Here is a 72089-nt window from a genome sequence, read left to right on the forward strand (position 1 = left end):
GGACGCTCCTGGACTCAAGCGATCCTTCCACCTCAGCCTCCAGAGTAGAGTACTTGGGATCACAGGCATGCGCCACTGTGCCCAGATAATTTTTATTTATTTATTTATTTTTTTCCCGAGACAGAGTTTCTCTCTGGTTGCCCAGACTGGAGTGCAATGGCGTGATCTTGGCCCACCATAACCTCTGCCTCCTGGGTTCAAGAGATTTCCGTGCGTCAGCGTCCCCAGCATCTGGGACTGCAGGCATGCACCACCACGTCTGGCTGATTTGGTATTTTTAGTGCAGACGGGGCTTCTCCATGTTGGTCAGGCTGGTCTTGAACTCCCGACCTCAGGTGATCTGCCCTCCCCGGCCTCCCGAAGTGCTGGGATGGCAGGCATGAGCCACCGAGCCTGGCCTTCATTTTTCAATGTTTTGCCACAGATAGTGTCTCATCATTTTGTTGCAACCCTCCTGACCCGGTGCATCAAAGTGCTGGTGTGACAGGCGTGAGCCACTGCGCCTGGACTCCAGGGAATGATTCACGACCATGACCACTGTACTGATTCTTTCTTTCTTTTTTCTTTCTTTCCTCTTTCTTTCTTTCTTTCTTTCTTTCTTTCTTTCTTTCTTTCTTTCTTTGATGATTTTTTTATTATGGATTTATTGATTGATTGATTTTGAGATGGAGTCTCGCTCTGGGCAAAGTGAGGCAAGGCAAGATGCAATGCTTTGGAAGCCGCAGCACCACCTTCTGAAGCCCCATTCAAATGCACAAAGCCCTATTCCCTTCCTGGACTTGGAGCTGATGCCTTCCATTGCCTTGGGTTTCTCTCCATTCAGAAGCTTTTACAGGCACAACCCCACCCAGAGGCTGGCTATGGCTGAGGATTACGGGATGTGGTGAGGCTGGAAACTCTTTCCCCCATTGTTGCAAGCTCAGCCAAGATATCCCCCGAACCCCCATCGCTTGCTCACCCTTTGAGATCCCCTCCCTCCACCAACTTGGAGGCTGACCTCTTACTTTAATTTCTGTCTTTCATCCTTTCCTGCATTTGATGAGTGTGTGCAGGAATGAGGGTGTGTAGGGAGAGGGGGCGTGGGGTGGGGACAGAGGGGAACGTCCTAAGGGTCCATTTAGTGTCATGCCTCTTTCACCGCCACCACTGAAGATGAAAGCAACAATCAGTTAAATACCGCATGTTCTCATCCATAATTGGGAACTTATAGATGAGAGTTCTGCGTGGGCAGAACGAGGGACACGAGAGACGTGGGAGCCTACTTGAGGGAGGAGGGGTGGAAGGAGAGACAGCTTCAGGAGAAACCAAAACAAAACGAAACACGAAAACTGTCGAGTACTGTGCTCAGTGTCTGGGTGATGAAATCATCTGCACACTGAACCTCCCATCAGAAGTTTACCTATGTAACAATATTGCGCATGTATTTTTGAACAAGAAATGAAAGTTAGAGGAGAAAGAGAGAGAGAGGGAGAGAAGGAAAGAGAGAGAGAGAGAAGTGAAACGAAACACCACATCCTTGACCTGAGTCAGGGGGTTTCCGGCCTTTTGGGGGAACATTCAGCGACAATGTAGTATTTGGGCCTGTTCTTTCTTTTTTTATTCATTTCTTTTTTTTTGGACTGAGTCTCTGTCGCTCTGTCACACAGGCTGTGGTAGTGGCGCTCTCTTGGCTCACTGAAACCTCTGCTTTCCGGCTTCCAGTGATTCTTCTTCGGTAGCTGGGATTACAGACACGCACCACAACAGACGGCTTATTTTTCTATTTTTAGTGGAGACGGGGTTTCTCCATGTTTGCCGCGTTGGTATTGAACTCCGGACCTGAAGTGATTTGCCCTCCTGGGCCTCCCAAAGTGCTGGGACGACAGGCCTGAGCCGCAGGGAATTCAGCCTTTAAAAGCGCCGGCCCTGCCACCTTTCGCTGCGGCCCTTACACTCAGAATGACGTGTCCTCTCTGCCACAGATTGACTGTTTGAGTCCCCTATGCCATTGCACTCCAGCCTGGGCAGCAAGAGTGAAACTCTGTCCCCCCACCTTCCCATGCAAAAAATAAATAAATAAATAAGTAAATAAATAAATAAATAAATAAAATATCTACACATGACCTATAAGTGCGTGTTCCCATGACTGATTTCTAATAAATGGCACTGTACACTGAAAGCAGCGGCTCACGTTTGTCATCCCAGCACTTTGGGAGGCCGAGGTGGGTGGGTCACGAGGTCAGGAGTTCAAGACCAGCCTAGCCAACATGGTGAAACCCCGTCTCTACTGAACATACGAAACTGAGTCGGGCGCGCTGGGGCCGGCACCTGTAATCCCAGCTACTCAGGAGGTTGAGGCAGGAGAATCACTTGAACCTGGCAGGCGGAGGTTGCAGTGACCCGGGATGGTGCCACTGCACTACAGCCTGGACGACAGAGTGAGATTCAGTCTCTAAATAAATAAATAGAAAGAAAGAAAAGAAAAGAAAGAAAAGAAAAGAGAAGAGAAGAAAAAAAAAGAAAAGAAAAGAAAACCAGAAAAGAAAGAGAAAATGAAAGAGAAGGCACTATATCGCTACTCGGCTAGGACCTTCTCTCTTTCTGTGTTTCTCTCTGTCTCTCTCTGTCTGTCTTTGTCTTTCTCTACCTGTCTCTTTCTCTGTCTGTCTCTTTCTTTCTCTCTATCTCTGTCTCTCTCTCTCTGCCTGTCTCACTGTGTCTGTCTTCTCTCTAACTCTCTTTCTCTGCCTGTCTATCTCTCTCTGTCTCCCTCCCTGTCTGTTTCTCTCTCTGTGTCTCTCTCTTTCTGTCTGTTTCTCTGTCTCTGTCTGTCTCTGTTTCTCTCTGTCTCTCTCTGTCTGTCTCTGTTTTTCTCTGTCTGTCCTCTCTTTCTTTTTCTGAGTCTCTCTGTCTGTCTCTCTCACTCTCTCTCTCTGTGCCTATCTTGTCTTACTGTCTTTCTCTACCTGTCTATCTCTCTCTCTGTCTGTCCCTCTTCCTCCCTTTCTGTCTCTCTCCCTCTCTCTCTCACTCTCTGCCTGTCTGTCTCTCTTTCTGTCTGTTTCTCTCTCTCTATCTCATCTCTGTCAGTCTCTCTTTCTCTCTGTCTCTGTCTGTCTCTCTCTGCCTGTCTCTCACTGTGTCTGTCTTCTGTCTTGCTCTCTTTCTCTGCCTGTCTGTCTCTCTCTCTGACTGCCTTTCTGTTCTCTCTCACTCTGTCTCTCTTTCTTTCTGTTTCTCTCTGTCTATTTCTGTCTGTCTCTTTCTCTGTCTGTCTGTCTCTCTCTCTCTTTTTTTTTTTCACATGGAGTCTCACTGTGTCGCCAAGGCTAGAGTGCAGTGGCACCATCTTGGCTGACTGCAAACTCCACCTCCCAGGTTCACGCCATTCTCCTGCCTCCCGAGTAACTGGGACTATAGGCGCCCGCCACCAAGCCCGACTATTTTTTTGTATTTTTAATAAAGACGGGATTTCACCGAGTTAGCCAGTATGGTCTCTATCTCCTGACCTCGTGATCCACCAGCCTCAGCCTCCCAAAGTGCTGGGATGACAGGAATGAGCCACCACGCCCGGCCTGTCTCTCTCTTTCTTTCTTTCCTCTCTCTCTCTCTCTGTGTGCCTATATTCTGTCTTACTCTCTTCTCTGCCTGTCGGTCTCTCTCTCTCTGTCTGTCTCTCTCCCTCCCTGTCTGTTTCTCTCTGTCTCTGTCTCTGTCTGTCTCTCTTTCTGTCTGTTTCTCTCTGTCTCTCTCTGTCCATCTCTGTCTTTCTATGTCTGTCTCTTTCTCTGTCAGTCTGTCAGACCCCCCATGACGGAGAGGGCCCTGCCCCTTCCACGAAAGTCAGAAGGGCCTGCTTAGAGAGGCCGAGAAGAATCCACACAGATGGGCCATGCTACGCTTCACCACTCGGTGTAAGATTTTGGGAGGTTGAGGCCGGGTCCCCACTTGGATGGAAGGGGCATTTTCAGACTTTTCTCTCTGTCACGTGTGGCGTCCCTACTTCTCGTATTTCCCTGATAAGCTCCTCAACTCAAAAATACATGGTTAAGGCCGGGCGTGGTGGCTCACTTCTGTCATCCCAGAACTTCTGGAGGCCGAGGCAGGGGATCACGTGAGGTTGGGAGTTCGAGACCAGCCTTGCCACCACGGTAAAACCCCGTCTGTACTAGAAATACTAAACTGAGTCGGGCATGGTGGGGTATGCACCTGTAATGCCAGCTACTCGGGAGGCTGAGGTGGGAGAATCACTTGAACCTGGGAGGCAGAGACTACAGTGAGCCGAGATCATGCCACTGCACTACAGCCCGGGCTGTAGAGTGAGTAGGACTCTGTCTCTAAATAAATAAATAAATAAATAAATAAATAAATAAATAAATGCATTATTTTCCATGCTGACTGACACTTGCAGGCATTGGTTGTCTTTGGGCATCATCTAGCGGCCACTGTTATTGAAAGTCTAGGTGACATGGAGGGAGGTCCTGCTTACTTCACTGAGCCAGGGCAACGGGTTTCTCTCTCTCCCTTCTGGAGGTCCCTCCCTCTCTCCCTGGTTGCCTAGGGAACCCCCGCCCTGGCGAGGGCCCTATTTTTCCTTGATCAGCGCTTTAGTTTTCTTTGTGTGTTGGTTCTTTCATGCGCATAGACTCTTCTACTTAGGTTTTAAGAGGGGTCACTTTAATTTTCAAGTCGTCCTCCTGCTCCCCCCACTACCCACGTCCCTTTATCTTCATTTAGTGAGTCATTTAGGCCGGTTCCCCACAAACCCCCCACCCCTGCCTCCCAACACCCTCCTTGGAAATCTTCTGGAGCCACCCTGGTGTGCCTCCGTCTTCTCTCTCCTTCCCGCACCCCTTACCGGCGATCTCATTCTTGCCAGGCTGACACTTGCAATGGTGGGCATCAGGCCTCACTCAGTGGCCACCGTTTTTGAAGATTGGGGTGGCCCTGTCCCACTTCCCTGGAGGCAACTCGGGCCAATGGCATAGCCCTTGACCCGCGTGGGCAAGCATGCGGGTCTGCTGTTGTGGGGTATCTTCCCCCCAATTCCCTCCTCAGGCCTCCCTCCCTAGGAAAGCTTCACCCTGGCTGGGTCTCCATCACCTTTTATCATGATGTTTTAGTTTCTCCGCCCTCCAGCCAGTATAGTTTCACAATGGGAATGGCGTCACAGCTCTAGTCTGGGCGTTCTTTGTATTTGCCCATAATAGAAATGTTTTCTGAAAACTGATACTTTGCTCACTTAAGATTTCCAGGGACGGTGCCTTGGCCCATGTTTGTTGTTTTGTTTTGTTTTGTTTTGTTCGTGTTTTTCCTTTTTCATATGTATTTCTTTTCAGGTGAAGTAGAAATCCCCAATTTTCAAGAAGACGTATCTTTTCCCCAAGACATGTTAGCTGCTGTTTTCTCCTGTTGTTAACTAGCGCTTTTGTGAATCTCTCAACGTGTAGTAAGAGCCGGTTGATGTTTACTTCAGAACATCTTATTTTCTTGAAATCCATAAGCCAATGCTGCTGCTGCTCTTGCTGCTGCTGCTGCTGCTCTTGTTGCTGTTGTTGTTGTTCTCAAAGCACACCCCGGCCACCCTTTACGGAATCAAAAGCGTTAAAAAATATGTGTAATTATTTCCTGACCATGCCATTCCTCCTCCTCTCTCTGTCTCTCAGTCTCTCTTTCTCTGTCTCTCTCTCTCTTCCTGTCTGTCTACTTTTCTCTCTGTCTCTTTGCCTGTCTCTCTCACTGTGTCTGTCTTCTGTTTTACTCCCTTTTTTTGCCTTTCTGTCTCTCTCTCTCTGCCTGTCTGTCTCTCTCTCTGTCTGTCTGTTTCTCTCTGTCCGTCTCTGTCTTTATCTCTGTCTGTCTCTTTCTTTATCTCTGTCTCTCTGTCTCTGTGTGTCTCTCTCTCTGCCTGTCTCTCTCACGGTGTCTGTATTCTTTCTTTCTTTCTCTGCCTGCCTCTCTCTCTCTCTTTCTCTCTCTCTGTCTCTCTGTCAGTCTCATCTTTGTCTGTCTCTTTGTCTGTCTTTCTGTATCTCTCTTTCTTTCTTTTTCTTGCTGTCTCTGTCTCTGTCTCTCTGTCTCTCTCACTGTGTCTGTCTTCTGTCTTATTCTCTTTCTCTGGCTGTCTGTCAGTGTCTCTCTCTCTCTCTCCCTATCTGTCTGTCTCTCTCTCTCCCTGTTTGTCTGTTTTTTTCTCTCTCTTTGCCTGTCTGCCTCTCTGTTTCTGTCTCTCTGTCTCTCTCTCTCTGTGCCTGTCTTCTGTCTTACTGTCTTTCTCTTCCTGTCTGTCTCTCTCTCCTTGTCTGTTTCTCTCTGTCTCTGTCTGTCTTTCTCTCTCTCTGTCTGTTTCTGTCTCTCCCTCTGTCTGTCTATTTCTCTCTCTGTTTCTTTCCCTCTGTCTGTCTCTCTCTTTCTTTCTCTCTGTCTCTCCCTCTGTCTGTCTATTTCTCTCTCTGTTTCTTTCCCTCTGTCTGTCTCTCTCTTTCTTTCTCTCTGTCTCTCCAACTGTCTCTGTCTCTGTGTGTGTGTGTCTGCTTTCAGTCTTACCCTCTTTCTCTGCCTGTCTGTCTGTCTGTCAGTCTGTCTCTCTCTCTCTCTTTCTGTCTCTGTCTCTCTTTCCGTTTCTCTCTGTCTCTTTCCATCTGTGTCTTTCTCTGTGTCTTTATATCTCTGTCTCTCTCTGTCTTTCTCTCTTTGTGTATCTTTATGTCTCTCTGTCTGTCTCTCTGTCTCTGTCTCTGTGTCTCTCTCTCTCTCTTGCTCGATCACTCTCTGGCTCTCTCTATCTCCCGCCCTCTCTTTCTTGGCAAATAAGTTCAAGTACATCTAATCTAATCCATTACAACGGCCTGAATTCTTAACTTTAGACATCCCAGATTTGATCTCCCTACAAAATGCTGTACAGAACTGGAGAGTTGATTTCTGGACTTGGATACCTCATTGATACTACATATTAATAAATATCCAACCCAAAAATCTGGGGTTGCATCTAGCTCGACTGTCTCAAAAAATCATACCTCTGTTCACCTAGGATGCTGGGAGGGTTTTCTCAATGTGCATCTGCTCATGTCCTTCATGACCTATGACCAAGCCCTGTCCGTTTTGTCTGAAATATGTATCTGCAAACACTTCTCTCCATTTCCACAACTACCCATGGCCCACTGTGGAACCACTGGCTCTTTGAAAAAAAATCCCAGAAGTGGCTTTGGCTTTTTGGCTAGGAGGTCTAAACCTGCTGGGAACTTTCCTACCCAGGATTCAGTGTGAACAAAAGTGCTTCTGCTGGGGGCTGGGATCCTCGGGACCATGCTTGCTAGAACTGGATGAGTCTCTGGAAGGATGCACGGGACTCCACAAAGCTGACCTGTCCCACCGAGGTCAAATGGACACCTCTGCATTGGCCCGAGGCCTCCAACTTACATCACTGTCACCAACCATTACCTTCAGCATCCTTGTGAGCCTGCCCAAGACCCCAGCTCCGGGGAGACTCTTGGGAGCCTGGCCTTCCTCGGCTAAAGTCCAAAGGGATGGTGACTTCCACCCACAAGGTCCCCAGTGAACTGCAAAGATGTGGAGCGTAGGTCAGAGAGGGGACAAGGAGGGGAGATGTCCTGACAGGTAATGATTTCCCTAGGCTCTGGCCACCCCACTCACGTCCCACATACTGGGCACCCATGGGACACCACCGCTTTATCCCCTCTTCTGTCCACAGCCGCCCCAACCCCACCCCACAACCCAGGCACACATGCTGGAGGTTACAAAACCACATGGCCTGAATAGAGCCTGACGGAGCAAGAGCTCATTTCACGAAGTGGGGGGGTGGGTTGGGGTGGGGTGGGGTGGGGATTGTGTGTCTGTAGAGAGCCCGATTCTCCCTCATGGGTGGCTACAGGATACAAATGAATATCGCTTCTTGGGCAGAGGGGCTTCTTTAGGCCGCCACGTTTGTGGGACTGTCTCTCAAACCCTTCCTTGAGGCCACAAAATAGATTTCACCCCACCCATCATCGTTTCCCCGGGTGCTGGATGTATCCTGTCAAGAGACCGGAGCCTGACACGTTGAGTTAAACACCTGTATTGGCTTTCTGTGTTTGTTTGCTTCTGAGATGGAGTCTTGCTCTGTCCCCCCATGGCTGGAGTACAGTGGCGTGATCTCAGCTCACTGCAACCTCTGTCTCCTGGGTTAGAGTGATTCTCCTGCCTCAGCACCACCACGCCTGGCTCATTTTTTTGTTTTTAGTAGACACGGGATTTGACCCTGTTTCATTGGTTTTCACTGGGGATTCTGGATTTGAGTCACACCTCATTGTGTGCCATATAATGACTTCTTTTTTTTTTTTAAAGCACAATATATCTGCTTTATTTGAGTCGCTTTGTGTATCGTTATAATTGTGTTATAGATGAAGAAGAGGTATTAAACATGGTACTAATGATAGTGAAAGTGAAAAGAAAAGAAAGGCTATCTATTTTGTAGATAGAATAATGTTGCTCAGTATTTAGAGTTACCTAAATACGTCAGCATTTAAACTCCTCCTACTAAAAGCTTGCCAGTCTGAATAATCCTCCTTTAAACACAATTTTTGATATGGTTAAGGTTTTTAAGAATGTGACTCCGGCGGAATAGCTGGACAGACAATACACATTTAAAAAAGAACAGCACAAGGATCCATCAGACTTGGGAAAAAATCAAAAACAACACAAGCCTTATGAAGAACTGAGTTCTTAAAATATTATGGAGAACATAGCTATCGGAAGAGATGGCAATATTGGCAAGTTGATTGTTACATTGGTCAGCAATAGCTAGCATTTTTTTTTGGCAATCTTTCAGGCACTGCAACTACTACTGCAAAAGGATATATAATCCATTAAACAACATAATCACAAATCAAAAAATATTTTAGTAATATAATGTTTCATATTTAGAAGCAAATCAAGTGTTGAAACTCAACTGCTATAATAACTAACCCCAAAGATAACCGTATTTGACAAAAAAGCTTCCGCAGAGTTACTACTTCAGAATTATACTTTCTCTTGATATTTATTTTATTTTATTTTATTTTATTTTATTTTTATTTTATTTTTTTCTTGAGACGGTGTCTCACTCTGTCACCCAGGCTGGAGTGCAATGGCATAATCTTGGCTCACTGCAACCTCCGCTTCCCAGGTTCAAGCGATTATCCTTCCTCAGCCTCCTGAGTAGCAGGGACTACAGGCGCCTGCCACCATGCCCATCTAATTTTTATACTTTTAATATAGGCGGGGATTCACCATATGGTCTCGATCTCTTGACGTTGTGATCTGCCCGCCTTGGCCTCCCAAAGTGCTGGGATGACAGGCATGAGCCACCATGCCTGGCCTTCTCTTGATATTTAAACTTTTAAGTCAGTCCAGAGAAATACAATAAATGTCAACAGTAAGTATGGTGTTGAGGCAGAAGTAGGACCAAACTTTTTCGTATGTTATTCAGTTGATAACAATATGAACTGGGTAGTAATTTCCTATGTGTCTACTTATACACAAATACAAAAAATAAAACAGAGATACTGTTAAATAAAGGATACATTAAGTTCTTAATAATAACTCAATAAACTGGAACATTGTCAAAAAGCAACTAGTGAACTTTTTCAGTGTTTTTTTCTATTATCCAATAAGTGAATTATGCTATTCCTTTCCAATTTCCCAAGCACTTTTTGTCCCAATCACCATTTCTGTGTTCGAAGGAAAAGTAACAAATCAAGTAACAAAACTAAACAAGCAAACAAATAAAACACAACTACAGTATCTGCAAAAGTTTTGTAGAAGACTGAAACTGTTGAGTATAAGCATCTCGTATTCTATTATCATTAGTTAACTGAAGAGTTTGTTAAAGACATACATTTCATAAAAAAAGTTAGTTTGAACTTATTGACCAGTATGTAGCATTCCTAAGTATTAGTAACCAAATTCATGACAATAAAGAGCTATCTAACAAGAAAAATTTAGTGACTACCAGCACCATCAACAAGACTTTGTCTTTACAATTCATTACCACTTACCATGCATTGTAATGTCTAGGATTGACTCTGATAGCATTTTGAAAACAAGCTAACGCTTTGTCCAATTCTTCAATTAAGGCAAACTCTCTCCCTAATAAAGTATAGGCATAAGCATAATTTGGATCCACTTGGATAGCTCTCTGGAAGAATTTAATTGCAATATGGTGTTCCCGTTGTAGACTGAAACAGTTCCCTGCAGCACACCAGGCCTCTGGTGAATTTTTATCCATGTCTGTTAAGTCTTTTGACAGAAATGAAAGAGCGACATGTTTTTGAAGATGCCAAAGTGTTGTAGAGTAGATTTCCATGCCTTCGACCCTATAATTCTCAATCCTTCTAAACTCTGAGAATATTCTTTCAGCTTGCATGTACTCTGAAATCTCAAAATAGGACCTTCCAATTTGGCACAGTACCCAACCAGTATTGTAGTGATGAGAAGGTAAATGGCTCAAAATATTTATAGCTTCTTTGAAGGGGTATGAACATAAAGCTAAATAACCTTTCCCCCTTTCATGAAGAAGGCTCATCAAGCCTTCTGCTGCTGCTTTTTGTAGATTAAAAGCCTGAATCTGAGGTGTGATTGTGGATATTTCCTCTTCTGAATTGATGGAAGAGTCCAATTTTGTAATTTCCAGGTTGTCATTTATATTAGATTGAGTTATTCCTCCTTTATTAGTTTTACGTTTTGTTTTTCTGTTTGGGATTTTAGGTGGAAAATTCATTTTTAATTTCTTCCTATTCTCCTTGGTTGTGGAACTGTCACTAGTAAAGAGTCATGAACTTCTTCAATGCAGTGCATTTGGGGGAGGTGTCATAGTGGAGCTCATTACCTGAAGTGTTGTAGTTATTTATGGACCAGAACTTTCTGTTAGTGAAAGAATTGGAGTTATCTCTCGGCTATTTCCACTCTGCGAGAAGACAGACTTTGCTCCAGTTTGGCCAATTCTGGCAACAGACTTTTTTGAAGGGGCTCTGGTTGATGGCACTTCAATTACAGAAGGTATATTAGTGTAGTTTTGTAAATAAGATCCATCTCCAGGACTTGGGGTTTCTAATGGCAAAATCCCAAAACTTGGGGTAAATGGACTAAGAGCTGCTGGTCCTGTTAATAAACTTCGACCAGTTTTTGGTTTATTTTGACCCTGTTATATAATATGGAAGTTCCTGTTCCCAGTGGGACAGTTTCAGGTAAAATTACAGCTGAATCAATAAAAGACACTGGGGAATCTGTATTCAAGGAGTACTTTGAATTGGAAGATTCTAAATTGACTCTGTTTAATTCAGTTGTGTCCTGGGGTGTTTCCATAAGAATGGTCTCAGGCTGTCTGTGACATAAACTGTGAATAGGTACTTGTGTTGTGCAAGAGTTGGGCAGACAGTTGCTAAAGTTCTGTAAAGATGTGAATTTAAATGTTTGGTCAGGATCTGGCTTTTCACCTATTTCACATAATGATTCAAAGGGATACCAGAGGAAAGGATTTAAACTAAGTCTCTTGTGGTAACATTCTTATCCTTTGGCAAGCCGATCTGTCTTGCAATATACACGTCCCAACAATGGAAGGGGAAAGCAAACTGAATCACCAAACTCAGTAACAATATCGCCATGGCTTTTCTGCTTATTACACACTCCACCAGATAATATTTGTTCCCAGTCTGCAAGCTTACTGAGATCAACACAACATTTTGCAAGCAGGTATTTGCATTGCGGTGTAGGACAACGGTGTCTTTTCAAGAGTCTATATGCTTTATAGGCCTTTCCTGGGAGGTAAGAACAGGTCGCCATTAAAAACAAGGCTTCTTCTGAGTGTACTTCTGCATAAAGGCATTCTGTGAGGAAAACCCCATCTCGGTAAGCATAGTGGTTTAGTCCTTGCCATATAGCAGCCTGGAAGGGTTCCTGCAGCACTGTCATCCTCGAGGCAAAGGCCCAATTTCTGCAGTGCCTCAGGAAACCCCCACCCCACCCACCCCCCTCCCCCCTGTAGAGGCTCCGGCCCGGCCAGCCTCGGCTCATTTAAATTCGCCAGTTACCGGGGGATGGGGGTGGCCGAGCCAGAATGACTTCTTTATCCTGCCGACTCTGGAAAGCCCGGCCACTTGTGATCCATTGCAAAGCGAAGGTCACCTCATTTTTGGGAAACAGATCCACTCCCAAGTTCATTGGAGGGATGTGGCATGTAGGACGAAGGACTCTCTTCCTTCTGATTTGGTCTGCACAGCGGGGCCTAGGGCTGGGGTCCTCTCTGTGAGGACCGCTGACTCCCTCTACCTTGGGTTCCATTGGCCCCACCCTGGGACATGGGTCTTGGCAGATTCTGGCCCTTCCTGGCCCTTAAGTTGCTGTCAGAAACCCCATCTCGTGTTCGGATGCCCCGAATAACTTTGGCTCATGCCTCTCTGGAAACATTGGAAATCTCTCCTCTACACATGGTCACCTAAAACCCCAGGAGCTCGGGACACACGTCTGCCATCCACCTCACTGCTTTGGGAGAGAATGCTGAGAGTCTCTTGCCAACTCTCTCTTGACTTGAGTTCTTCATGGATGTGTGGTTAAGACGTAGTGAGACCAGATGTATTAACTCAGGCCAGGTGTTGGTGGCTCACGCCTGTAACCCCAACACTTTGGGAGGCCGAGGCTTTTGGATCCCTTGAGGAATAGCCTAACCCTGGGGAGGTTGAGGCTGCAGTGTGTGAGCCATAATGGTGTAATTTGGATCCAGCAGTTTTCTAAACAGTCATTTTGTAGAATCTGCAAAGAGATATTTCTGAGCCCATTGAGGCCTATGGTGAAAAGGGAAATATTTTCAAATAAAAAGAAAACAGAAGCTTTCTGAGAAACTTCTTTTTGATGTGTGTATTCATCTCACAGTGTTGAAACTTTTTTTTATTGAGCAGTTTGGAAACAGTCTTTTTGTAAAATCTGCAAAGGGATATTTCTTAGCCATTTGAGGCCTAAGGTGAAAAAGAGATATCTTCACATAAAAACTAGACAGAAGCATTCTGAGAAAGTACTTTCTGATGTGTGCATTCATCTCACAGAGTTGAACCTTTCTTTTGTTTGAGCAGTTTGGAAACAGTCTTTTTTTAAAATATGCAAATGGATATTTGTGAGCCCTTCACAGCCTATGATGAAACAGGAAGTACCTTGACATAAAAACTAGACAGAATCTTTCTGAGAAAATGCTTTGCAATGTGGGCTTTCATCTCACAGAGTTGAACTTTTCTTTTGATTGAGCAGTTTCAAAACAGTCTTTTTGTAGAATCCACAAATGGATATTTGCAGTGCTTTTAGGCCTATGGTGAAAACGGAAATATTTTCACAAAAACACTAAAAAGCAGCTTTCTGAGAACCTTCTTTGTGATGCCTGGATTCATATCACAGCGCAGAACTTTTCTTTTGATTGAGAAGATTGGAAACAGTATTTTTGTACAATCTGCAAATGGATATTTCTGAGCCGTTTGATGCCTGTAGTGAAAAAGAATTATCTTCATATAAAAACTAGACAGAATCATTCCGAGAAACTTCTTCCTGATATGTGCATTCATCTCACAGAGTTGAACCTTTCTTTTCATGGAGCAGTTTGGAAACAGTCTTTTTGTAGTATCTGCAGAGGGATATTTGTGAATGGTTTAAGGACTATGGTGAAAAAGGAAATATCTTCACATAAAAGCTAGACAGAAGCATTCTGAGAAACTTCTTCTTTATGTGTGCATTCATCTCACATAGATGAATCTTTCTTTTCATTGAGCAGTATGGAAAGAGTCTTTTGGTTCAATCTGCAAAGGGATATTTCTGAGCAGTTTGAGGCCTATGGTGAAAAAGTAATATCTTCACATAAAAACTAGACAGAAGCATTCTGAGAAACTTCTTTTTTATGTGTGCATTCATCTCACCGGGTTGAAACTTTCATTTCATTGAGAAGTTCAGAAACACTCTTTTTGTAGAATCTGAAAGGGATAATTTTGAGTCCATTGAGGCCTGTGGTGAAATAAGAAATATCGTTACATAAAAACTAGACAGAAGCTTTCTGAGAAACTTCTTTGTGATGTGTGCTTTCATCTCACAGAGTTGAACTTTTCTTTTGATGGAGCAGGTTGGAAACAGTCTTTTTGTAGAATCTGCAAATGGATATTTGCAAAGTTTTATGCCTATGGTGAACAGGAAATATTTTCACATAAAAACTAAACAGAAGCATTCTGAGAAACTTCTTTGTGATGTGTGCATTCATGTCACAGGGTTGAAACTTTCCTTGGATTAAGCAGTTCAGAAAGAGTCCTTTTGTAGAATCTGCAAAGGGATATTTGTGAGCCCATTGAGGCCTATGGTGAAACAGGAAATGTCTTCACATAAAAACTAGACAAAAGCTTTCTGAAAATCTTCTTTGTACTGTGTGCTTTCATCTCAAAGAGTTGAACCTCTCTTTTGATTGAGCAGTTTGGAAACACTCTTTTTGTAGAATCTGCAAAGGGATATTTGGAGTGATTTGAGGCCTATGGTGAAAAAGGAAATATCTGCACATAAAAACTAGACAGAAACTTCTGAGAAACTTCTTTGTGATGCGTGCTTTCATCTCAGATTTGGACCTTCCTTTTCATTGAGCAGTTTGGCAACAAGTCATTTTGTAGAATCTGCAAAGGGATATTTGTGAGCAGTTTGCGGCCTATGGTGAGAAAGTAAATATCTTCACATAATACCTAAACAGAAGTATTTTGAGAAGACTCTCTGTGATGTTTGCATTCATCTCACTGAGTTGAAACTTTCTGTTCATTGAGCAGTGTGGAAACATACTTTCTGTGCAATCTGCAAAGGAATATCTGTTTGCGGTTTGAGACCTATGGGGAAAAAATAATATCTTCACATAAAAACAAGACAGAAGCATTCTGAGAAACTAATTTTTTATGTGTGCATTCATCTCACAGAATTGAACCTTTCCTTTGATGAAGCAGTTCGGAAAGAGTTTTTTGTGGAATCTGAAAAGGGATAGTTGTGATCCCTTTGAGGCCTAAGGTGAAATAGGAAATATCTTCACATAAAAACTAGACAGAAACTTTCTGAGAAACTTCTTTGTGACGTGGGCTTTCATCTCAAAGATTTGAACCTTTATTTTGATTGAGCAGCTTGGAAAGACTCTTTTTCTAGTATCTGCAGAGGGCTATTAATGAGCAGACTGAGGCCTATAGTGAAAAAGGAAATGGCTTCTCAAAAAAACTAGACAGAAGCATTATGAGAGACTGCTATGTAATGTGTGCATTCATCTCACCATGTTAAATCTTTCTTTTGATTGAGCTGTTTGGAAACACTCTTTTTTGTAGCATCTGCAAGGGTATACTTCTGAGCCCTTTGAGGCCTATTTTGAAATATGAAATATCTTCACATATAAATTAGACAGAAGGTTTCTAAGAAACTTCTTTGTGATGTGTGCTTTCACCTCACAGAGCTGAACCTTTCTTTTGATTGAGCAGTCGGAAACACTCTTTTTGTAGAATCTGCAAGTAGATATTTGGAGCGCTTTGAGGCCCATGGTGAAAAAGGAAATATCTTCACAAAAAACTAAACAGAAGTTTTCTGAGAAACTTCTTTGGGATGTCTGCATTCATCCCACACATTTGAACCATTCTTTTGATTGCTATGGTGAAAAAGGAATCTTCTTCATATAAAACTATACCAAAGCATTCTGAGAAACTTCTTTGTGATGTGTGCTTTCATCTCACAGAGTTTAACCTTTGTTTTCATTGTGCAGTTTGGAAACAGTCTTTTTGTAGAATCTGCAAAGGGATGTTTGTGAGCAGTTTGAGGCCTATGGTGAAAAAGGAAATACCTTCACATAAAAACCAGACAGAAGCTTTTTGAGAAACTTCTTTGTGATGTTTGCATTCATCTCCCAGAGTTGAATCTTCCTTTTCATTGAGCTGTTTAGAAACAGTCTTTTTGCACAATCTGTAGAGGGATACTTCTGAGTGGTTTGAGGCCTATGGTGAAAAAGAAATATCTTCACATAAAAATCAGACAGAAGCATTCCTGGAAACTTCTCTGTGATGTGTGCGTTCATCCCACAGATTTGAAACTTTCATTTCATTCAGTAGTTTGGAAAGAGTCTTTTCATATAATCTGCAAAGGGATTTTTCTGAGCCCTTTGAGACCTATGGTGAAATAGGAAATATCTTCACATAAAAACTAGACAGAAGATTTTTAAGAAACTTCTTTGTGATGCTTGCGAACCTTCTTTTTGATTGAGCAGTTTGGAAACAGTCCTTTTGTAGAATCTGCAAAGGGATATTTCTGAGCCTTTTGAGTCCTATAGTGAAATAGAAAATGTCTTCACATAATAACTAGACAGAAGCATTCTGAGAAACTTCTTTGTGATGTGTGCTTTCATTTCACAGAGTTGAATGTTTCCTTTGATTGAGCACTTTGGAAACACTCTTTTTGTAGAATCGGTAAATGGATATTTGGAGTGCTTTGAGGCATAAGGTGAAAAAGGAAGTATCTGTACCTAAAAACTAGACAGAAACTTTCTGAGAAACTTCTTTGTGATGCGTGATTTCATCTCACAGATTTGAACATTTCTTTTCCTTGAGCAGTTTGGGAACAAGTCATTGTATAGAATCTGCAAATGTATATTTGTGAGCGGTTTGATGCCTATGCTGAAAAACTGAATATTCACGTAAAAACCAGACAGAAGATTTTAGAGATAACTTTTTGTGATGTTTGCATTCATATCAAAGAGTTGAACCTTTCTGTTCGTTGAAGAGTTTGGAAACATTCTTTTTGTACTATCTGCAAAGGAATATTTCTGAGTGGTTTCAGGCCTGTGGTGAAAAAGAAATATCTTCACATAAAAACTGGACAGAAGCATTCTGAGAAACTTCTTTTTTATCTGTGCATTCACCTCACAGAGTTGATCCTTTCTTTTCATTGAGCAGTTTGGAAACAGTCTTCTTGTAGTATCTGCAAAGGGATATTTGTGATCCCCTTTAGGCCTATGGAGAAATAGGAAATATCTTCACATAAATACTAGACAGAATCTTTCTGAGAAACTTCTTTGTGATGTGTGCTTTCATCCTACACAGTTGAACCTTTGTTTTGATTGATCACTTTGGAAACAGTCTTTTTGAAGAGTCTACAAATGGATATTTGGAGAGCTTTGAGGCCTAAGGTCAAAAAGGAAATATATTCACATAAAAACTAGACAGAAGCATTTTGAGAAACTTCTTTGTGATGTGAGCTTTCATTTCAGAGAGTTGAATCTTTCTTTTGTTTGAGCAGTTTGGAAATAGTCTTTTTGTAAAATCTGCAAAGGGATATTTCTGAGCCATTTGAGGTCTATGGTGAAAACGAAATATCTGTACATAAAAAGTAGATAGAAGCATTCTGAAAAACTTCTTTGTGATGTGTCCATTCATATCACAGAGTTCAACCTTTCTTTTGATTGAGCAGTTTGGAAACAGTCGTTTTGTAGAATCTGCAACGAGATATTTGTGAGCTCTTTATGGCCTGTGATGAAATACGAAATATCTCCACATAAAAACTAGACAGAACATTTCTGAGAAACTTCTTTGTGATGTGTGCTTTCTTCTCACAGTACTGAACCTTTCTTTTGATTGAGCAGTCTGGAAAGTCTTTTTGTAGAATCTGCTAATGGATATTTGGAGCTATTTGAGGCCCATGGTGAAAAAGGAAGAATCTTCTCATAAAAACTAGACAGAAGATTTCTGAGAAACTTCTTTGTGATGTGTGAATTCATGTCACAGAATTCAACCTTTCTTTCGATTGAGCAGTTTGGAAACAGTCTTTTGTAGAAGCTGCAAAGGGAAATTTCTTAGCCTTTTGTGGCTTATGGTGAAAAAGAAATATCTTCACATAAAAACTAGACAGAAGCTTTCTGAGAAACTTCTTTGTGATGTGCCCATTCATCTCACAGAGTTAAACTTTTCTTTTGATTTAGCAGTTTGGAACATGTATTTTCTTAGAATCTGCAAATGGATAATGGTGAGCCCCTTATGGCCTATGTTGAAATATGAAATATCTTCACATAAAAACTAGATAGAAGCTTTCTGAGAAACTTCTTTGTGATGTGCACTTTCCTCTCACAGAGTTGAACCTTTCTTTTTATGGGGTGGTTTGGAAACAGTCTTTTTGTAGAATCTGCAAATGGATATTTGGAGCATTTTGAGGCCTATAGTGGAAAAGGAAATATCTTCACATAAAAACTAGACAGTAGCTTTTTGAGAAAACTATTTGTGACATTTCCATTCATCTCTAATAGTTGACCATTTCTTTTCATTGAGCAGTTTGGAAACAGTCTTTTTGTACAAACTGCAAAGGGATATTTCAGAGTGGTTTGAGGCCAATGGTGAAAAATAAATATCTTCACATGAAAACTAGACAGAAGCATTTTGAGAAACTTCTTTGTGATATGTGCATTCATCTCACAAATTTGAACGTTTCTTTTGATTTAACAATTTGGAGAAAGTCTCTTGGAAGTATAAGCGGAGTTATATTTGTGAGCAGTTTAAGGCCTATTGTGCAAAAGGAAATGCCTTCATATAAAAAGTAAACAGAAGCTTTTTGAGAAACTTCTTTGTGATGTGTGCTTTCATCTCACAAAGTTCCACCTTTCTTTTGATTGAGAAGTTTGGAAACATTCTTTTTGTAGAATCTGCAAATGGATATTTGGAACAATTTGAGTCCTATGGTGAAAAAGGGAATATGTTCACATAAAAACTAGACAGAAGTATTCTGAGAAACTTCTTTGTGATGAGTCCATTCATCTCACAGAGTTGAAACTTTCTTTGATGGATCAGTTTGGAAACAGTCTTTTTGTAGTATCTGCAGAGTGATATTTTTGAGCGGTTTAAAGACTATAGTGAAAAAGGAAATATCTTCACATAATAACTAGACAGAAGCATTTTGGGAAACTTCTTTGTGATGCGTGCATTCATCTCACAATGTTGAACGTTTCTTTTGATTTAGCAATTTGGAGAAAGTCTCTTGGAAGTATAAGCGGAGTTATATTTGTGAGCAGTTTAAGGCCTATGGTGCCAGAGGAAATACCTTCATATAAAAAGTAGACAGAAGCTTTCTGAGAAACTTCTTTGTGATATGTGCTTTTGTCTCACAGAGTTGCGCCTATCTTTTGATTGAGCAGTTTGGAAACATTCTTTTTGTAGGATCTGCAAATGGATATTTGGAGCAATTTGAGTCCTATGGTGAAAAAGGAAATATGTTCACATAAAAACTAGACAGAAGAATTCTGAGAAACTTCTTTGTGATGAGTCCATTCATCTCACAGAGTTGAAACTTTCTTTGATGGACCAGTTTGGAAATAGTCTTTTTGTAGTATCTGCAGAGGGATATTTTTGAGTGGTTTAAAGACTATGGTGAAAAAGGAAATATCTTCACATAATAACTAGACAGAAGTATTCTGAGAAACTTCTTTGTGATGTGTGCATTCATCTCACAGAGTTGAACCTTTCTTTTGATTGAGCACTCTGGAAACAGTCTTTTTGTAGAACCTTCAAAGGAATATTTGTGAGCCCTTTATGGCCTCAGGTGAAATGGAAATATCTTCACATACAAACTAGAGAAAAGCTGTCTGAGTAACTTCTTTGCTATGTGTGCTTTCATCTCAGAGAGTTAAAAATTTGTTTTGATTGATCAGTTTGGAAACAGTCTTTTTGTAAAATCTGCAAATGGATATTTGGATCACTTTGAGGCCTATGTTGAGAAAGGAAATATCTTCACATAAAAACAAGACACAAGATTTCTGAGAAACTTCTTTACTATATGTGCATCCATCTCACAGGGTTGAACCTTTCTTTTGATTGAGCAGTTTGGAAACAGTCTTTTTGTAGAATCTACAAAGGGATATTTCTGAACGGTTTTATGCCTATGGTGAAAAAGAAATATCTTCACATAAAAACTAGACAGAAGAATTATGAGAAATTAATTTATTATTTGTGCATTCATCTCACAGAGTTGAAACTTTCTTTTCATGGAGCAGTTTGAAAACTGTCTTTTTGTAGAGTCTGCAAAGGGACATTTGTGAGCTCTTTGAGGCTTATATTGAAATAGAAAATATCTTCACAAAACAAGTAGACAGAAGCATTATGGGAAACTACTTTGTGATGTGTGCTTTCATCTCTCAGATTTGAATCTTTATTTTCATTGAACAGTTTGGAAACTCTCTTTTTGTAGATTCTGCAAAAGGATATTTGGAGGGCTTTGAGACCCATGGTGAAAAAGGAAATATTTTCACTTAAAAACTAAATAGAAGCTTTCCAAAAAACTTCTTTGTGATGTGCATATTCATGTCACAGAGTTGAACCTTTCTTTTCATTGAGCAGTTTGGAAACCATCTTTTCGTACAATCTGCAAAGGGATATTTCTGAGTGGTTTGAGGTCTATGGTGAAAAAAGAAATATCTTAGCATAAAAATTACACAGAGGCATTCTGAGAAACTTCTTTTTCATGTATGCATTCATCTCCCAGGGTGGAACGTTTCTTTTCATTGAGAAGTTCAGAAACAGTCTTTCTGTAGAATCTGCGAAAGGATATATGTGAGCCCATTGAGGGCCATGGTGAAATAGGAAACATCTTCACAGAAAAACTAGACAGAAGCATTCTGAGAAACTTCTTTGTAATGTTTGCATTCATCTCACAGAGTTGAAACTTTCTTTTGATTGATCCGTTTGGAAACAGTCTTTTTGAAGATTCTGCAAATGGATATTTGGAGTGCTTTGTGGCTTGTGCTGAAAAACTAAATATCTTCACATAAAATCTAGTGAGAATCTTTCTGAAGAACGTCTTTGTGATGTGTGCTTTTATCCCACAGAGTTGAACTTTCTTTTCATTGAGCAGTTTGGAAGCAGTCTTTTTGTATTATATGCAGAGGGATATTTGGGAGCGGTTTAAGCCTATGGTGAAAAAGTAAATATCTTCACATAAAAACTAGACAGAAGCATTCTGAGAAAGTTCTTTGTGATGTGTACATTCATCACACAGAGTTGAAAATTTCTTTTGATTGAGAAGTTTGGAAACTGTCTTTATGTCCAATCTGCAAAGGGATATTTCTTAGACGTTTGAGGCCTATGGTGAAAAAGAAATATCTTCACATAAAAACTAGACAGAAGCTTTCTGAGAAACTGCTTTGTGATGCATCCATTAATCTCATACAGTTGAAATTTTCTTTTGATGGAGCAGTTTGGAAAGAGTCTTTTTGTAGATTCTGTAAAGGGATATTTGTTATCCCTTTATGGCCTAACGTGAAATAGGAAATATCTTCCCATTAAAACTAGACAGAAGCTTTCTGAGAAACTTACTTGTGATGTGTGATTTCGCCTCACAGAGTTGAAACTTTCCTTTGTTAGAGCAGTTTGGAAAGAGGCCTTTTGTAGGATCTGCAAAGAGATATTTTTGAGCCCACTGAAGCGTATGGTGAAAAAGGAAATATCTTCACATTAAAACTAGAAAGAAACCATCTGAGAAACTTGTTTGTGATGTGCACTTTCTTTTCACATGTTGAACGTTTCCTTTGATTAAGCAGTTTGGAAAGAGTCTCTTTGGACAATCTGCAAAGGCATATTTATAAGCCCATTGAGGCCTATGTTGAAATATGAAATATCTTCACATAAAAACTAGACAGAAGCTTTCTGAGAAACTGCTTTTTGGTGAGTGCTTTCATCTTGCAGAGTTGAACCTTTCTTTTGATTGAGCAGTTTGGAAACAGTCTTTTTGTAGTATCTGCAGAGGGATATTTGTGAGCAGTTTAAGGCATATGATGAAAAAGGAAATATCTTCACATAAAAACTAGACAGAAGCATTCTGAGAAACTACTTTGTGATGTTTGCATTCATCTCACAGAGTTTAATCTTTCTTTTGATTGAGCAGTTTGGAAACACTCTTTTTGTAGAATCTGCAAATGGATATTTGGAGTGCTTTGAGGTCTATGGTGAAAAAGGAAATATCTTCACATAAAAACTAAATAGAAGCGTTCTGAGAAACGTCTTTGTGATGTGTGCATTCATCTCAGTGTTGAACCTTTGTTTTGGCTGAGCAGTTTGGAAACTGTATTTTTGTACAATCTGCAACGGGATATTTCTGAATGGTTTGAGGCCTATGGTGAAAAAGAAATGTCTTCACATAATAACTAAACAGATGAACTTTGAGAAACTTTTTTGTGATGTGTCCATTCCTTGCACAGAGTTGAACCTTTCTTTTCATTGATCTGTTCAGAAACCGTCTTACTATAGAATCTGCAAAGGGATATTTGTCAGCCCTTTGAGGCCTAAAGTGAAATAGGAAATATCTTCACATAAAAACTAGACAGAACATTCTGAGAAACTTCCTTATGATGTGTGCTTTCTTCTCACAGAGTAGAAGCTTTCTTTTTATTGAGCAGATTGGAAACAGTCTTTTTGCAGTATCTGCAGTGGGATATATCTGAGCGTTTTGAGGCCTATGGAGATAAAGAAATATCTTCACATAAAAAATAGACAGAAGCATTCTGAGAAACTTATTTCTGACGTGTGTATTAATCTCACAGAGTAGAACCTTATGAATGCACAATTCAGAAACAGTCTTTTTCTACTATCTGCAGAGGGATATTTGTGTGCGGTTTGCAGCCTATGGTGAAAAAGTAAATATCTTCACAGAAAACTAGACAGAAGCATTCTGAGAAACTTCCTTATGACGTGTGCTTTCTTCTCACAGAGTAGAAGCTTTCTTTTGATTGATCAGTTTGGAAGCAGTCTTTTTGTAGAATGTGCAAAGGGATATTTTTGAGCCCTTTGAGGCCTATGGTGAAATAGGAAGTATCCTCATATGAAAACTAGACAGAAACTTTTTCAGAAACTTCTTTGTGATTTTTTCCATTCATCTGATAGAGTTGAACCTTACTATTCATAGAGCAGTTTGGAAACGGTATTTTTGTGGAATCTGCAAAGGGATAGTTTTGAGCCCTTTGAGGACTATGGTGAAATAGGGAATATCTTCACATAAAAACTATACAGAAGCATTCCGAGAAAGTTTTTTGTGATGTGTGCATTTATCCCAAAGAGCTTAACCTTTCTTTTGATTGAGCAATTCGAAACAGTATTTTTTGGGAATCTGCAAAGGGATATTTGTGAACCCTTTGAGGCCTACGGTGGAATAGGAAATATCTTCACATAAAAACTAGACAGAAGTTTTATGCAAAACAACTTTGTGATGTGTGCTTTCATCTCACAGAGTTGAACTTTTCTTTTGATTGAGCAGTTGGGAAACAGTCTGCTTGTAGAATCTGCAAAGGGATATTTTTTTCTTATTTTTTATTTATTTTTATATTTATTTTTATTTTATTATTATTATAGTTTAAGTTTTAGGGTACATGTGCACAATGTGCAGGTTAGCTACATATGTATACATGTGCCATGCTGAGGTGTTGCACCCATTAACTTGTCATTTAGCATTAGGTATATCTCCTAATGCTATCCCTCATCCCTCCCCACATCCCACAACAGTCCCCAGAGTGTGATGTTCCCCTTCCTGTGTCCATGTGTTCTCATTGTTCAATTCCCACCTATGAGTGAGAATATGCGGTGTTTGATTTTTTGTTCTTGCGATAGTTTACTGAGAAAGATGATTTCCAATTTCATCCATGTCCCTACAAAGACATGAACTCATCATTTTTTATGGCTGCATAGCTTCAAGGAGAATAAAATACCTAGGAATCCAACTTACAAGGGACGTGAAGGACCTTTTCAAGGAGAAATACCAACCACTGCTCAATGAAATAAAAAAAGGATACAAAGAAATGTAAGAACATTCCTTGCTTATGGTTAGGAAGAATCAATATCATGAAAATGGCCATACTGCCCAAGGTAATTTATAGATTCAACGCCATCCCCATCAAGCTACCAATGACTTTCTTCACAGAATTGTAAAGGGATATATGAGAGTGCTTTGAGGCCTATGGTGAAACAGGAAATATCTTCATATAAAAACTAGACAGAGGCTTTCTGAGAAACTCCTTTGTGGTGTGTTCTTTCATTTCAGAATTGAACCATTCTTTGGATTGAGCAGTTTGGAAACAGTCTTTTCGTATGATATGCAAATGGATATTTCGTGGGCATTGAGGCCTATGGTGAAAAAGGAAATATCTTCACATGAAAACTAGACAGACGCTTTTCTGAGAAACTTTTTTGTGACGTTTGCATTCACCTCACAGAGTTGAAACTTTCTTTTCATTGAGTAGTTAGGAAATAGTGTTTTTGTTCAATATGCAAAGGGATATTTCTGAGCGGTTTGAGCCCTATGGTGAAAAAGAAATATCTTCACATGAAACCTAGATAGAAGCATTCTGAGAATCGTATTTGTGATGTGCTCATTCATCTCACAGTGATGAAACTTTCTTTAGACAGAGGAGCTTGGAAAAAGTCTTTTTATAAAATCTGCAAAGGGATATTTGCGAGCACTTTGAGGCCTACGGTGAAATAGGAAATATCTTCACATAAAAACTAGACAGAAGCATTCTCATAAACTTCTTTGTGATGTGTGTGCTCATCTCATGGAGTTAAAACTTTCTTTTGACTGAGCAGTTTGGAAACAGTCTTTTTTTAGAATATGCATAGGGATATTTTTGAACCCATTGAGGCTTATGGTGAAATAGGAAATATCTTCACATAAATCTAGATAGAAGCTTTCTGAGAAACTTCTTTGGGATGTGTGCTTTCCTCTCACACAGTTGAACCTTTCTTTTGATTGAGCAGTTGGGAAACTGTTTTTTGTAGAATCCAGAAAGGGATATTTGTGAGCCCTTTGAGGTTTATGGTGAAACAGGAAATATCTTCACATAAAAACTAGACAGAAGCTTTCTGAGAAACTTCTTTGTGATATGTGCATTCATCTCACACAGTTGAACTTTCCTTTGATTTAGCAGTTTAGAAGCAGTATTTTTGTAGAATCTGCAAGTGGATATTTGCAGCACTTTGAGGCCTATTGTGAAAAAGAAATATCTTCCCATAAAAATTAGACAAAAGATTTCTAAGAAAATTCTTTGTGATGTGTGCATTCATATCACGGAGTTGAACATTTGTTTTGATTTTGAGCAGTTTGGAAACAGTCTATTCATAGAATATGCAAATGGATATTTGTAGCACTTTGAGGCGAGTGGTGAAAAAATTCCTCTCACAGAGTTTAACCTTTCTTTTGATTGAGCAGTTTTGAAACAGTCTTTTTGTAGAATCTGCAAGGGGTAATTCTGAGCACTTTGAGGCCTATTCTGAAAAAGGAAATATCTACACATAAAATTAGACAGAAGCTTTCTAAGAAATTTTTGTGATGTGTGCTTTCATATCACAGAGTTGAGCCTTTCTTTTGATTGAGCAGTTTGGAAACAATCTTTTTGTGGAATCTGCAAATGGGTATTTGGAAGGATTTGAGGCCTATGGAGAAAAAGGAAATATCTTCACATAAAAACAAGACAGAAACATTCTGAGAAACTTCTAGGGATGTGTGCTTTCGTCTCACACAGTTGAAGGTTTCTTTTCATTGAGCAGTTTGCAAACAGTCTTTTTGTAGAATCTGCAAAGGGATATTTGTGAGCAGTTTGAGGCCTATGGTGAAAAAGTTAATATCATCACATAAAAACTAGACCAAGGCATTCTGAGAAACTTCTTTGTAATGTTTTCATTCACGTCACAGAATTGAAGTTTCTTTTCAATGAGCAGTTTGGAAACAGTCTCTTTGTGCAATCTGCAAAGGGATATTTCTGAGTGGTTTGAAGCCTATGCTGAAAAAGAAATATCTTCACATAAAAAACAGACAGAAGCATTCTGAGAGTCTCCTTTGTGATGTGTGCATTCATCTTACAGATTTAAACATTTCTTTTGATTGAGGAGTTTGGAAAAAGTCTTTTTGTATAATCTGCAAAGGGATGTTTGTGAGCCCTTTGAGGCCTATGGTGAAAAAGGAACTATCTTCACATAAAAACTAGACACATATTTCTGAGAAACTTTTTTGTGATGTGCACTTTCATCTCACAGAGTTGAACCTTTCTTTTGATTGAGCAGTTTGGAAAAAGTCTTTTAGTGAATGTGCAATTGGATATTTGGAGCGCTTTGAGGCCTATGGTGAACAAGGAAATATCTTCACATAAAAACTAGACAGAATCTTTCTGAGAACCTTGTTTGTGATGTGTGCATTCATCACACAGAGCTGAATGTTTCTTTTGATTGAGCACTTTGTAAACAGTCTTTTTAAAGATTCTGCCAAAGGATATTTGTGAGCCCTTTCAGGCTTATGGTGAAAAAGGAAATATCCACTAATAAAATCTGGACAGAATCTTTCTGTGACACTTCTTTGTGATGTGCACATTCAATTCACAGAGTTGAACCATTATTTTCATTGAGCAGTTTGGAAACAGTCTTTTTGTAGAATCTTCAAAGGGATATTTTTAAGTGATTTATGGCTTAAAGTGAAAAAGGGAATATCAACAAATAAAATCTAGACAGAAGCTTACTGAGACACTTTTTTGTGATGTGAGCGTTCATCTCGCAGAGTTGAAAATTTCTTTTGATTGAGCAGTTTGTAAATTGTCTTTCTGTAGAATCTGCAAAGGGATATTTTTAAGCAGTTTATGGCTTATGGTGAAAAAGGAATTATCCACAAATAAAATCTAGACAGAAGATTTCTGAGACACTTTTTTTTTGATGTGAGCATTCATATCACAGAGTTGAAACTCTCTTTTGATTAAGCAGTTTGTAAAGTGTCTTTTTGGAAAATCTGCAAAGGGATATTTGTGAGCGGTTTGAGGCCTAAGGTGAGAAAGTAAATATATTCAGGTAAAAACTAGACAGAATCTTTCTGAGAAACTTCTTTGTGATGTCAGCATGCATCTCACAGTTTGGAACTGATCTTTTGATTGAGCAGTTAGGAAACAGTCTTTTTGTAAAATCTGCAAAGGGACATTTGTGAAAGCTTTGAGGCTAATGGTGAAAAAGGAAATACATTCACATAAAAACAAGACAGAAGCTTTCTGAGACACCTCTATTTGACGTGTGCATTCATCTCAAGAGTTCAACCTTTCTTTTAATTGAGCTGTTTGGAAAGAGTCTTTTGTAGATCTATAAATGGATATTTGTGAGCGGTTTGAACCCTATGGTGAGAAGGGAATTGTCTACAAATACATACTAGAAAGAATTTTCCTGAGAAACTTCTTTGTGATGTCTGCATTCATCTCATGGAGTTGAACCTTTCTTTTGATTGAGCAGTTTGGAAACAGTCTTTTTGTAGAATCTTCAAAATGATATTTGTGAACGATTTGAGGCTTAGGTTGAAAAAGGAAATATCTTCACATAAAAAATAGAAACTTTCTGAGAAGCTTTTTTGTGATGTGTGCATTCATCTCACAGATTTCAACATTGCTGTTGATTGAGCAGTTTGGAAACGGTCTTTTTGTAGATTCTGCAAGGGGATATTTATGAGCAGTTTGAGGCTTATGGTGAAAAAGGAAATATCTACAAATAAAATCTACACAGAAACTTTCTGAGAAACTTCTTTGTCATGTGTGCATTCATTTCACAGAGTTGAACTTTTCTTTTGATTAAGCAGTTTGGAAACCTTCTTTTTGGAGCATCTCCAAAGGGATATTTGTGAGTGTCTTAAGGCATAAGGTGGGAAAGTAAATATATTCACATAAAAACTAGACAGAATATTTCTGAGAAACTTCTTTGTGATGTGTGCCTTCGTGTCACAGAGTTGAACCATTCTCTTGATTGAGCAGTTTGGAAACAGTCTTTTTGTAGAATCTGCAAAGGGATATTTGTGAGTGATAGGAGGCCTATGGTGACAAAGGAAATATCTTCACATAAAAACTAGACAGAAGATTTCAGAGAAACCTCTTTGTGATGTGTGCATTCATCTCTCAGGTGTGAACTTTTCTTTTCATTGAGCAGTTTTGGAAACACACTTTTTGTAGAATGTGAAAACTGATATTTCTGAAGGCTTTGAAGCTTATGGTGAAAAAGGAAATATCATCCCATAAAAACTAGACAGAAGCTTTCTGAGAAACTTCTTTGTGATGTGTGCATTTACCTCACGGATATGAACCTGCCTTTTGATTGTGAAGTTTGGAAACCATCTTCTTGTAGAATCTGCAAAGAGACATTTGAGAGAGCTTTGAGGTCTATGGTGAAAAAGGAAATATCTTCAAATAAAAACTAGATAGAAGCTTTCTGAGAAACTTTTTTGTGATGTGTGCATTCTTCTCACCGAGTTGAACCTTCTTTTGATAGAACAGTTTGGAAACAATCTTTTTGTAGAATCTGCAAGTGGATATTTGGAGCGCATTGGGGCCTATGGTGGAAAAGGAAATATCTTCATATAAAAACTAGAGAGAAGCTTTCTGAGAAACTTCTTTGTGATGTGTGCATTCAATTCACAGAGTTGAACCTTTCTTTTGATTGAGCAATTTGGAAACAGTCTATTTGTAGAATCTGCAAAGTGATATTTGTGAACACTTTGATGCTTACAGTGAAAAAGGAAATATCTTCAAATAAAAAATAGACAGAAGGTTTCTGATAAACTTCTTGGTGACATATTCACTTATCAAACAGAGTTTTAAGTTTCTTTTGATTGAGCAGTTTGTAAACAGTCTTTTTGAAGTATCTGCAAAAGTATATTTGTGGGCAGTTAGAGGCCCATGGTGAGAAAAGAAATATATTCACAGAAAAGTTGACAGAAGCTTTCTGACAAACTTCTTTGAGATGTGTGCATTTGTCTCACAGAGTTGAACCTTTCTTTTGATTGAGAAGTTTTGAATCAATCTTTTTGTAGGATCTGCAAAGGGATATTTGCGATCCATTTTTGGCCTACAGTGAAAAAGGAAATGTCTTCACATAACAATTAGACAAAAGTATTCTAAGAAACTTCTTTGTAATGTGTGCATTCATCTCACAGAGTGGAACCTTTCTTCTGATTGAGCAGTTTGGAAGCAGGCTTTTTGAATAATCTGCAGAGGTATATATGTAGGAGGTTTGACATCTATGGTGAAAAATGAAATGTCTTCACATAAAAACTAAACAGAATCTTTCTGAGAATCTTCTTTGTGATGTGTGCGTTCATCACACAGAGTTGAAACTTTCTTTTGATTGAGCAGTTTGTAAACAGTCTTTTTGTAGATTCTGCCAAAGGATTTTTGTGAGCCCTTTCAGGCTTATTGTGAAAAAGGAAATATCCACTAATAAAATCTGGACAGAATCTTTCTGTGAAACTTCTTTGTGATGGGTGCATTCATCTCATGGGTTTGAACCTTTCTTTTGATTGAGCATTTTGGAAACAGTCTTTTGGTAGAATCTGCAAAGTGATATTTCTGGGTGCTTTGAGGCATATGGTGAAAAAGGAAATATATGCACATGAAAACTAAACAGAATCTTTCTGAGAAACTTCTTTGGTGTGTATTCATTCATCTCACGGATTTGAAGCTTCCTTTTGATTCAGAATTTTGGGAGCAGTCTTTTTATAGAATCTGTATAGGGATATTTGTGAAAATGTTGGGGCATACAGTGAAAAAGGTAATGTATTCACAAAAAAACTATAGAGAAGCATTCTGAGAAACTTCTTTGTGATGTGTGCATTCATCTCACAGAGTTGAAACTGTCTTTTGATTGCGCTGTTTGGAAATGTCTCTTTGGAGAATCTGCAAAAATATATTTGTGAGCAGTTTGAGGCCTAAGGTGAAAAAGGAAATATCCACAAATAAAAGCTAGAAAGAAGCTTTCTGTGAAACTTCTTTGTGCTGTGTGCATTCATCTCACAGGGTTGAACCTTTGTTTTGATTGAGCAGTTTGGGAGCTTTTTATATAATCTGCAAAGTGGTATTTGTGAACAATTTGAGGTTTATGGTGAAAAAAGAAACATCTTCACAAAAAAACTAGACAGAAATTTTCTGAGAAACTTTGTGATGTGTGCATTCATCTCACAGAGTTGAAGCTTCGTTTTGCTTGATCCGTTTGGAAGCATTCTTTTTGTAGAATCTGCATAGTGATATTTGTGAACCCCTTGAGGCCTATGGTGAAAAAGGAAATATCTTCATACAAAAACTAGACAGAAGCATTCTGAGAAACTTCGTCGTGTTGTGTGCTTTCATCTCAGCGAGTTGAACCTTTCTTTTCATTGAGCAGTTTTAAAACAGTCTTTATGTAGAATCTGCATAGGGACATTTGTGAGCGATTTGAGGCCTATGGTGAAAAAGGAAATATCTTCACATAAAAACTAGACAGAAGAATTCTGAGAAACTTCTTTGGGATGTGTGCATTCAGCTCACAGTGTTGAACCCCTCTTTAGAGTGAGCAGGTTGGAAACAGTGTTTCTATAGAATCTGCAAAGGGATATCTGTGAGCCCTTTGAGGCCTATGGTGAAAAAGGAAATAGCCACAAATAATATCTAGACAGAAGCTCTCTGAGAAACTTCTTTGTGATGTGTGCATTCATCTCACACAGTTGAATCTTCCTTTTGAATGAGTAGTTCAGAAACAGTCTTTTTGTAGAATCTGCATAGGGATATTTGTGAGCCCATTAAGGCCTATGTTGAAAAAGGAATTGTCTTCACATGAAAACTAGACAGAAGCTTTTTGAGAAACTTCTTTGTGATGTGTGTGTTCATCTCACAGAGTTGAACCTCTCTTTTGATTGAGTAGTTTGGAAACAGTCTTTTTTAGAAACTGCAAGAAATATTTGTGAGCAATTTGAAACCTATGGTGAAAAAGGAATTATCTACAAATAAAATCTAAACAGAAGCTTTCTGAGAAACTTCTTTGTGATGTGTGCATTCATCTCACATAGCTGACCTTTTTTTTTGATTGAGAAGTTTTTAAATAGTCTTTTTGTACAATCTGCAAAGAGATATTTGTGAATGCTTTCAGGCTTATGGTGGAAAAGGAAATATCTTCACCTAAACCTATAAAAAAGCTTTCTGAGAAACTTCTTTAGGATGTGTGCATTCATCTCACAGAGTTGAACATTTGTTTTGATTCAGCAGTTCAAAAACAGTATTTTTGTAGAATCTGTAAGGAGACATTTTTGAGCTCTTTGAGGCCTATAGTGTAAAAGGAAATATCTTTACATAAAAACTATACAGAAGCTTTCAAAGAAACTTCTCTGAGATGTGTGCATTCATCTCCCAGAGTTGAACCTTTGTTTTGATTGAGCAGTTTGGGAAGAGTCTTTTTGAATAATCTGTAAAGGGATATTTGAAGGCGTTTTGAGGCATACGGTGAAAAAGAAAATACCTTCACATAAAAAGTAGACAGAAGCTATCTGAGAAACTTGCTTGTGATGTGTGCATTCATCTCACAGAGTTGAAACTTTCTTTTGACTTATCAGGTTGGAAACAGTCTTTTTGTAGAATATGCAAAGGGGTATTTATGAGTGGTTTGATGTCTGCAGTGAAAAAGGAAATATTTTCACATAAAACCTAGAGAGAAGCATTCTGAGAAACTTCTTCATGATGTGCGCATTCGTCTCAGAGAGTTGAACCTTTCTTTTCATTGGGCAGTTTGGAAACCGTCTTTTTGTAGAATCTGCAAAGTGATATGTTTCAGTGGTTTGAGTCCTATGGTGAAAACGGAAATATCAAAAAATGAAACGTAGACAGCAGCTTTCTGAAAAACTTCTTGGTGATGCGTGCATTCCTCTCACAGGGTTGAAACTGTCTTTTGATTGAGCAGTTTGGAAACTGTCTTTTCATAGAAACTGCAAAGTGATATTTTTGAAGGCTTTGAGGCTTATGGTGAAAAAGGAAATATCTTCACATAAAAACTAGACTCATGTTTTCTGGGAAACTTCTTTGTGATGGGTGTATGCATCTCAAAGAGTTGAATCTTTCTTTTGATTGAGAAGTTTGGAAACAGTCTTTTTGGAGAATCTGCAAAGAGATGTTTTTGAGTGGTTTGAGGCATGTGGTGAAAAAGGAAACATCTTCATATAAAAACTAGACAGAAGCATTCTGAGAAACCACTTTGTGATGTGTGCATTCATCTCACAGAGTTGAATTTTCTTTCATTGAGTAGTTTGGAAGCAGTCTTTTTGTAGAATATGCAAAGGGATATTTGTGAGCTTTTTGAGGCCTGTTGTGAAAAAGGAAATATCCACAAATAAAATCTAGACAGAAGCCTTCTGAGAAAATTCTTTGTGATGTGTGCATTAATCACACAGAGTTGAACCTTTCTTTTGATTGAGCAGTTTGGAAACAGTCCTTTTGTAGAATGTACAAATGGTTATTTATGAGCAGTTTGAGGCCTATGGTGAAAAAAGGAGTATCGACAAACAAGAACTAGATAGAAACTTTCTGAGAAACTTCTTTGTGATGTGTGCATTCATCTCACAGAGTAGAAAGCTTTCTTTGAGCAGTTTGGAAACAATCTTTTTGTAGTATCTGCAAAGGGACGTATGTAGGTGATTTCAGGTCTATGGTGAAAACGGAAATATCTTCACATAAAAACTAGACAGAAGCTTTCTGAGAAAATTCTTTGTGATGTGCTCATTCATTTCACAGATTTGAAGTGTTCTTTTCATTGACCAGTTTGAATAGAGTCTTTTTGTAGAACCTGCTTTGTGATATTTGTGAGCTCTTTGAAGCCTATGGTGAAAAAAGAAATATCTTCACACAAAAACTAGACAGAAGCCTTCTGAGATACTTCGTTGTGATGTGTGCATTCATCCCGAAGAGTTGAAACTGTCTTTGGATTGAGCAGTTTTGAAACAGTCCTTTTGTAGACTGTACAAAGGGATATTTGGGATCCCTTTTTGGCCTATGGTGAAAAAGGAAATGTCTACACATAAAAACTAGACAGAAGCACTCTATGAAATTTCTTTTTGATGTGTGCTTTCTTCTCACAGCTTTGAACCTTTCTTTAGATAGAGCAGGTTGGAAAATATTTTTGTAGAATCTGTAAAGTTACAATTTGAATGCTTTGAGACTTATGGTGAAAAAGGAAATAACTTCAAATAAAAACTGGACAGAAGCTTTCTGAGAAACTTCTTTGTGATGTGTGCATTCACCTCAAAGAGTTGAAGCTTTGTTTTGGTTGAGCAGTTTGGGAACAGTCTTTTCGTACATTCTGCAAAGGGACACTTGTGAGCACTTTGAGGCCTATATTGAAAAAGGAAACATTGTCAAATAAAAACTAGACAGAAGCTTTCTGAGAAACTTCTTTGTGCTGTGTGCATTCACCTCACAGAGTTGAACCTTTCTTTTGATTGAATAGTTTGGAAACAGTCTTTTTGTAGAATCTGCAAAGGGTTATTTATGAGTGGATTGAGGCCTATGGTGAAAAAGGGAGTATCAACAAATAAAAAGTAGACAGAAACTTTCTGAGAAACTTCTCTGTGATGTGTGCATTCATTTCACAGAGTGGAAACTTTCTTTGAGCCGTTTGGAAACAGTCTTTTCGTAGAATCTGCAAAGGGATATATATAGGCAGTTTGAGGTCTATGGTGAAAACGGAAACATCTTCACATAAAAACTAACTGCTCAATGGGAGGAAACTTTTACTTCTGTGTGATGAATGCACATGTCAGAAAGGAGTTACTCAGAAAATTTCTTTATACTTTTTATGTGAATATATTTCCTTTTTCACCATATGCCTCAACGTGCTCCCAGATATACCTTTGCAAATTCTATGAAAAGAATGTTTCCAAACTGCTCAATAAACAGAGTGGTTCAACACTGTGAGATGAATGTGCACATCACAAAGAAGTTTCTCAGAAAACCTCCTTCTTGTTTTTATGTGAAGATATTCCCTTTTTGAACATAGTCCTCAATGCGCTCCCAAATATACCTTTGCAGAATCTACAAAAAGACTTTCCAAACTGCTCAATCAAAAGAAAGTTTCAACTCTGTTAGATGAATGCACACATCAGAAAGTAGTTTCTCAGCAAGCTTCTCACTAGTTTTTATGTGAAGATAGTCCCTTTTTCAATGTGGGCCTCAAAGCACTCAAAAATATCCCTTTGTAGATTCTAGAATAACAGAGTTTACAAACTGTTCAATGAAAAGAAATGTTTACCTCTGTGAGATGAATACACATATCTTAAAGCAGCTTCTCAGAATGCTTCTTTCTAGTTTTTATGTGAAGATATTTCTTTTTTCACCATAGGCCTCAATGTGCTCCTAAATATCCCTTTGCAGTTTGTACAAAAAGACTGTTTTCAAACTGCTCAATCTGAAGAATGTTTCAACTCTGTGAGATGAATGCACACATCATGAAGAAGTTTCTCTGAAACTTTCTTTATAGTTTTTCTGTGAAGATATTTCCTTTTTCACCATAGGCCTCACCTCAAAGCCCTCACAAATGTCCCTTTGCAGATTCTACAAAAAGACTGTTTCCAAACCTCTCAATAAAAAGAATTATTGAACACTGTGAGATGAATGCACACATCTCAAAGAAGTTTCTCAGAAACCTTCAGTCTAGTTTTTAGGTGAATATATTTCCTTTTTCAACATAGGCCTCAAAGCGCTCCAAATATCCATTTGCAGATTCTACAAAAAGACTGTTTCCAAACTGCTCAACCAAAACAAAGGTTTAACTCTGTGTGATGAATGCACACATCACAAGGAAGTTTCTCAGAATGCTTCTGTCTAGATTTTAAGTGAAGATACTTTCTTTTTCACAATTGGCCTCAAAGTACTCACAAATATCCCTTTACAGATTCTCCAAAAATACTTTAACAAAATTGCTCAATCAAAAGAAAGGTTCAACTCTGTGAGATGTATGCACACCACAAGGAGGTTTCTCAGAAAGCTTCTCTCTAGTTTTTATGTAAAGATATTTGCTTTTTCACCATCGGCCTCAAAAGATTCATAAATATCCCTTTGCAGATTCTACAAAAAGACTCTTCACACACTGCTCAATCAAAATAATGTTTCAACTCTGTGAGATGAATGCTCACATCACCAGAATGTTTCTCAGAAAGCTTCTGTGTAGTTTTTATGTGAAGATATTTCCTTTTTCACCATATGCTTCAAAGGGCTCATAAATATCCCTTTGGAGATTTTACAAGAAAAGAGTTTCAAATCTTCTCAATGAGAAGAAACAGAAACATCTGGGAAATGAGTGCACATATCACAAAGCAGTTTCTCAGAAACATTCTGTCTAGTTTTCTTGTGAAGGTATTTCCTTTTTCACCACTGGATGCAAAGTGCTCAAAATTGTTCCTTTGCAGATTCTACAAAAAGTCTGTTTCCACACTGCTCATCAAAAGAAAGTTTCAACTCTGAGATGAATGCACATGTCAAAAAGAAGTTTCTCAGAAAGCTTCTATTAAGTTTTTATGTGAATGTTTCCTTTTTATCCATAGGCCTCAATGCCCTCACAAATATCTCTTTGCAGATTCTGCAAAAAGACTGTTTCCAAACTGCTCAATAAAAATAATTATTGAACTTTGTGAGATGAATGCACACACCTCAAAGAAGTTTCTCAGAAAACTTCAGTCTAGTTTTTATGTGAATATATTTCCTTTTTCACCATAGGCCTCAAAGTGCTCCAAATAGCCTTTTGCAGGTTCTACAAAAGACTGTTTCCAAACGGCTCAAAGAAAAGAAAGTTTCAAATCTGTGAGATGAATGCACACATCACTAAGAAGTTTCGCCGGAGGCTTCTGTCTAATTTTTATATGAAGACATTTCCTTTTTCACCATAGGCCTCCATCTGCTCACAAATATACCTTAGCAGATTTTACAAGAACAGAATTTCCAGACTGATCAAAGAAAACAAATGTTTTCCTCTGTGAGATGAATGCACACATCACAAAACTCTTTCTCAGAAACCTTCTTTATACTTTTTATGTGATGATATTTCTTTTTTCTCCCTAGGACTCAAAGTGCTCAAAAATATCCCTTTGCAGATTCTACAAAAAGATTGTTTCCAAACTGCTCAATCAAAAAAATAGTTCATCTCCATGAGATGAATGCATACATCACAAAGAATTTTATCAGAAACCTTCTTTATAGTTTTTATGTGAAGGTATTTCCTTTTTCACCATAAGCCTCAAAGTGCTCAGCAATATCCCTTTGCAGATTCTGCAAAAAGACGTCTTCCCAACTGCTCAACCAAATAAGTGTTTGAACTCTGTGAGATGGATGCACACATCACCAAGAGGTTTCTCAGAAATCTTCTGTCCATTGTTTATGTGAAGATATTTCCTTTTTCACCATAGCACTCAAAGTCCTGAAAAATATCCCTTGCAGATTCTACAAAAAGGCAGTTTCCAGACTGCTCAATCAAAATAATGGTTGAACTCTGTGAGGTGACTGCACACATCACAAAGAAGCCACTAAGAAAGTTTCTGTCTAGTTTTTATGTGAAGATATTTTCTTTTTCACCGTAGGCCTCAAAGAACTCACAAATATCCCTTTGCAGATTCTACAAGAACAGAGTTTCCAGACTAATCAGAGAAAATAAACATTTACCTCTGTGAGATCAATGCACACATCACAAAGCTGTTTCTCAGAAACCTTCTTTATACCTTTTATATGAATACATTTCCTTTTTTACCATTGGCCTCAAAATGCTCATAAATATCCCTTTGCAGATTCCACAAACAGATAGTTTCCATACTGCTCAATCAAAAGTAAGTTTCATCTTTGTGAGATGAATTCCCACATCACAAAGGCGTTTCTCAGAAAGCCTCTCTCTAATTTTTATGTGAAGATATTTCTTTTTTCACCACAGGCCTCAAAGGACTCATAAATATCCCTTTGCAGACTCTACAAGAACAGTTTCCAGACTGACCAGAGAAAAGAAAAGTTTACCTCTGTGAGATGAATGCTTACATCACAAAGCTGTTTCTGAGAAACCTTGTTTATACTTTTTATGTGAATATGTTTCCTTTTTCACCATAGGCCTCAAAGCACTCATAAATATCCCTTTGCAGATTCTACAAAAAGACTGTTTTCAAACTGTTCAATCAAAAGAATGTTTGAGCTCTATGAGATGAATGCACACATCACAAAGAAGTTTCTTGGGAAGCTTCTGTCTAGTTTTTATGTGAAGATATTTCCTATTTCATCATAAGCCTCAAAGCTCTCAAAAATATGCCTTTACAGATTCTACAAAAATACTGTATCCAAATTGCTCAATCCAATGAAACTTTCAAATCTGTGAGATGAATGCACACTTCACAAGGAGGTTTCTCAGAAAGCCTCTCTCTAATTTTTATGTGAAGATATTTCTTTTTTCACCATAGGCCTCAAAGGACTGATAAATATCCCTTTGCAAACTCTACAAGAACAGTTTCCAGACTGACCAGAGAAAAGAAAAGTTTACCTCTGTGAGATGAATGCTTACATCACAAAGCTGTTTCTGAGAAACCTTGTTTATACTTTTTATGTGAATATATTTCCTTTTTCACCATAGGCCTCAAAGCACTCATAAATATCCTTTGCAGATTCTACAAAAAGACTGTTTCCAAACTGTTCAATCAAAAGAATGGTTGAGCTCTATGGGATGAATGCACACATCACAAAGAAGTTTCTTGGGAAGCTTCTGTCTAGTTTTAATGTGAAGATATTTCCTATTTCATCATAAGCCTCAAGGCTCTCAAAAATATGCCTTTACAGATTCTGCAAAAATACTGTATCCAAATTGCTCAATCCAATGAAAGGTTCAAATCTGTGAGATGAATGCACACATCACAAGGAGGTTTCTCAGAAAGCTTCTCTCTAGTTTTCATGTGAAAATATTTCCTTTTTCACCATAAGCATCAAAGCATCACAAATATCCCTTTGCAGATTCTACCAAAATACTGTTTACAAACTGCTCAATCAAAAGCAATTCTGTGAGATGAATTCTCGCATCTCCAAGATATTTCACAGAAAGCTTCTCTCCGGTTTTTACATGAAGATAATTCCTTTTTCACCATAGACCTCAAAGCGCTGACAAATATCCCTTTGCAGATTTTACAAGAACAGAATTTCCAATCTGCTCAATGAAGAGAAATGGTTAACTCTGTGGGATGAAATCACACATCACAAAGCAGTTTCTCTGAAATATTCTGTCTAGTATTTATGTAAAGATAATTCCTTTTTCAACATAGGACACAAAGTGCTAACTAATAACCATTTGGAAATTCTACAAAATACTGTTTCCAAACTGCTCATCAAAAGAAAGGTTCACCTCTCTGGGATGAATACATATATCAAAAAGATGTTTCTCAGAAAGCTTCTGTCTTGTTTTTATGTGAATGTGTTTCCTTTTTCACCACGGTCCTCAAAGTGCTCAAAAGTATCCCATTGCAGATCCTAAAAAAAGACTGTTTCCAAACTGCTGAGTCAAAGGAATGGTTCAACTCTGTGAGATGAATGCACACATCACAAAGAGGTTGTTCACAAACCTTCTTTATAGTTTATATGTGAAGATATTTCCTTTTAACCATAGACCTCAAAGTGCTCACAAATATATCTTTGCAGATTCTACAAACAGACGGTTTCCCAACTGCTCAATCAAAAGGATTGTTGAAATCTGTGAGATTAATGCATACATCACAAGGCAGTTTCTCAGAATTCTTTAGTCTAGTTTTTATGTGGACATATTTTCTCTTTCACCATAGGCCTCAAAGTGCTCAGAAATATCCCTTTACAGATTCCACAAAAAGATGTTTGCAAACTGCTCAATCAAAAGAAAGTTTCAATTCTTTGAGACGAATGCACACATCACTAGGAAGTTTCTCAGTAGGCTTCTGTCTAGTTTTTATGTGAAGACAATTCCTTTTTCACCATAAGGCTCTATGCACTCACAAATATCCCTTAGCAGATTCTAAAAAAACAGAGTTTCCCAACTGATCAAAGAAAAGAATCATTTACCTCTGTGAGATGAACGAAGACATCACAAAACAGTTTCTCAGAAACCTTCTTTATAGTTTTCTTTGAAGATACTTCTTTTTCTGCATAGGCCTCAAAGTGCTCAAAAATATCCATTTGCAGATTCTGTAAAAATACCATTTCCAAACTACTCAATCAAAAGAGAGGTTCAACTCTGTGAGATGACTGCACATATCTCAAAGAAGTATCTGAGAATCTTTCTTTTTACTTTGTATGTGAAGATATTTCCTTTGTCAACATAGGCCTCAAAGTGCTCAAAAATACCCCTTTTCAGATTGTACAATAACATATTTTCCAGACTGAACAGAGAAAATAAACCCTTACCTCTGTGAGATGAATGCACACATCACAAGGCTGTTTTTAGGAAACCTGCTTTACAGTTCTTATGTGAAGATATGTCCTTTTCCACCATAGGCCTCATAGCACTCCAAATATCCACTTGCAGATTCTACAAAAAGAGCGTTTCAAAAATGTTCAATCAAAGGAAAGGTTCAACTCTGTGAGATGAATGCAGACAACAGGAAGAAGTTTCTCAGAATCCTTCTTTCTAATTTCTATGTTAAGGTATTTCCTTTTCCACCATAGGCATCAAAGTGCTCTAAATATCCACATGCAGATACTGCAAAAAGTCTGTTTCCAAACTGTTCAATCAAAAGTGTGGTTTAACTCTGTGAGATGAATATGCACATCACTAAGAAGTTTCTCAGAATGCTTCTATCTAGTTTTTATATGAAGATATTTCCTTTTTCAAAAAAGGCCTCTAATAACAACAAATATCCACTTACAGATTCAACAAAAAGAGTGTTTCAAAACTGGTCAATAAAAAGAAAGTTTGAACTCGGTGAGATGAATGCATACATCACAAAGCAGTTTCTGAGAATGCTTCTGTCGAGTTTTTATGTGAAGATATTTCCTTTTCCACTGGAATCTGCAAAGCGCTTGAAATATCCAATTTCAGATACCACAAAAAGAGTGTTTCAAAACTGCTAAATCAAAAGAAATGTTCAAATCTGTGAGGGAAATGCACACATCACAAAGAAGTTTTTCAGAATGCTTTTGTCCAATTTTTACGTGAAGATATTTCCTTTTCCACCACAGGCCTTGAAGCACTCCAAATATCGATTTGCAGATACTACAAAATGACTATTTCAAAACTGCTCAAACAAAACAGTTGTTCAACTCTGTGAGTTGAATGAACACATCAGAAAGAAGTTTCTCAGAATGCTTCTGTCTAGTTTTTATGTGAAGATATTTCCTTTTCCATCGTAGGCCACCAATCGCTCCAAATACCCACTTGCAGATTCTACAAAAAGAGTGTTTCAAGACTGCTTAATAAAAAGAAATGTTCAACTCTGTGAGATGAATGCAAACATCACAAAGAAGTTTCTCAGAATGCTTCTGTCTAATTTTTATGTTAGGGTACTTCCTTTTCCACCGTAGGCCTCAAAGCGCTCCAAATGTCCACCTGCAGATTCTACAAAAAGAGTGTTTCAAAACTACTCAATCAAAAGAATGCTTCAAGCCTGTAAGAAAAATGTATCCATCACAACGAAGTTTCTCAGAATGCTTCTGTCTAGTTTTTATGTGAAGATATTTCCTTTTGAATGTAGGCCTCAAAGCGCTGCAAAATCCAATTGCATATTCTACAAAAAGAGTGTTTGAAAATTGCTGAATCAAAAGAAACGTTCAACTTCACGAGATGAATGCACCCATCAAAAAGAAGGTTCTCAGAATGTTTCTGTCTAATTTTTATGTGAAGATATTTCCTTTTCCAGAGGAGGCTGCAAAGCTCTCCAAATATCCACTTGAAGATTCTACAGAAAGAGTGTTTCGAAACTGTTCAATGAAAAGAAAGGTCCAGCTCTGTGAGATGAATGCACACATCACACAGAAGTTTCTCAGAATGCTTCAGTCTAGTTTTTGTGTGAAGATATTTCCTTTTCCACAATTGGCCACAAAACGCTCCAAATATCCACATGCATTTACTACAAAAAGATTGTTTCCAAACTGCTCAATCAAAAGAGTCTTTCAACTCCCCCAGATGAATGCACACATCACTAAGAAGTTTCTCAGAATGCTTCTGTCTAGTTTTTATGTGAAGATATTTCCTTTTCAAATATAGTCCTCTAAGCGTTGCAAACATACATTTGTAGATGCTACAAAAAGAAAGTTTCCAACTGCTCAATCAAAAGATAGGTTCAACTCTGTGAGTTGAATGCACACATCTCAAAGAGGTTTCTCAGAATGCTTCTCTCTAGTTTTTATGTAAAGATATTTCCTTTTCCACCAGAGGCCGCAAAGCACTCCAAATATCCATTTGCCAATTCTGCAAAAAACTGTTTCCAAACTGCTCAATCAAAAGTAAGTTTCAGCTCTGTAAGAAGAAGGCACACATCACAAAGAAATTTCTCAGAAAGTTTCTGTCTATTTTTTATGTGAAATTATTTTCGGTTTCCCTAGAGGCCACAAAGGGCTCCAAAATATCCCTTTGCAGATTCTAGAAAACGACTTATTTGAAACTTTTCAAAATAAAGAAAAGTTCAGCTCTGTGAGATGAATGCACACATCACAAAGAAGTTTATCTGAATGCTTCTGTCTAGTTTTTATGTGAAGATATTTCCTTTTCAACTATAGGCTGCAAAGCACTCCAACTATCCACTTGCAGATTCTATAAAAAGAGTGTTTCGAAACTTCTCAATCAAAAGAAAGTTTCAACTCTGTGAGATGAACACACACAACACAAGAAGGTTTCTCAGAAAGTTTCTGTCTAGTTTTTATGTGAAGATATTTCCTATCGTCTCAGAGGCCTCAATAGGTTCACAAATGTCCCTTTGCAGATTGTACAAAGCGACGGTTTCCAAACTGCTCCATCAAAAGAAAGGTTTACCTCTGTGATATCAATGCACACATAACAAAGAAGTTTCTCAGAATGCTTCTGTCTAGTTTTAATGTGAAGATATTTCCCTTTCCACTGTAGTCTGCAAAGCCCACCAAATATCCACTTGCAAATTCTACAAAAGGAATGTTTCCAAACTGCTCAATCAAAAGAAAGATTCAATTCTGTGAGATGAACACACAAGTCACAAGAAGTTACTCAGAATGCTTCTGTCTAGTTTTTACCTGAAGTTATTTCTTTTCCACTATAGGCTACAAAGCGCTCCAAATATACACGTGCAGATTCTATAAAAAGAGGGTTTCCAAACTGCTCAATCAAAAAAAGGTTGAACTCGGTGAGATTAATGCAAAAATCACAGAGAAGTTTCTCAGAATGCTTTTGACTAGGTTTTAGGTGAAGATATATCCTTTCCTCTATAGGTCCCAAACACTACAAATATCCACTTGTAGATACTACAAGAAGAGTGTTTCGAAACTACTCAATCAAAAGAAACGTTCAACACTGTGAAATGAATGCACACATAAAAAAGAAGTTCCTCAGAATGCTTCTGTCAAGTTTTTATGTGAATATATTTCCTTTTTCAACGTATGCCTCAAAGCATTCCAAATATCCATTTGCAGATAGTACAGAAAGACAGTTTCCAAACTGCTCAATCAAAAGAAAAGTTCAACTCTGTGAGATGAATGCACACATCGGAAGGCAGTTTCTCAGAGTGTTTCTGTCTAGTTCTTATCTGAAGATATTTCCTATTTCCCCAGAGGCTTCAGTGGTATGACAAATATCCCTCTACAGAGTCTACAAAACGACTGTTTCCAAACTGCTTAATCAATACAAAGGTTCAAGTCTGTTAAATGAATGCACACTTCAAAAAGAAGTTTCTCAGAAAGCTTCGGTCTATTTTTTATGTGAAGATATTTCTTTTTTACCATAGGTCTCAAAGCGCTCCAAATATCCACTTGCAGATTCTACGAAAAGACTGATTCCAAAGTGCCCAATCAAAAGAAAGTTTCAACACTGTGAGATTAAAGCACACATCAGAAATAATTTTCTCAGAAATTTTCTGTTTAGTTTTTATGTGAAGATATTTCCTATTACCCCATAGGCCTCAAAGGGCTCACAAATACCCCTTCACAGATTCTACAAAACGACTGGTTCCAAACAGTTCAATCAAAAGAAAGTTCAAATCTGTGAGATGAATGCACACATCACAAAGAAGTTTCTTAGAATGCTTCTGTCTAGTTTCTATGTGAAGATATCACCTTTCCGACTATAGGTCACAAAGTGCTCCAAATATCCACTTGCAGATTCTACAAAAAGAGTTTTTCAAAGCTGCTCAATCAAAAGAAAGGTTCACCTCTGTGAGATGAATGCACACATCACAAAGAAGTTTCTCAGAATGCTTCTTTCTAGTTTTTATGTGAAGATATTTCCTTTTCCACCATAAGAAGCAAAGGGCTCCAAATACCCACTTACAGATTCTACAAAAACAGTATGTCCAAACTGCTCAATTGACAGTAAGGTTCAACTCTGAGATATGAATGCACACATCACAAAGTAGTTTCTCAGAATGCTTCTGTCTAGTTTTTATGTAAAGATATATTCCTTTCCACCACAGGTGGCAAAGCACTCAAAATATCCACTTGCAGAATCTACCAAAAGAGTGTTTCAAAACTGCTCTGTCAAAGGAAAGCTTCAACTCTGTTAGTAGAATGCAGACATCAAAAAGAAGTTTCTCAGAATGCTTCTGTGTAGTTTTTATGGGAAAATATTTCCTTTTCAACCATAGGCCTCAAAGTGCTCTAAAAATCCCCTTGCAAGTTTTACAAAAGGAGTGTTGCAAAACTGCTCAATAAAAAGAAAGGTTCAACTCTGTGAGATGACTGCACACATCACAAAGAAGTTTCTCAGAATGCTTCTTTCTAGTTTTTATGTGAATATATTTCTTTTCCACCATAAGCCACAAAGCGCTCCAATTATGCACTTACACATTTTACAAAAAGAGTGTTTCAAAACTCATCAATCAAAAAAGAAATTCAACTCTGTGAGATGAATGCACATATCACAAAGAAGTTTGTCAGAATTCTTCTGTCTCTTTTTTATGTGAAGATATTATTTTTTCCAACATAGGTCTCAAAGTACTCCAAATATCCAATTGCTGTTTCTACAAAAACAGTGTTTCACAACTGCTTAATCAAAAGAAAGGTTCAACACTGTGAGGTGAATGCACACATCACAAATAAGTTTCTCAGAGTGCTTCTGTTTACTTCGTATGTGAAGATATGCCTTTTCCACCATAGGCCTCAAAGCGCTCCAAGTATTCACTTGCAGATTGTACAAAAAGAGTGTTTCAACAATGGTCAATTAAAAGAAAGATTCAACTCTGTGAGATGAATGCGAACATCACAAAGAAATTTCTCAGAATGCTCCTGCTTAGTTTTTATGTGAAGATATTTCCTTTTCCGTCATAGGCCCCAAGGCTCACCAAACATCCCCTTGCAGATCCTACAAAAGGACTGTTTTAAAACTGCTCAATCAAAAGAAGGGTTCAGCTCTGCGTGATGAATGCACACATTAAAAAGAAGTTTCTCAGAATGCTTCTGTCAAGTTTTTATATGAAGATACTTCCTTTTCCACCATAGGCCTCAAAGCGCTCCAAATATCCATCCGCAGATACTACGAGAAGAGTGCTTCAAAACTGCTTAATCAACAGATAGTTTCAACCCTGTGAGTTAAATACACACATCACAAATAGGTTTCTCAGAATGCTTCTTTCTGACATTTATGTGAAGGTATCTCGTTTTCCACTATAGGCCTCAATCTACTCCAAATATCCGTTGGCAGATACTACAAAAAGAGTGTTTCAAAACTCCTCAATCAAAAGAAATGTTCAACTCTGTGAATTGAATGCACCCATCAAAAGGGAGTTTTTCAGAATGCTTCTGTTTAGTTTTTCTGAAGATATTTCCTTTTCCAACATAGGCCCCAAAGATCTGCAAACATCCACAGGCAGATTCTGCAAAAGAGTGTTTCAAAACTGCTCAATCAAAAGAAAGTTTTAACTCTGTGAGTTGAATACACTCATCACAAATAAATTTCTCAGAATGCTTCTGTCTAGTATTTATGTGAAGATATGTCCTTTTCCACCGTATGCCTGAATCCGCACCAAATATCCATTTGAAGATGCTACAAAAAGAGTGTTTCAAAACTGATCAAAGGAAAGGTTCCATTCTGTGAGTTGAATGCACACATCACAAAGAAGTTTCTCAGATTATTTCTGAGTAGTTTTTATGTGAAGATATTTCCTTTTCCATCATAGGCCCCAAAGTGCTCCAAACATCCAAAGGCAGATTCAACAAAAAGAGTGTTTCAAAACTGCTCTACCAAAAGAAATCTTCAACTCTGTGAGATGAACACACACATCAGTAAGAAGTTTCTCAAAATGCTTCTGTCTAATTTTTATATATCCTTTTCCACCATTGACCTCAAGGTGCTCCAAATATCCACTTGCAGATTCTACAAATAGAGTGTTTAAAAACTGCTCAGTCAAAAGGAAGGTTAAATTCTGTGAGATGAACGCACACATCACAAAAAAATTTCTTAGAATAGTTCTGTCTAGTTTTTATGTGAAGATAATTGCTTTTCCTCCATGGGCCTGAAACGCTCCAAATATCCAATTGCAGATTCTACAAAAAGAGTGTTTTAAAACTTCCATCAACAGAAAGGTTCAACACTGTGAGATCAATGCACACATCACAAAGAAGTTTCTCAGAATACTTCTGTCTTGTTTTTATGTGAAGATATTTCCTTTTCCACTGCAGGACTCAAAGCGATCCATATATGCACTTGCAGATTCTACAAAAAGAGTGTTTCAAAACTGCTCAATCAAAAGAAAGTTTCAACTCTGTGAGATGAATGTACACATCACAACGAACTTTCTCAGAATGCTTTTGTCTAGTTTTTACGTGAAGATATTTCCTTTTGCAACATAGGCCTCAAAGTGCTTCAATCACCACTTGCAGATTCTACAAAAAGAGTGCTTCAAAACTGCTTAAATAATAGAAAGGTTCAACTGTGTGAGATGAATGCACACATCACAAAGTAGTTTCTCTGAATGCTCCTGTCAAGTTTTTACGTGAAGATATTTCCTTTTCCAGTAAATGTTGCATATCATGCAAAATATCCACTTGCAGATTCAACAAAAACTGTGTTTTAAAACTGCTCAATCAAAATAAAGGTTCAACCTTGTGGGTTGAATGCACACACCACAAAGAACTTTCTCAGAAAGCTTCAGTCTAGTTTTCACGTGAAGACATTTCCTTTTCCACCATAGACCTCAAAGCGCTCCAAATATCCACTTGCAGATTGTAGACAAAGAGTGTTTCAACACTGCTCTATTAAGAAAAAGATTCAACACTGAGAGATGAATGCAAATATCACAAAGAAGTTTCTCAGAATTCTCATGTTTAGTTTTTATTGGAAGATATTACCTTTTTCACCATAGGCCCTAAGGCGCTCCAAACATCCACTTGTGGATTGTACAAAAGGACTGTTTCAAAACTGCTCAATCAAAAGAAGGTTTCAACTCTGTGAGATGAATGCACACATCACAAAAAAGTTTCTCAGAATGCTTCTGTCAAGTTTTTACGTGAAAATATTTCCTTTTCCACCATAGGCCTCAATCCACTCCAAATATCCATTTGCAGATACTACAAAAAGACTGTTTCAAAACTGCTCCATCAAAAGAAAGTTTCAACTCTGTGAGTTGAATGCAAATAGCACAAAGAAGTTTCTCAGATTACTACTGTGTAGTTTTTATTTGAAGATGTTTCCTTTTCCACCATAGGCTCCAATGCGCTCCAAACATCCACCTGCAGATTCTACAAAAAGAGTGTTTCAAAACTGCTCTATCAGAAGAAAGGTTCAACTCTGTGAGATGAACGCAAACATCACAAAGAAGTTTCTCAGAATGCTTCTGTCCAATTTTTATGTGAAGATATTTCCTTTTCCACCAAAGGGCTCAAAGTGCTCCAAATATCCACTTGCAGATTCTAAAAAAACAGTGTTTCAAAACTTCTCAATAAATAGAAATGGTCAACTCTTTGGGATGAATGCACACAAGAAAAAGAAGTTTCCCAGACTGCTTCTGTCTGATCTTTATATGAAGATATTTCCTTTTTCAGCATTGACCTCAGAGATCTTCAAATATCCACTTGCAGATTCTTCAAATAGATTGTTTAAAAACTGCTCAATCAAAAGAAAGGTTCGACTCTGTGAGATGAAGGCAAATATCACATAGATGTTTGTCCTAATGCTTTTGTCTAGTTTTTATGTGAAGATATTTCCGTTTCCAACATAGGTCTGAAAGCTCTCCAAATATCCACTTGCAGATTGTACAAAAAGAATGTTTCAAAAATGCTGAATAAAAAGAAATTTTCAAGTTGGTGAGATGAACGCACACATCAAAAGGAAGTTTCTCAGAATGCTTCTGTCCAGTTTTCATGTGAAGGTATTTCTTTTTCCACCTTAGGCTGCAAAGTGCTCCTCATATCCACTTGCAGAGTCTACAAAAAATGTGTTTCAAAACTGCTCAAACAAAAGAAAGTTTCAAATCTGTGAGTTGAAACCAGACATCACAAAGTAGTTTCTCAGAATGCTTCTGTCTTGTTTTTATGAGAAGATTTTTCCTTTTCCACAATAGTCCGTAAAGTGCTCCAAATATCCACTTGCAGATTCTACAAAAGGAGTGATTCAAAACTGCTCAATCAAAAGAAAGATTCAACTCTGAGAGATGAATGCACACATAGCAAAGTAGTTTCTCAGAATGATTCTGTCTAGTTTATTGGGAAGATATTTCCTTTTCCACCATAGGCCCCAAAGGGCTCCAAATATCCACTTTCAGATTGCATAAAAAGTGAGTTTCAAAACTGCTTAATCAAAAGAAAGGTTGAAATCTGTGAGATGAATGCACACGTCACAAAGAAGCTACTCAGAATGCTTCTGTCTAGCTTTTATGTGATGGTATTTCCTTTTCCACCATAGGCCCAAAATCACCCAAAATATCTGCTTGCAGGTACTACGAAAAGTGTTTCAAAACTGCTCAAACAAAAGAAAGGTTCAACTCTGTGAGATGAATGCACACATCACAATAAAGTTTCTGAGAATGATTCTGTCTGGTTTTTACGTGAAGGTGTTCCCTTTTCCACCATAGGCCTCAAAGGGCTCCAAATATCCAATTGCAGATTGTACACAAAGATAGTTTAACAACTGTTCAATCAAAAGAAAAGTTCAACTCTCTGAGATGAATGCACACATCACAAAGAAATTTGTCAGAATGCTTCTCTCTAATTTTTATGTGAAGATATTTCCTTCTCCACCATAGGCCTCAAAGCGCTTCAAATATCCACTTGCAGATTCAACAAAAAGAGTGTTTGAAAACTTCTCAATCAAAAGAGAGGTTGAAATCTGTGAGCTGAATGCATACATCACAAAGAAGTTTCACAGAGTGCTTCTGTCTACCTTTTATTTGAAGAAATTTCCTTTTCCAACATAGGCCACAAAATGCTCCAAATATACAGTTGCAGACTCTAAAGAAAGAGTGTTTCAAGCTCCTCAATCTAAAGAAAGGTTCAACTCTGTGAGTTGAATGTACTCATCAGAAAGATATTTCTTATAATGCTTCTGTGTCATTTTTAAGTGAAGATATTTCCTTTTCTACCATAGGCCTCAAAGCACTCCAAATATCCACTTGCAGATTCTACAAAAAGAGTGTTTCAAAACTGCTCAATCAAAAGAAAGGTTCAACACTGTAAGATGAATGCACACATCACAAAGGGGTATCTCAGAATGCTTCTGTGTACTTTTCATGTGAAGACATTTCCTTTTCCACCATAGGACTCAAAGAACTCTGAATCTCCAATTGCAGATTCTACAAATAGAGTGTTTAAAAGCTGCTCAATCAAAAGAAAGTTTGAACTCTGGGAAATGAAAGTGCACATCATGGAGAAGTTTCTCAGATTCTTCTGTGAAGTTTTTATGTGAAAATATTTCTTTTCCACCATAGGCCTCAAAGCGCTCCAAATATCCACTTACAGATTCCACAAAAAGAGTGTTTCAAAACTGTTCAATGAAAAGAGAGGTTCAATTCTGTGAGATAAACGCACACATCACAAAGAGGTTTTTCAGAATGCTGCTGCCTAGTTTTTATGTGAAGATAGTTCCTTTTCCACAATAGTCTACAAAGCGCTCCAAATACACATTTGCAGATTCTGCAAAAAGAGTTTTTCAAAACTGCTCAATCAAAAGAAAGGTTCACCTCTGTGAGATGAATGTACACATCACAAAGAAGTTTCTCAGAAAGCTTCTGTGTAGCTTTTATGTGAAAATATTTCATTTTCCACCATTGGCCCCAAAGCACTCCAACTATCCCCAGCAGATTCTATAAAGAGTGTTTCAAAACTGCTCAGTCAAAAGAAATCTTCAACTCTGTGAGATGAACACACACATCACAAAGCAGATTCTCAGAATGTTTCTAATTTTTATGTGAAGATATTTCCTTTTCCACCATAGGTCTCAATGCCCTCAAAATATCCACTTGCAAATTCTACAAAAAGAGTATTTCGAAACTGCTCAATCAAAAGAAAGGCTAAACTCCATGAGATGAATGAACACATCACAAAGAAGTTTCTCAGAGTGCTTCTGTCTAGTTTTTATGTGAAGATATTTCCTTTACCACCATACGCCTCAGAGCACTCCAATTATCAACTTGCAGATTCTACAAAAAGAGTGTTTCAAAACTGCTCAATCAAAAGAATGGTTTAAATCTGTGAGATGAATGCACACATCACAAAGAAGTTTCTCAGAATGCTTCTGTCTAATTATCATGTGAAGATATTTCCCTTTCCACTAGAGGCCACAAAGAACTCCAAATATCCACTTGCAGGTTCTACAGAAAGAGTGTTTCAAATATGCTCAATCAAAATAAAGGTTCAGCCCTGTGAGATGAATGCACACATCACAAAGTTGTGTCTCAGAATGCTTCTGTCTGGTGTTTATGTGAAGATATTTCTTTTGCACCTTACGCCCCTATCTACTTGCAGATTCTACAAAAAGAGTGTTTCAAAACTGCTGTATCTAAAGCAGTGTTCAACGTTGTGAGATGAATGCACACATCACAAAGAAATTTCTCAGAATGCCTCTGTCTTGTTTTTAAGTGAAGATGTTTCCTTTTCCAACGTAGGCCTCAAATCGATCCAAATATCCACTTGCAGACTCTCCAAAAAGAGTGTTTGAAAACTGCTCTATCAAAAGATAGTTTCAACTCTGTGAGATGAAGGCACACATCACAATGAAGTTTCTCAGAATGCTTCTGTTTAGCTTTTAAATGAAGATATTTCCTTTTCCACCATAGACCTCAAAGCACTTGAAATATCCACTTGCAGATTCTACAAAGGAGTGTTTCAAAACTATTGAATCAAAAGAAAGTTTCAACTCTGTGAGATGAATGCACACATCACAAAGAGGTTTCTCAGAATGCTTCTGTCTAGTTTTTATGTTAAAATATTTCCTTTTCCACCATAGGCTGCAAATCTCTCCAAATATCCACTTGCAGTTCCTACAAAAAGAGTGTTTCTAAACTGCTCAATCAAAAGAAAGGTTCAACTCTGTAAGTTGAATGCACATATCACTAAGAAGTTTCTCAGAACAATTTTGTCTAGTTTCTGTGTGAAGTTATTTCCTTTTCCACCATACGCCACAAATCGCTAAAAATATCAAGTTGCAGATTCTACAAAAAGAGTGTTTCAAAAGTGCTCAATCAAAAGGAAAGTTCAACTCTGTGAGATGAATGCAAACATCACAAAGAAGTCTCTCAGAATGCTTCTGTCTAGTTTTTATGTAAAGATATTTCCTTTTTCACCATGGGCTGCAAAGCGCCCCAAATACCCACATGCAGAATCCATAAAAAGAGGGTTTCAAAACTGCTCAATATATAGAAAGGTTCTACTCTGTGAGATGAATGCACACATCACTAAGATGTTTCTCAGAATACTTCTATATAGTTTTTATGTGAAGATATTACCTTTTCCACCTTAGGCCTCAAAACGCTCCAAATATCCACTTGCAGATTCTACAAAAAGAGTGTTTCAAAACTGCCCAATCAAAGATAAGGTTCCACTCTGTGTGACTAATGCACACATCACAAACAAGGTTCTGTGAATGCTTCTGTCCAGTTTTTATGTGAAGATATTTCTTTTCCACTTTAGCACTCAAAGCGCTGCAAATATGCTCTTTCAGACTCTACAAAAGGAGTGTTTCAAAACTGCTCAATCAAAAGAAAGTTTCAACTCTGTGAGATGAATGTGCACATCACAAAGAAGTTTCTCAGAATGCTTCTTTGTAGTATTTATGCGAAGATATTTTGTTTTCCAGTAGAGGCCACAAAGTGCTCCAAATATCCACTTGCAGATTCTACAAAAAGAGTGTTTCAAAACTGCTCAACCTAAAGAAAGTTTCAACTCTATGAATTGAATGCACACTTCACAAAGAAGTTTCTCAGAATGCTTCTGTCTAGTTTTTATGTGAAGATATTTCCTGTTCCATCATAGGCCTCAAAGCACTCCAATTATCCAGTTTCAGAAGCTATCAAAAGATTGTCTCCACACTGCTCAATCAAAAGAATGGTTCAACTGTGTCAGTTGAATACACACATCACAAGGAAATTTCTCAGAATGCTTCTGTCTTGTTTTTATGTGAGGATATTTCCTTTTCCACCATATACCTCAAAGCCCTCCAAGTATCCACCTGCAGATTCTATAAAAAGAGTGTTTCAATACTGCTTAAACAAAAGAAAAGTTCAACTGTGTGAGAAGAATGTATACATTAAAATCAGCTTCTCAGAAATCCTCTGTCAAGTTTTTATATGAAGGTATTTCCCTTTCCACTGTAGGCCTCAAATCGCTCCAAATATCCACTTGCAGATTCTACAGAAAGTGTGCTTCAAAACTGCTCAATCAAAAGAAAGTTTCAACTCTGTGAGTTGAATGCACATATCAGAAAGAAGTTTCTCAGATTACTTCTGTGTAGTTTTTATGTGAAGATGTTTCCTTTTCCACCATAGGCCCCAATGTGCTCCAAACATCCATGTGCAGATTTTACAAAAAGAGTGTTTCAAAACTGCTCAATCAAAAAAAAGGTTCAACTCTGTGAGATGAATGCAAACATCACAAAGAAATTTCTCAGAATGCTTCTGTCTAATTTTTATGTGAAGATATTTCCTTTTCCACCAAAGGGCTCAAAGAGCTCCAAATATCCACTTGCAGTATCGATGAAAAAGGATTTCAAAACTGCTCAATCAAAAGAAAGTTTCATCTCTGTGAATTGAATGCACACATCACAAAGAAGTTTCTCAGAATTCTTCTGTCTAGTTTTTATGTGAAGATATTTCATTTTCCTCTATAGGCCTCAAAGCACCTCAAATAACCATTTGCATATACTACAAAAATACTGTTTCCAAACTGCTAAATCAAAAGAAAGGTTCAACCCTGTGAGTGGAATGCACACATCACGAAGAAGTTTCTCAGATTTCTTCTGTCTAGTTTTTATGTGAAGATATTTCTTTTTCCACCATAGGTTTAAAAGCTCTCCAAGTATCCAATTGCGGACTCTACAAAAAGAGTGTTTCAAAAGTCCTCAAACCAAAGAAATGTTGAATTCTTTGAGAGGAATGCAGACATCACATGGTATTTTCTCAGAATGCTTCTGTCTAGTGTTTATGTGATGTTATTTCCTTTTCCACCATGGGTCTCAAAGTGCTCCAAATAACCTCTTGCGGATTCGACCAAAAGAGTGTTTCAAAACTGCTCTGTCAAAAGAAAGGTTTACGTCTGTGAGATGAATGCTCACATCACAGAGAAGTTTCTCAGAATGCCTCTATCTAGTTTTTATTTGAAGATATTTCCTTTCCCACCATAGGCCTCAAAGCTCTCCAAATATCCATTTGCAGATACTACAAAAGACTGTTTCCAAATCGTACAATCAAAGGAAACGTTCAACTCTGTGAGTTGAACGCACACATCACAACGAAGTTTCTCAGAATGCTTCTGTCTAGTTTTCATGTGAAGATATTTCCTTTTCCACTATAGGCTTCAAAGTGTTCCAAACATCTAATTGCAGATACTACCAAAAGACTGTTTCCAAACTGCTCAATCAAAAGAAATGTTCAATTCTGTGAGATGAATGCACACATCACAAAGAAGTTTTTCAGAATGCTTGTGTCTAGTTTTTAAGTGAAGATATTTCCTTTTCCATCCTAGGCCTCAATGCGCTCCAAATATCCACTGGCAGATTCCACAAAAAGAGTGCTTCAAAACTGCTGAATCAAAAGAAAGTTTCAACTCCGTGAGATGAATGCACATATCACAAAGAAGTTACTGTGAATGATTCTGTGTAGTTTTTATGTGAAGATATTTCCTTTTCCACTATAGGTCGCAAAGCTGTACAAATATCCACTTGCAGATTCTACAAAAACAGTGTCTAAACTGCTCAATAAAAAGAAAGTTTCAAATCTGTGAGATGAATGCACACATCACAAAGAAGTTTCTCTGAATCCTTCTGTCTAGTTTTTATGTGAAGATATTTCCTTTTAAACTGTAGGCCTCAAAGCGCTCCAAATATCCATTTGCAGATACTACAGAAAGACTGTTTTCAAACTGCTCAATAAAAGGAAAGGTTCAACTTTGTGAGTTGAATGCTCACATCAGAAAGAAGTTTCTCTGAATGCTTCTGTGTAGTTTTAATGTGAAGATGTTTCCTTTTCCACTATAGGCTGCAAAGCACTCCAAATCGCCACTTGCAGATTCTAGAAGAGTATATCAAAACTGCTCAATCAAATGAAAGGTTCAACTCTGTGCCTTGAATGCACACATCATGAAGAAGTTTCTCAGAATGCTTGTGTCTAGTTTTTATGTGAAGATATTTCCTTTTCCACAATAGGCCACATAGTGCTCCAAATATCCAATTGCAGATTCTGCAAAAGGAGTTGTTCAAAACTGCTCAATCAAAAGAAAGTTTCAACTGTGTGAGATGAATGCAAACATCACAAGGAAGTTTCTCAGAAGGCTTCTGTCTAGTTTTTATGTGAAGATACTTCCTTCTCCACCATAGGCCTCAAAGCGCTCCAAAGATCAAGTTGCAGATTATACAAAAAGAGTGTTTCAAAACTGCTCAATCAAAAGAAAAGTTCAACACTGTGATTTGAATGCACGCATCGAAAAGTAGTTTCTATGGTTTTAGGTCTAACGTTTAAGTCTTTAATCCATCTTGAATTAATTTTTGTATAAGGTGTAAGGAAGGGATCCATTTTCAGCTTTCTACATATGGCTAGCCAGTTTTCCCAGCACCATTTATTAAGTAGGCAATCCTTTCAGCTTTGCTTGTTTTTCTCAGGTTTGTCAATGATCAGATATTTGTAGATATGCAGTGTTATTTCTGAGGACTCTGTTCTGTTCCATTGATCTATATCTCTGTTTTAGTACCAGTACCATGCTGTTTTGGTTACTGTAGCCTTGTAGTATAGTTTGAAGTCAGGTAGCATGATGCCTCCAGCTTTGTTCTTTTGGCTTAGGATTGACTTGGTGATGCAGGATCTTTTTTGATTCCATGTGAACTTTAAAGTAGATTTTTCCAATTCTGTGGAGAAAGTCATTGGTAGCTTGATGGGGATGGCATTGAATCTATAAATTTCCTTGGGCAATATGGCCATTTTCATGATATTGATTCTTCCTACCCATGAGCATGGAATGACATTCCATTTGTTTGTTTCCTCTTTTATTTCATTAATCAGTGGTTTATAGTTCTCCTTGAAGAGGTCCTTCACGTACATTTTAAGTTGGATTCCTATGTATTTTATTCTGTTTTAAGCAATTGTGAATGAGGGTTCACTCATGATTTGGCTCTCTGTTTGTCTGTTATTGGTGTGTAAGAATGCTTGTGATTTTTGTACATTGATTTTGTATCCTGAGACTTTGCTGAATTTGCTTATCAGCTTAAGGAGATTTTGGGCTGTGACAATGGGCTTTTCTAGATATACAATCATGTTCTCTGCAAACAGGGTAATTTGACTTCCTCTTTTCCTAATTGAATACACTTTATTTCTTTCTCCTGCCTAATTGCCCTGGGCAGAACTTCCAACAATATGTTGAATAGGAGTGGTGAAAGAGGGCATCCATGACTTGTGCCAGTATTCAAAGAGAATGCTTCCAGTTTTTGCCCATTCAGTATGATATTGGCTGTGGGTTTGTCATAGATAGCTCTTATTATATTGAGATACGTCCCATCAATACGTAATTTATTGAAAGTTTTTAGCATGAAGGGTTGTTGAATTTTGTCAAAGGTCTTTTCTGCATTTATTGAGATAATCATGTGGTTTTTGTCTTTGGTTCTGTTTATATGCTGAATTACATTTATTGATTTGCATATATTGAACCAGCCTTGCATCCCAGGGATGAAGCCCACTTGATCATGGTGGATAAGCTTTTTCATGTGCTGCTGGATTCTGTTTGCCAGTATTTTATTGAGGATTTCTGCATCAATGTTCATCAAGGATATTGGCCTAAAATTATCTTTTTTTGTTCTGTCTCTGCCAAGCTTTGGTATTAGGATGATGCAGGCGTCATAAAATGAGTTAGGGAGGATTTCCTCTTTTTCTATTGAATGGAATAGTTTCAGAAGGAATAGTACCAGTTCCTCCTTGTACCTCTGGTAGAATTCTGCTGTGAATCCAAACAATAAAAACCCTAGATGATAACCTAGGCATTACCATTCAGGATATAGGCATGGGCAGGGACTTCATCTCTAAAACACCAAAAGCAATGGCAACAAAAGTCAAAATTGACAAATGGGATCTAACTAAACTAAATAGCTTCTACAGAGCAAAAGAAACTACCATCACAGTGAACTGGCAACTTACAAAATGGAAGATAATTTTCACAACATGCTCATCTGAGAAAGGGCTAATATCCAGAATCTACAATGAACTAAAACAAATTTACAAGATAAAAAGAAACAACCCCATCAAAATGTGGTCAAAGGACATGAACAGACACTTCTCAAAAGAAGACATTTACGCAGCCAAAAAACGTGAAAAAATGCTCACCATCACTGGCCATCAGAGAAATGCAAATCAAAACCACAATGAGATACCATCTCACACCAGTTAGAATGGCATGCATTAAAATGTCAGGAAACAACAGGTGCTGGATAGGATGTGGAGAAATAGGAACACTTTTACACTGTTGGTGGGACTGTAAACGAATTCAACTATTGTGGAAGTCAGTGTGGCTATTCCTCAGGGATCTAGAACTAGAAATACCATTTGACCCAGCCATCCCATTACTGGGTATACATGCAAACTAATATAAATCATGCTGCTATAAAGACACATGCACACATATATGTTTATTGTGGAACTATTCACAATAGCAAAGACTTGGGACCAACCGAAATGTCCAACAGTAATAGGCTGGATTAAGAAAATGTGGCATATATACACTATGGAATACTATGTAGCCATAAAAAATGACGAGTTCATGGCCTTTGCAGGGACATGGATGAAATTGGAAATCATAATTCTCAGTAAACTATTGAAAGGACAAAAAACCAAACACTGCATGTTCTCACTTATAGGTGGGAATTGAACAATGAGAACACAAGGACACAGGAAGGGGAACATCACACTCTGGGGACTGCTGTGCGGTGGGAGGAGGGTGGAGGGATAGCATTAGGAAATATACTTAATGCTGAATGAGGACTTAATGCGGGCAGTACACCAGCATGGCACATGTATACATATGTAACTAATCTGCACATTGTGCACATCTATCATAAACCTTAAAGTACAATAAAAAAAATAAGTTTCTCAGAATGCATCTGTCTACTTTTTATTTGAAGACATTTCCTATTCCACCCAAGGCCTCAAAGCACTCCAAATATCCACATGCAGATCCTAGAAAAAGAGTGATTAAAAACTGCTCAATCAAAAGAAAAGTTCAAATCTGCGAGATGAATGCACACATCACAAAGAAGCTTCTCAGAATGCTTCTGTCTAGTTTTTATGTGAAGTTACCTCCTTTTCCACTATAGGCCTCAGAGTGCTCCAAATATCCATTTGCAGATACTACAAAAAGATTGTTTCCAAACTGCTGAATGAAAAGAAATGCTCAACTCTGTGAGTTGAATGCATATATAACAAAGAAGTTTCTCAGAATGCTTCTGTCTAGTTTTTATGTGAAGATATTTCCTAGCCCAACAAAGATCTCAAAGCATTCAAAATATCCACTTGAAGATTCTACAAAAAGAGTGTTTCAAAACTGCTCATTCAAAAGAAAGCTTCAACTTTGGAAGATGTATGCACACATCACAAAGAAGTTTCTCCAAATGGTTCTGTCTAGTTTTTATGCGAAGATACTTCCTTTTCCACCATAGGCCGCAAAGTGTTCTGAATATCCACTTGCAGTTTCCACAAAAAATGTGTTTCCATACTGCTAATCAAAAGAAAATTTAAACTCCACAAGATTAAGGCACACATCACAAAGAAGTTTTTCAGAAAGCTTCTGTGTAGTTTTTATGTGAAGATATTTCCTTTTCCACAATAGGTCTCAAAGCACTTCAAATGTCCACTTGCGGATTCTACAAAAAAGTTTTTCAAAACTACACAATCAAAAGAATGGTTCAACTCTGTGGGATGAATGAATACATCACAAAGAAGTTCCTCTGAATGCTTCTGTGTAATTTTTATGTGAAGATATTTCCCTTTCCACCATAGGCCTCAAAGTGCTCAAAATATCCACTTGGAAGTTCTACAAAAAGAGTGTTTCAAAACTGCTTAATCAAATGAAAGTTACAACTCTGTGAGATGAATGCACAGAACACAAGAAGTTTCTCAGAATGATTTTGTGTAGTTTTTATTTGAAGACAAATCCTTTTCCACAGTATACCTCAAAGCACTCCAAATATCCACTTGGGGATTCTACAAAAAGAGCGTTTAAAAACTGCTCCACAAAAAGAAAGTTTCAACTCTGTGAGATGAATGCACACATCAAAAAGAAGTTTCTCAGAAAGCTTCTGTGTAGTTTTTATGTGAAGATATTTCCTTTTCAACCATAGGCTGAAAATGGCTCCAAATATCCACTTGTAGATTCTGCAAAAAAAGAGTTTCAAAACTACACTATCAAAAGTTAGTTTCAATGCTGTGAGTTGAATGCTCACACTACAAGGAAGATTCTCAGAATTCTTGCGTGTAGTTTTTTGTGAAGATATTTCCTTTTCCACAATAGGCCTCAAAGTGCTCCGAATATTAACTCTCAGATTCTACAAAAAGAGTGTTTCAAAGCTGCTCAATCAAAAGAAAAGTTCTACTCTGTGAGATGAATGCACGCATCACAAAGGAATTTCTTATAATGCTTCTGTGTAGTTTTCATATGAAGATATTTCCTCTTCCACAATGGGCCTCAATGAGCTCCAAATATCCACTTCTGGATTCTCCAAAATAATGTTTCAAAACTGCTCAATCAAATGAAACGCTGAACTCCGTGAGATGAATGCCCACATCACAAAGATGTTTTTCAGAATGTTTCTGTAGAGTTTTCATTGGAAGATATTTCCTTTTCCACCATAGGCTGCGAAGGGTTCCAAATATCCACTTGCAGATTCTACAAAAAGAGAGTTTCAAAACTGCTCTGTCAAAAGATAAGTTCAACTCTGTGAGTTGAATGCACACATCTCAAAGCTGTTTCTCAGTATGCTTCTGTGTAGTTATTCTGTGAAGATATTTCCTTATCCACCATAAGCCTCAAAGCGCACAAAATATCCACTTGCAGATTCTACAGAAAGAGTGTTTCAAAACTGCTCAATCAAAAGAAAAGTTCAACTCTGTGAGATGAATGCACACATCACAAAGTTGTCTCTCAGAATGCTTCTGTGTAGTTTTATGTGAATATATTTCCTTTTCCACAACAGGTATTTAAGCATTCCAAATATTCTCTTGCAGATTCTACAAAAAGAGTGTTTATAAACTGCCCAATCAAAAGAAAAATTCAACTCTTGGAGATGAATGCTCATATAAAAAGGAGTTTCTCAGAATGCTTCTGTGTTGCTTTTATGTAAAGAAATTTTCTTTTCCACCATAGGCCTCTAAGTGCTCCAAATATCCACTTGCAGATTCTACAAAAAGAGTGTTTCAAAACTGCTTAATCAAAAGAAAAGTTCAACTCTGTGAAATGAATGCACACATCACAAGGAAGTTACTCAGAATGCTTCTTTGTAGTTTTTATGTGAAGATATTTATTGTTCCACAATATTCCTCCAAGCGCTTCAAATATCCACTTGCAGATACTAAAAAAGAGTGTTTCAAAACTGCTCCATCAAAAGAAAAGATCAACTCTGTGAGAAGAATACACACATCACAAAGAAGTTTCTCGGAATGCTTCTGTGTAGTTTTTATGTGAAGATATTTCCGTTTCCACCATAGGCCTTAAAGTGCTCCAAATATCTACTTGCAGATTATACAAAAACAGTGTTTCAAAACTGATGAATCAAAAGAAAACTTCAACTCTGTGGATGAATGCACACCTCACAAGGAAGTTTCTCAGAATGCTTCTGTGTAGTTTTTATGTGAAGATATTTCCTTTTCCACAGTAGGCCTCAAAGCCCTTCAAATATCCACTTGCAGATTCTATAAAAAGGATGTTTCAAAACTGCTCAATCAAAACAAAGTTTCATCTCTGTGAGATGAATGCACAGATCACAAAGAATTTTCTCAGAATGGCTCTCTGTAGTTTTTATTTGAAGATATTTCCTTTTCCACAATAGAACTCAAAGAACCCCAAATATCCTATTGCGGACTCTACATAAAGAGGGTTTCCAAATTCCTCAATCAAAGGAAATGTTCAACTCTGTGAGATGAATGCTGATATCATGAAGAAGTTTCTCAGAATGCTTCTGTGTAGTTTTTATGTGAAGATATTACCTTTTCCTGTTAGGCCTCAAACTGCTCCTAATATCCTCTTGCAGATTCTACAAAAAGAGTGTTTCAAAACTTCTCAATCAAAAGAAATGTTCAACCCTCTTAGATGAAGGCACACATCACAAACAAGTTTCTCAGAATGCTTCTGTGTAATTTTTATGTGAATATATTTCCTTTTCCCTATAGGCCTCAAATCGCTCCAAATATCCACTTGCACACTCTACATAAAGAGTGTTTCCAAAATGGTCAATAAAAAGGAAGGTTTAACTCTGTGAGATGAATGCACACATCACAAAGAAGTTTCTCAGAATGCTTCTGTGCAGTTTTTATGGAAGATAATTCCCTTCCAAAATAGGCCGCAAGGGCTCTAGTTATCCACTTGCAGATTCTACAAAAAGAGAGATTCAAAGCTGCTCAATCAAAAGAAAGTTTCAATTCTGTGTGATGAAGGCACACATCACAACAAGTTTCTCAGAATGCTTCTGTGTAGTTTTTATGAGTAGATAATTCCTTTTCTACAATAGGCTTCAAAGCACTCCAAATATCCACTTGCAAACTCTACAAAAAGATTGTTTCAAAACTGCTCAATCAAAAGAAAGCTTTAACTCTGTGAGACGAATGCACACATCACAAAGAAGTTTCTGAGAATGCTTCCATGTAGCTTTTATGGGAAGATATTTCCTTTTCCACTGTAGGCCTCAAATTGCTTAAAATATCCCCTTCCAGATTCTATAAAAGGAGTGCTTCAAAACTGCTCAATCAAAAGAAAATTTCAACTCTCTGAGATGAATGTACACATCACAAAGGAGTTCTCAGAATGCTTCTGTGTGGTTTTTATGTGAAGATATTTCAATTTCCAAAATAGTCCGCATAGGGCTCCAAATATCCTCTTGCAGATTCTACAAAAAGAGAGATTCAAAACTGCTTAATCAAAAGATAGGTTCAACAATGTGAGTTGATTGCACTCATCACAAAGAAGTTTCTCAGAATCATTCTGTGTAGTTTCTATGTGAAGATATTTCCTTTTAGACAATAGGCATCAAAGTGCTCCAAATATCCACTTGCACATTCTACAAAAAGAGTGTTTCCAAACTGCTGAATCAAAAGAAAGGTTCAACTCTGTGAGATGAATGCACACATCAGAAAGAAGTTTCTCAGAATGCTTCTGTGTAGTATTTATTTAAAGATATTTCCTTTTCCACAATAGGCCTCAAAGAGCTCCAAATATCTACTTGCAGATTCTGTAAATTAGTGTTTCCAAACTGCTTAATCAAAAGAAAGATTCAACTCAGTGAGATGAATGCACACATAACAAAGAAGTTTCTCAGAATGCTTCTGTGTAGTTTTTATAGGAAGATATTTCCTTTCTGGCAATAGGCCTCAAAGGGCTGCAAATATCCACTGGCAGATTCTACAAAAAGAGTGTTTGAAAACCGCTCATCAAAAGAAAATTTGAACTCTGTGAGATGAAGGCATAGATCACAAAGGTGTTTCTCAGAATGCTTCTGTGTAGTTTTTATATGAAGATATTTCCTTTTTCACCATAGGTCACAAAGGGCTCCAAATATCCTCTTGCAGATTATACAAAAAACAGAGTTTCAAAACTGTTCATTCAAAAGATAGGTTCAACTCCATCAAGTGAATGCGCCCATCACAAAGAAGTTTCTCAGGATGCTTCTGTGTAGCTTTTGTGTGAAGATATTTCCTTTTCCAACATAGGCCTCAAAGTGCTCCAAATATCCACGTGCATATTCTCCAAAAATAGTGTTTCCAAACTGCTCAATCAAAAGAAAGTTTCAATTCTGTGAGATTAGTGCACACATTGAAAAGAAGTTTCTCAGAATGCTTCTGTACAGTTTTTATGTGAAAATATTTCCTTTTCCACAACAGGCCACAAAGCGCTCCAAAAATTCACTTGTAGATTCTGCAGGAAGGGTGTTTCAAAACTGCTCAATCAAAAGAAATATTGAACCCTGTGAGATGAATACACACATCATAAAGTAGTTTCTGAGAATGCTTCTGTGTAGTTTTTACATGAAGATATTTCCTTTTCCACCATAGGCTGCAGAGTGCTCCAAATATCCAATTACAGATTCTACAAAAAGAGAGTTTCAAATCTGCTCTATGAAAAGATAGTTTCAACCCTGTGAGTTGAATTTACACATCACAAAGAAGTTTCTCAGTATGCTTCTGTGTAGTTTTTTGGTGAACTTATTTCGTTTTCCACAATAGGCTAGAAAGGGCTCCAAATATTCCCTTGCAGTTCTTCAAAAAGAGAGTTTCAAAACTGCTCTATCAAAAGATAGGTTCAACTCTGAGAGTTGAATGCACTCATCAAAAAGAAGTTTCTCAGAATGCTTCTGTGTAGTTTTTATGTGAAGATATTTCTTTTTCCAACATGGGCCTGAGAGCACTCCAAATGTCCACTTGCAGATTCTACAAAAAGAGTGTTTCAAAACTGCTCAATCAAAAGAAATGTTCAACTCTGTGAGATGAATGGACACATCACAAAGAAGTTTCTCAGAATGCTTCCGTGTAGTTTTTATGTTAAGATATTTCCTTTTCCATAATAGGCCTCCAAGCCCACCAAATATAGACGTGAAAGTTTTCCAAAAATATTGTTTCAAAACAGCTCAGTTTAAAAAGTTCAACACTGTGAGATTAATGCACACATCATGAAGAAGTTTCTGAGAATGCTTCTGTATCGCTTTTAAGTAAAGATATTACCTTTTCAACCATAATCCTCAAAGCGCTTCAAATATCCACTTGCAGATTCTATAAAAATAGTGTTTCCAAACTGCTTATTCAAAAGAAAGGCTCAACTCTGTGATATGAATGCACACGCCACAAAGAAGATTCTCAGAATGTTTCTGTGTATTTTCTTTGTGAAAATATTTCCTTTTCCAAAATAGGCTGCAAAGGGCTCCAAATATCCACCTGCAGATTATACAAAAAGAGAGATTCAAAACAGCTGAATCAAAAGGTAGGTTCAACTCCGTGATATGAATGCATACATCACAAAAGTGTTTCTAAGCATGCTTCTGTGTAGTGTTTATGTGAATATATTTCTTTTTTCATCATAGGCCACAAAGCATTCCAAATACGCACTTGTAGATTCTACAACAAGAGTGTTTCAAAGCTGCTCAATCAAAAGAAAGGTTCAACTGTGTGAGATGAATGCACAGATCACAAAGAAGTTTCTCAGAATGCTTCTGTGTACTTTTTATGTGAAGATATTTCCTTTTCCACAATAGGTCTAAAAGCACTCCAAATATGCACGTGCACATTCTACAAAAAGAATGTTTCAAAACTGCTGAGTCAAAAGAAAGGTTCAACTCTGTGAGATGAATGAACACATCACAAAGAAGTTTCTCAGAATGCTTCTGTGTAGTTTTTATGTGAAGATATTTCCCTTTCCAAAATAGGCTGCAAAGGACACCAAATATCTACTTGCAGATTCTACAAAAAGAGTGATTCAAAACTGCTCAATTGAAAGATAGTTTCAACTCTTTGAGTTGAATGCAAACATCACAAAGAAGTTTCTGAGAATGCTACTGTGTAGTTTTTATGTGAAGACCTTTCCGTTTCTACTATAGGACTCCAAGCACTTCAAATATCCACTTGCAGATTCTACAGAAAGAGTATTTCCAAACTGCTCAATCAAAAGAAAGGTTCAACTCTGTAAGATGAATGCACACATCACAAAGAAGTTTCTCAGAATGCTTCTGTGTAGTTTTTATGTAAAGATATTTCCTTTTCCACAATAGGCCACAAAGGGTTCCAAATATCCACATGCAGATTCTAGAAAAAGACGGTTTCAAAACTGCTCAATCAGAGGAAAGTTTCAAAAAGAAGTTTCTCATAATATTTCTGTGTTGTTTTTATTTAAAGATATTTCCTTTTCCACCATAGGCTGCAAAGGGCTTCAAATATCCACATACAGATCCTGCAAAAAGAGAGATTCAAAACTGCTCTATCAAAAGATAGGTTCAACTCTGAGTTGAATGCAAATGTACCAAAGAAGTTTCTCAGAATGCTTCTGTGTAGTTTTTATATGAAGATATTTGCTTTTCCACAGTAGTCCTCAAAGGGCTCAAAATATCCACATGTAGATTCTGCAGAAAGACAGATTCAAAACAGCTCAATCAAAAGATAGGATAAACTCTGTGAGATGAATGCACACATCACAAAGAAGTTTCTCAGAATGTTTCTGTGTAGTTCTTCTTTGAAGGTATTTCCTTTTCCACCATAGGTCAAAAGGGGCTCCAAATATCCATATGCACATTCTGTAAAAAGAGAGATTCAAAACTGCTCAATCAAAAGATAGGTTCAGCTCTGTGAGTTGAATGCACACATCACAAAGAAGTTTCTCAGAATACTTCTGTGTAGTTTTTATGTGTACGTATTTGATTTTCCACATTACGCATCACAGCACTCCAAATATCCACTTGCAGATTCTACAAAGAGAGAGATTCAAAACTGCTCAATGAGAAGATAAGTTCAACTCTGAGAGTTGAATGCACACTTCACAAAAAGTTTCTCAGAATGCTTCGGTGTAGTTTTTACGTGAAGATATTTCCTTTTCCACAATAGGCCTCAAAGCTCTCCAAACATCCACTTGCAGATTCTGAAAAAAGAGAGATTCAATACTGCTCTACTGCTCAATCAAAAGATAGGTTCAACTCTGTGAGTTCAGTGCACACATCCCAAAGTAGTTTCTCAGAATGCTTCTGTGTAGATCTTATGAGAACATATTTGATTTTCCTCAGTAGGCTTCACAGCACTCCAAATATCCACTTGCAGAGTCTACAAAAAGAGAGATTCTAAACAGCAAAATCAAAAGATAAGTTCAACTCTGTGACTTGAATGTATACATCACGAAGATGTTGCTGAGAATGCTTCTGGGTAGTTTTTATCTGAAGATATGTCCTTTTACACTGTAGGGTGCAAAGGGCTCCAAATATCCACTTGCAGATTGTATAAAAAGAGTGTTTCAAAACTGCTCAATGAAAAGATAAGTTCAACTCTGTGAGTTGAATGTAGACATCAAAGGAGATTCTCACAATGATTCTGTATAGTTTTTATGTGAACATATTTAATTTTCCACAGTAGGCCTCACAGCACTCCAAATATCCACTTGCAGATTCTAAAAAAGAGAGATTCTAAACTGCTCAATCAAAAGATAGGTTCAACCCTTTGAGTTGAATGCACACATCACAAAGAAGTTTCTCAGAATGCTTCTGTGTAGTCGTTAGGTGAACATATTTGATTTTCCACAGTAGACCTCACAGCGTTCCAAGTATCCACTTGCAGATAATACAAAAAGAGAGATTAAAAACTGCTCCATGAAAAGATAGGTTCAACACGGTGAGTTGAATGCACACATCACGAAGAAGTTTCTGAGAATGCTCCTGTGTAGTTTTTATTTGAAGATATTTCCTTTTCCACCATAGGCCGCAAAGGGCTCCAAATATCCACTTGCAGATTCTCCAAAAAGAGAGATTCAAAACTGCTCATTTAAAAGATAGGTTCAACTCTGTTAGATGAAAGCATACATCACAAAGAAGTTTCTCTTAATGCTTCTGTGTAGTTTTTATTTGAAGATATTTCCTTTTCCACCATAGGGCATAAAGGGCTCCAAATATCCACTTGCAGATTCTACAAAAAGAGAAATCCAAAACCGCTCAATGAGAAGACAATTTCAATTCTGTGAGTTGAATGCACACGTCACAAAGAAGTTTCTCTGAATCTTTCTGTGTAGTTTTTGTGTGAAGATATTTCCTTTTCCACAATAGGCTTCAAATCTCTCCAAGCATCCACTTGAAGATTCTGGTAATGAGAGATTCAAAACTGCTCAATCAAAAGATAGGTTCAACTCTGTGAGTTGAATGCATACATCACAAAAAAGTTTCTCTGAATGCTTCTGTGTAGTTTTTATTTGAAGATATTTCCTTTTCCACAATAGGGTGTAAGGGTTCCAAATATCCACTTGCAGACTCTACAAAAAGGGAAATTCTAAACTGCTCAAACAAAAGATAGGTTCAACTCTGTGAGTTGAATGCGCACATCACAGAGAATTTTCTCAGAATGCATCTGAGTAGTTTTTATATGAAACTATTTTTTTTAAATAGGCCTCAAAGGGCCCCAATTATCCACTTACAGATTCTACAAAAAGAGTGTTTCGAAACTAGTCAATCAAAAGAAAGATTCAACTCTGTTGGATGAATGCACAGATCACAAAGAAGTTTCTCAGAATCCTCCAGTGTAGTTTTTATGATGATATTTCCTTTTCCACAATAGGCCTCAAAGGGCTCCAAATATAAACTTGCAGATTCTAAAAAAAACAGAGTTTCAAAACTGCTCCATCAAAAGTAACGTTCAACTCTGTGAGATGAATGAACACATCACAAAGAAGTTTCTCAGAATGCTTCTGTGTATTTTTAATCTGAAGATATTTGCTCTTCCACAGTAGGCCTCAAAGTGTTGCAAATATTCACTTGCAGATTCTACAAAAAGAGATATCCAAAATTGCCCAATCATAAGATAGGTTCAACCCTGTGAGATGAATACACATCCCAAAGAAGTTTCTCAGAATGCTTCTGAGTAGTTTTTATTTGAAGATATCTCCTTTTCCACAATAGGCCTCAAAGGGATCCAATTATCCACTTTCAGATTCTACAAAAAGAGTGTTTCAAAACTGCTCAATCATAAAATAGGTTCAAACATGTGAGATGAATGCACACATCACAAATAAGTTTCTCAGAATGCTTCTGTGTAGTTTTTATGTGATGATATTTCCTTTTCATCAATAGGCCACAAAGGGCTCCAAATATGCACATGCAGATTCTACCAAAAGACTGTTTCAAAATTGCTCAATCAAAAGAAAGTTTCAACACTGTGAGATGAACCGACACATCAAAAAGAAGTTCTCAGAGTGTTTCTGGGTTGTTTTTATTTGAAGATATTTCCTTTTCCACCATAGGGCGCAAAGTGCTCCAAACATCCACTTGCAGATTCTACAAAAGAGATATTCAAAACTGCTCAATGAGAAGATAAGTTCAACTCTGTGAGTTGAATTCACACTTCACAAAGAAATTTCTACGAATTTTTCTGTCTAATTTTTAGGTGAAGATATTTCCCTTTTCAAAATAGGCCTCAAAGGGCTCCAAATATCCACTTGCAGATTCTACAAAAAGAGTATTTCCAAGCTGCTCAATGAAAAGAAAGTTTCAAACCTGTGAGATGAATGCACGCATCACAAAGAAGTTTCTCAGAAATTTTTCTTTAGTTTTAATTGGAAGATATTTCCTTTTCCACCATAGGCTGCAAAGGGTGCCAAATATCCACTTGCAGATTCTGCAAAAAGAGAGATTCAAAATTGCTCAATCAAAAGATAGGTTCAACTCTGTGAGTTCAATGCACACCTCACAAATAAGTTTCTCAGAATGCTTCTGTGTAGTTTTTATTTGAAGATATTCCCTTTTCCACAATAGGCCTCCGAGATCTCTGAACATCCACTTGTAATTTCTACAAAAAGAGAGATTCAAAACTGCTCAATCAAAAGATTGGTTCATCTCTGTGTGTTCAATGCACACATCACAAAGAAGTTTGTCAGAATGCTTCTGTGTAGTTTTTATGTGAACATATTTGATTTTCCAGTTAGCCTCACAGTGCTCCAAATATCCACTTGCAGATTCTACAAAAAGAGAGACTCAAAACTGCTCAATCAAAAGATAGATTCAACACCCTTTGTTGAATGCACACATAACGAAGAAGTTTTTGAGAATGCTTCTGTTAATTTTGTTATATGAAGATATTTCCTTTTCCACCATGGGCAAAAAGCACACAAAATACCACTTGCAGGTTCTATAAAAAGTGTGAACTGAAGATGGCTGAATAGGAAAAGCTCCAGTCTACAGCTCCCAGCATGAGCTATGCAAAGACAGGTGATTTCTGCATTTCCATCTGAGGTACCAGGTTCATCTCTCTAGGGAGTTCCAGACAATGGGTGCAGATCAGTGGATGCACGCACCGTGCGTGAATTAAAGAAGGGCGAGGCATTGCCTCACTCGGGAAGCACAAGGGGTCAGGGAGTTCCCTTTCCTACTCCAAGAAAGGGGTGACAGACGGCACCTGGAAAATCAGGTCACTCCTACACGAATACTGTGCTTTTCTGAAGGGCTTAAAAAACGGCACACCAGGACATTGTATCCCGCACCTGGCTCAGAGGGTCCTATGCCCGTGGAGTCTCACTGATTGCTAGCACTGCAGTCTGAGATCAAACTGCAAGGTGGCAGCGAGGCTGGGGGAGGGACGCCCGCCATTGCCCAGGCTTGCTTAGGTAAACAAAGCAGCTGAGAAGCTCGAACTGGGTGGAGCCCACCACAGCTCAAGAAGGCCTGCCTGCCTCTGTACGCTCCACCTCTGGGTGCAGGGCACAGACAAACAAAAAGACAGCAGTAAACTCTGCAGACTTAAATGTCCCTGTCTGACAGCTTTGAAGAGAGAAGTTGTTCTCCCAGCACGCAGCTGGACATCTGAGAATGGGCAGACTGCCTCCTCAAGTGGGTCCCTGACCCCTGACCCCTGAGCAACCTACGTGGGAGGCACCGCCGAGTAGGGGCAGACTGACACCTCACACGGCCGGCTGGGTACTCCAACAGACCTGCAGCTCAGGGTCCTGTTGGGTAGTAGGAAAACTAACAAACTGAAAGGAAATCCACACCAAAACCCATCTGTACATCACCATCATCAAAGACCAAAAGTAGATAAAACCACAAAGATGGGGAAAAGCAGAGCAGAAAAACTGGAAACTCTAAAAAACAGAGCGACTCTCCTCCTCCAAAGGAATGCAGTTCATCACCAGCAATGGATCAAAGCTGGATGGAGAATGACCTTGATGAGCTGAGAGAAGAAGGCTTCAGACTATCAAATTACTCTGAGCTATGGGAGGATATTCAAACCAAAGGCAGAGAAGTTGAAAACTTTGAAAAAAATTTAGAAGAATGTATAACTAGAATAATCAATACAGAGAAGTGCTTAAAGGAGCTGATGGAGCTGAAAACCAAGGCTCGAGAACTACGTGAAGAATGCAGAAGCCTCAGGAGCCAATGTGATCAAATGGAAGAAAGAATATCAGTGATGGAAGATGAAATTAATGAAATGAAGCGAGAAGGGAAGTTTAGAGTAAAAAGAATAAAAAGAAACGAGCAAAGCCTCCAAGAAATATGGGACTATGTGAAAAGACCAAATCTATGTCTGATTGGTGTACCTGAAAGTGACGGGGAGAATGGAACCAAGTTGGAAAACACTCTGCAGGATATTATCCAGGAGAACTTCCCCAATCTAGCAAGGCAGGCCAACATTCAGATTCAGGAAATACAGAGAATGCCAAAAAGATACTCCTCGAGAAGAGCAACTCCAAGACACATAACTGTCAGAATCACCAAAGTTGAAATGAAGGAAAAAATGTTAAGGGCAGCCAGAGAGAAAGGTCGGGTTACAAACAAAGGGAAGCCCATCAGAATAACAGCGGATCTCTCAGCAGAAACTCTATAAGACAGAAGAGAGTGGGGGCCAATATTCAACATTCTTAAAGAAAAGAATTTTCAACCCAGAATTTAATATCCAGCCAAACTAAGCTTCATAAGTGAAGGAGAAATAAAATACTTTACAGACAAGCAAATGCTGAGAGATTTTGTCACCACCAGACCTGTCCTAAAAGAGCTCCTGAAGGAAGCACTAAACATGGAAAGGCACAACCGGTACCAGCCGCTGCAAAATCATGCCAAAATGTAAAGACCATTGAGACTAGGAAGAGACTGCATCAACTATCGTGCAAAATAACCAGCTAAAATCATAATGACAGGATCAAATTCATACATAACAATATTAACTTTAAATGTAAATGGACTAAATGCTCCAATTAAAAGACACAGACTGGCAAATTGGATAAAGAGTCAAGACCCATCAGTGTGCTGTATTCAGGGAACCCATCTCAAGTGCAGAGACACACATAGCCTCAAAATAAAAGGATGGAGGAAGATCTACCAAGCAAATGGAAAACAAAAAAAGGCAGGGGTTGCAATCCTAGTCTCTGATAAAACAGACTTTAAACCAACAAAGATCAAAAGAGACAAAGAAGGCCATTACATAATGGTAAAGGGATCAATTCAACAAGAAGAGCTAACTATCCTAAATATATATGCACCCAATACGGGAGCACCCAGAATCATAAAGAAAGTCCTGAGTGACCTACAAAGAGACTTAGACTCCCACACATTAATAAAGGGAGAATTTAACCCTCCACTGTCAACATTAGACAGATCAACGACACAGAAAGTCAACAAGGACACCCAGGAATTGAACTCAGCTCTGCACCAAGTGGACCTAATAGACATCTACAGAACTCTCCACCCCAAATCAACAGAATATGCATTTTTTTCAGCACCACACCACACCTATTCCAAAATTGACAACATAGTTGGAAGTAAAGCTCTCCTCAGTAAATGTAAAAGAACAGAAATTATAACAAACTATCCCTCAGATCACAGTGCAATCAAGCTAGAACTCAGGATTAAGAATCTCACTCAAAACCACTCAACTACATGGAAACTGAACAACATGCTCCTGAATGACTACTGGATACATAACGAAATGAAGGCAGAAATAAAGATGTTCTTTGAAACCAACGAGAACCAAGACACAACATACCAGAATCTCTGGGATGCATTCAAAGCAGTGTGTAGAGGGAAATTTATAGCACTAAGTGCCCACAACAGAAAGCAGGAAAGATCCAAAATTGACACCCTAACATCATAATTAAAAGAACTAGAAAAGCAAGAGCAAACACATTCAAAAGCTAGCAGAAGGCAAGAAATAACTAAAATCAGAGCAGAACTGAAGGTAATAGAGACACAAAAAACCCTTCAAAAAATTAATGAATCCAGGAGCTGGTTTCTTGAAAGGATCAACAAAATTGAAAGACCACTAGCAAGATTAATAAAGAAAAAATGAGAGAAGAATCAAATAGATGCAATAAAAAATGATAAAGGGGATATCACCACCGATCCCTCAGAAATATAAACTACCATCAGAGAATATTACAAACACCTCTACGCAAATAAACTAGAAAATCTAGAAGAAATGGATAAATTCCATGACACATACACTCTCCCAAGACTAAACCAGGAAGAAGTTGAATCTCTGAAAAGACCAATAACAGTAGCTGAAATTGTGGCAGTAATCAATAGCTTACCAACCAAAAAATGTCCATGACCAGATGGATTCACAGCCGATTTCTACCAGAGGTACAAGGAGGAGCTGGTTCTATTCCTTCTGAAACTATTCCAATCAATAGAAAAAGAGGGAATCCTCCCTAACTCATTGTATGAGGCCAACATCATCCTGATATCAAAGCCGGGCAGAGACACAACCAAAAAAGAGAATTTTAGACCAATATCCTGGATGAACATTGACCCAAAAATCCTTAATAAAATACTGGCAAACCGAATCCAGCAGCACATCAAAAAGCTTATCCACCATGATTAAGTGGGCGTCATCACTGGGATGCAGGGCTGGTTCAATATACACAAATCAATAAATGTAATCCAGAATGTAAACAGAACCACAGACAAAAACCACATGATTATCTCAATAGATGCAGAAAATGCCTTTGACAAAATTCAGCAATGCTTCATGCTAAAAACTCTCAATAAATTAGGTATTGTTGGGGAGTGTCTCAAAATAATAAGAGCTATCTATGGCAAACCCACAGCCAATATCATACTGAATGGGCAAAAACTGGAAGCATTCTCTTTGAAAACTGGCACAAGACAGGGATGCCCTCTCTCACCACTCCTATTCAACATAGTGTTGGAAGTTCTGGCCAGGGCAATTAGACAGGAGAAGGAAATAAAGGGTATTCAATTAGGAAAAGAGGAAGTCAAATTGTCCCTGTTTGCAGACGACATGATTGTATATCTAGAAAACCCCATTGTCACAGCCCAAAATCTCCTTAAGCTGATAAGCAACTTCAGTAAAGTCTCAGGATACAAAATCAATGTACAAAAATCACAAGCATTCTTACACACCAACAACAGACAAACAGAGAGCCAAATCATGAGTTAACTCCCATTCACAATTGCTTCAAAGGGAATAAAATACCTAGGAATCCATCTTACAAGGGATGTGAAGGACCTCTTCAAGGAGAACTACAAACCACTACTCAAGTAAATAAAAGAGGATACAAACAAACGGAAGATCATTCCATGCTCATGGGTAGGAAGAATCAATATCGTGAAAATGGC

The 72089-nt window shown here is 37.9% G+C and overlaps 1 pseudogene; it reads right to left on the reverse strand.

The window, feature by feature from the left end:
• Nucleotides 1–10009: 10009 nt before the first annotated feature.
• On the reverse strand, nt 10010–11925 carry LOC134738944 (cell division cycle protein 27 homolog; annotated as a pseudogene).
• Between the last annotated feature and the right edge of the window lie 60164 nt (nt 11926–72089).

The sequence above is a fragment of the Pongo pygmaeus genome, chromosome 22, assembly GCF_028885625.2.
Source record: "Pongo pygmaeus isolate AG05252 chromosome 22, NHGRI_mPonPyg2-v2.0_pri, whole genome shotgun sequence".
Taxonomy (NCBI): domain Eukaryota; kingdom Metazoa; phylum Chordata; class Mammalia; order Primates; family Hominidae; genus Pongo; species Pongo pygmaeus.